General features: G+C 41.3%; 1 protein-coding gene across 1 annotated transcript; it reads left to right on the forward strand.

The window, feature by feature from the left end:
- Window positions 1–6,289: 6,289 nt before the first annotated feature.
- On the forward strand, window positions 6,290–59,396 carry ABCG1 (ATP binding cassette subfamily G member 1). Its single transcript, XM_051619089.1, has 15 exons — window positions 6,290–6,340; window positions 10,079–10,322; window positions 41,813–41,930; window positions 43,096–43,228; window positions 44,606–44,656; window positions 48,469–48,614; window positions 49,317–49,440; window positions 50,506–50,620; window positions 51,370–51,515; window positions 51,691–51,792; window positions 53,919–54,087; window positions 54,849–54,949; window positions 55,610–55,768; window positions 57,067–57,185; window positions 58,571–59,396. Exons 1-15 carry the CDS (start codon window positions 6,299–6,301, stop codon window positions 58,797–58,799), a joined length of 1,998 nt encoding a protein of 665 aa, XP_051475049.1. The 5' UTR covers window positions 6,290–6,298; the 3' UTR covers window positions 58,800–59,396.
- The last annotated feature ends 12,693 nt before the right edge of the window (window positions 59,397–72,089 follow it).

Consider the following 72,089-nt stretch of genomic DNA (forward strand, 5'->3'; position numbering starts at 1 on the left):
TGGACCACCAGCTCCTGCAGAGCTGAGCTAATCCATTGTACTCACTGCTGCTTCTTTCTAGTGCTATCCCCCACAGCTTACTTGAGCCAAAATGCTCTGACAAACAAGCCCCTTGCATCACAGTGAGCGCTGTACATGTTACTGATTCCCATGAGTGCAATAGAGTGACCATAGAAATTAATTGCAGCCAAAACTGGACAGAAACGTGTGGTGGTGTGCTCTTGAATTTCTTGCCTTTGGATCTCAGAAGAAGGACATTTGACTACCCACACATAAAAATACTGATAAAATCCCATGTAAAAGAAACGTGAAACATCTGGTGTTATTCCTGGAAATGTTAGTTGAAGTCAAAAGTGGCATAAGAATACAGCTTAGATGGTGTCCATCTCTGTAACACTGGCTGTATCTATTTCAAGTTAGGTGTGTAGAGCCCTCCCCAGCTGATAGGGGAGCCGAGATGGATCCAAGACTGTCAAGGTTTAGCCCCAGTCGGCAACTAAGAACCACATAGCTGCTTGCTCCCTATCCCCAGGTGGGACAAGGGAAATAATTGGATGGGTAAAAGCAAGAAAACTAGTGGGTCGAGGCTAAGACAGTTCAACAGGTAAAGCAAAAGCCATGCACACAAGCAAAGCCAAACAAGGAATTCATTTACTGCTTCCCATGGGTAGGCAGGTGTTCAGCCATCACCAGGACAGACCGGCTCCACTGTGTGTAATGGTTACTTGGGAAGACAAACACTGTCACTGCAAACATTCTCCCTTTCCTTCTTTTCCCCCATCTTTATATGCTGAGTGTGATGTTACATGATATGGAATATCCCTTTGGTCAGTTTGGGTCAGCTGTCCCAGCTGTGTCCCCTTCCAATTCCTTATGCACCCCTAGCCTACTCACTGATAGCATAGCATGAGAAGCTCAAAAGTCCTTGATTTCTTAGCAACAACCAAAAACATCAGTCTATTATCAACATTCTTCTCATACCAAATCCCATACTAAGTCCAACCATAGTGCTACTCTAGCTATTAAGAAGAAAATCAGCTCTATCCCAGCCAAAATGACAACAAGAATCCATCCCAAATTAAGTTATTTATGAAGGACAGACTAAATATTTTTGGGGATGCCTATTTCTCTCAACTGAGTGAAAAAGACTCTGGATGACTAGCTTAGATACCAATTTTCTAGGCACATAAAATCAAAGATGAATCCTACCCATTGTAGAGTATAACTAACCTGAAAGGAATGACTGATTATGTTCTTCAATATTAAAGAGATCTGAAGGCAGATCTGTTTAAACTGTATTATCACATTCTTCTCAAATAGCATTACGTGAATATTTCCAGTATAAACAGGGAAGTATTAATGTCATGCACAAAAAGACATGAAAAATCAAGAGGGATTCTGAATGTTGGTCCAATAAATAGGGAAGTACAACAACTGGAAGGAATAGAGTACTGGAATAGACTTCAGTTGGAGACTGGGTATAAAGCTGCTAATAACTTCCTAGTAGTAAAAGAAAATTTGATAAATCCCTGGTGGTTTGTTTGATGTATCACCTGAAAGCAGTATGTATGTTGATGTCTTTCAACTCATCAAATCACAGAATGTTTTGGGTTGGAAGGGACCTTAAAGACCATCTAGTTCAACCCCCCTGCATGGGCAGGGACACCTGCCATGAGACCAGGTTGCTCAGAGCCCTATCCGACCTGGCCTTGGACACTTCCAGGGAAGGGGCAGCCACAACCTCCCTGGGCAACCTGTGCCAGTGTCTCACCACCCCCCACACTAAAGAATTTCTTCCTAATGTCTAACCTAAACCTACCCTCTTTCAGCTTAAATCTATTACCCCTTGGAACTCCCCATGGAGTTCTATCACTCCATGCCCTTGTAAGAAGTCCCTCCCTAGCTTTCCTGTAGCCCCTTCAGGTACTGGAAGGTCACTATAAGGTCTTCCTGGAGCCTTCTCTTCTCCAGGCTGAACAGCCCCAACTCTCTCAGTCTGTCTTCATTGGAGAAGTGCTCCAGACCTCTGATCATATTTGTGGCCCTCCTCTGGACTTGCTTCAACAGCTCCATGTCCTTTTTGCTTTGGGGGTTCCAGAACTGGACACTACTCCAGGTGGGGTCTCATGAGAGTGGAGGGGAAGAATCACCTCCCTTGACCTGCTGGCCATGCTTCTTTTGATGCATCCCAGAAAATTCTAATACATGGGAATTTAAACAGAGAATATTATCTCTTTGGGGAAAATAATTCTCTTACATCATTAAGATACTGATTTTTTCCCCACTATGCTTTCCTCTCCTCTTAAATTTTTTTTTTTTTCAAAGCACAAGGCAGACTCACAGCTTCTAGCTGCCAGAAACCCAATCTCTCAGCCTTTCTCAGGATCAGACTGCCCATTTTTACTCAACTTCATCTTTAAGCTCTTCAAAACCATTGATATTATTTCTACTCTCATTTAATGAAATCTATGGAAACAGTTGAGGTAGGGCATAAGAAAACATACTTCAAAAACCACCCAAAACAGCGTATGTTTTCAAATGGTGACATGACACTCTGTCTGGGATAAAATGTTATTGTTGGGTTTTTATTTAGGTCGATAATTGCATGAGCAATTCATAGCAGGAGATGCTTCTTTGTGCTCTCAGCTCCTTTGACTTTTTTAGGTACATCTAGAAACATAATTCTAAAACTAAATCCCCAAAGGTTTTTCTTTCATAAACATTTTTTTAAAATACATTTTTCTCAAAAGGTCCTTAAATCTTTTCCATAGACTTATTTAAACTCTGCCCAGACCAGCTTCAAATAACAGCAAGTTGCAAATAGTTAAAGCTGAGTGTTTTTTTAAAGGAAAACTCCATCTAAAATGTTTTGCCTTTTATAATTAAGACTTTCTTCTTCTCATCTGCCTCTTCCACATTTCTCAGTTGAACTTTTCCTACATGTTGTATCTCAGCAGTTAAATGCATGCTGGCCTCTGAATTTCCCCTGGCTATACTGCTTCTATACATGAACTAGTTCTTGTACAGAACCACCAGAGCTATCAGTGCTGCACTAAAATGCTTCCCGTGGCTGTGCTGTAAAACTGCCCCCTCCTGTAGCTGGTGCGTTTCCAATTTACCTGCCTTTCCTGGTGCATTTCTGCTTGCGATGTTCTTTTTCTTTCCTGTGGGCTGCACCAGACTACTGTAATGCTTACCCTGCTGTAAAGCCTGGAAGCTACTTCTATTTCCTCATCTATTTTAGGAGTTAGTTTTGTCCCTGCTTGCTTGTCCTCACCTTCATTTGCAGCTTCCTTTTTTTTTTTTTTTTTCCCATGGATTTTTTAACACAGTTTTGTATCTCTATTTTTTTTGTTTTTCCTTTCCTTCTTTTTTCCCAGAGTTGTGTTCTTGCTCTTTTCATCTGCAGGGACCAGGGGATCACCTGTAAAGTTAATGGAAGAGTTAATGAGGGAATGTAGGAATGCAGGAGACTACTATTTTTAGCACACTTAAGTCTTATGTAATCATTTTTTTCCTGTGCGGTATCAAAATAGATACCAAATAGAACTTGGTTTCTGAGAAACCTGTTCTATGTCTCAGTGTTTTACAAGAAGCTCCCTTAAATACTGATACTGCAGCCACCATGAAAAAAATAAGTCCGCAGAATCCAATCATGTAGTCTTGCTTAGGAAAAACACTTGTGGAAGGCGATGGGAGCAGTGCTTGAGGCTGCAGGGTTGAGCCATCACTTGTACTTTGTACCATGCCCAACGTCTCTACGTCTGTGACACTTCAAACAGTGAGGGGGATTTTTCCCACACGCACGTAAAAGCATTATGGTGAATACACAGTTGAGCCCACAGGGTCTAGGACAGCTGCAACAAAGGAAGTTCCACCTGAAAATGAGAAAAAACTTCTTACTTTAAGGGTGACAGAGCACTGGAACAGGCTACCCAGAGAGGTTGTGGAGTCTCCATGTCTGGAGACATTCAAAACTCCCCGTGCAACCTGCTCTAGGTGAAACTGCTTTAGCAGGGGGGTTGAACTGGATGATTTCCAGAAGTGACTTCCAACTCCTACTATTCAGTGATTCTGTGACTGGTTCATGAAGGGCACAGTTGAGCCCTGAGCACCATAAGCTGCTTACAGACAGAGCTAAAACTTTTGTTTGTGCAACCAGTTTCAGTACTGTACATTTAACTTTCAATACAGTGTTTATCTTGTCTTTCTTGCTTCTTCCTGAGCCTTTAAGAAGTTATAATGGAGGATAGCAAGCACCAGGCTAGGTCGGTATCATACCAAGATTAGGGTATCTCTCTCTCTCTGTATCTTGTTCCACCTCAAGGTTAAAATACATGATGTCTTTAAGCAGTTTGATATACTCTGTAAATACCTTAAACACATATAGCAGTATTTCATAGACCTTTTAAGGTCCTGTATGGAAAAAATGCAGCCTTCTCAATGTTTCTAAGGGAAAATAAAGGTGCAACCTTGAATAAATTTTAGGTGGTATAGACATGTGCTTCAAATCAAGTTAATTAAAACCCTGGACCGTCACTGGAAGAATGTTTCATAATTTCTCCTTCTTTGTAATATTATAGAATCATAGAATCACAGATAATTGTATTAAACATTTCTCAAAGACCATTCAAGCCTTCAGTGAGGACTTCTGGATGGGCTCATCCATGTTTGTTCTGGTTTTCCACAGCAGGTAGGCATTTCTTCCTCAGCACATGAATTACAAGTAAATAATCTCCTGCAACATCTACAGACTGAATCCAAGGTCAAGCTCATTGAGTCCCCATATTCTAGTCCTTGGCAATAGGATGCAGTGGATGGTAAAAGTTCATACATTTCCAAGGGGGAGTCTTCTCTCACAGAAGAGCTATCTATCGAGGGTTATTAGAACATTCAGGAGTGACAACTATGTCTGGAAGTCCTTGAGCCAAAAACAGCTGTAGGCTGACAGAGTATTAAGGAGACATGTGACACAAGCCAGCCCTGTGCTCAAGCTCTTCTTTGAGCATCCATCTCCCAATCACTGCTAGGATGGAGGGTACTGTAGGAGATGGGCCTGTTTGACCTGGCACAGATGTTCCGAGCAGCAGTTCCCTCCCCACAGTGCTGTGCCACCTGTGGTAAACACTCCTCCACAGCTCAGCAAGGATAAAATACTTTCCTATCTTCCAGGGGCTCTGTGAAGATTCATAGCACCAAGCATTATGACAAGCTCCCTGGTTAGAAGATTCCTCACAGATTATGAACTCAAGTATATAATATTTGGTAGATGCTTTTCATCCAATTCTCAGATCCCTGCTAGGATTTACCCCTTCTTCCTGCTGCTTCCAAAGGAGTAGAGACAGAGTCTCAGCACATACCAAAAACAGGCCCAGAAAGTACGTAACTCCAGAGGCCCTTCAGACAGCTGGTTGTTCTCCCAGTATCCAGCTCCGCAGTGAACTGGTTGGGCAGAGCCTTCTGATGCTGGGCAGCATGGCTAATGAATCTACCTCAAAACTTATTCACAGATCTAGATTCAAGTCAGCAGTGCCAACACAGCCCTCACGGCACGTGAACACCACCCATCGCACTACACGGGCAAGCAGGTGGGCCAGGCCCCATCCTTGAAGGACCTTGCTGAAATGCAGGTCTTCCATTTGAGGGAAAAAATGAACCAAGACGGAAACTCTGCGAGAACTTTCCTTTCTCCCCGTTTCTGAACTGCGACGGCTTACTCTGCATGTAAACCAATGCCGTGCGGGTCCCAGGGCCAGAAGAACCATCCCTCCTTCATGCGGGTGGAATGGCCAAAGGCGCAATCAGATGGTGCTTCCACTCTCAGTTTCCTCAGGGAACGCTACCCTGCGTCCCGCCCCGGGAGCTCATTAGGAAGCCAGGCTGCGAGCTGTGCCGGCTCTGAGTGCGGAGGCAATGCCCACCAGCCTCCCTGGGTGTCCCGCCGAGGGGTCTTGGGGTCCCGCTTCCTTGGAGAAGCGTCTACCCGGGGGTATTCCGGCAGCAGGGAAAAACCAGGGGCACCGCCGGGACGGGCTGCCCGCGGCGGGGGTAGATCAGCCTCGCCTTCCCCCCGCACAGGGACACCCCTGAGGGCTGAGGTGTCCCCCGCCCCAGCGGGCCGGCTCTCCCCAAGCCCGGGGCGGGCCCGGGGGAGCGGGCGGGGAGCGGGGCGGAGGCGGCCCCGGCGCGGCGGGCGGGCGGCCGCTCCCTCCGTGCCGCCCGCCTCCCGCAGGCAGCCGGGGAGGAGAGGAGGCACTCGAGGGCTCCGCCGCCAGCAGCCGGGCGGGCAGCGGGGCACATGGCATGTCTGATGGCGGCTTTCTCCCTGGGCACCGCTTTGGTAAGGCGCGCCCTGCCCGTCCCTGCCTCCCTCCGCGGGGCCGCGGTGAGGGGCGGGCGGGCTGCGGGGCTGCGGGGGGGGGGGGGGAGGTGGGACACGGAGCGAGGGGGCTGCGGGGCTCCTTCCCGAAGGAAAACCGGCGGCGGTCGGCGGGCCCGGGGCTGCGTGCTGCGGCGGGGGGGCCAGGTACGGGGTGCAGGGCAGCCCCCGACCAGCGGCAGGGGTGTGCGGGGACCGGCGGCGCACGGCGTGGGGGGGGTTTGACCGCTGGTTACCTCTGGGCTGTAGCCGAGGCGGGGGGATTAGCGGCCGCTCCGAGCATGCTCTCTGCTGCCGAACCGGGTTTGCGGAGGGACCGTCACCTTTGCAGAACGCCCGGGGCAAGCCGGGGCGGGGGGGGGGGGAGGCGGGAGGTGTCTCCGCGAGGGGCGGCTGGGGATGGAGCGGGCAGAGCCCGGGGGACCGTCCTGCCGGCGGCTGCCGGGCTGGGTGGGCGCTGGGAAGCAGCCCGTCTCCTTACGGGAGAAATGAAACGACATGGGAAATGAAACTGTCTGAAACTGACTGAGACGTGAGTAGTGCAGTCGTTGAGCACGGAGTACTGTGCCCAGTTCTGGAGTGGCCAACACAAGAAGGACAGGGAGCTGTTGGGAGTGAGTCCAGAGGAGGGTCATGAAGATGATCCGAGGGCTGGAGCAGCTCTGCTGTGAAGAGAGGCTGAGCGAGCTGGGGTTGTTCAGCCTGGAGAAGAGAAGGCTCCTGGGAGACCTCATAGTGACCTTCCAGTACCTGAAGGGGCTACAGGAAAGCTGGGGAGGAGCTTGTTACAAGGGCATGTAGTGATAGGATGAAGAGAAATGGCTTTAAACTGACAGAGGGTACGTTTAGGTTAGACATTAGGAAGAAATTCTTAAGCATAAGGGTGGTGAGACCTTGGCACAGGTTGCCCAGGGAGGTTGTGGCTGCCCCCTTCCTGAAGTGTTCAAGGCCAGGTTGATGGGGCTCTGAGCAGCCTGATCTAGTGGGAGGTGTCCCTGCCCATGCAGGGGCTTTGCAGCTAGATGATCTTTAATGTCCCTTCCAACCCAAACCATTCTATGATTCTACGATTTTTCACGTCTGGTGCGGAAGGGAGTTGAACTGGGCAGCAGGTTGAAATATAGGGCTGCACATACCCACAAGAACCCTGTCAGTGGAGGAACAAATGGTTCACTGGTGTTTGTGGGTAGAGGAAAGGAGTTCGGAATTGCTTAAAGAGCAGTTATGCAGAGCTCAGGTAGGTCTCTGGCTGTGGTAGCCATGGAAGTTGCCCACCTCTTAGCAATCAGAGATTATCCTGCAACTGGGAGCCATTTCCCCGGGTGCTGGGGGGGAATCCTTGTCCATAGCAGCTGGTCCCTGGGAGAGATCCTTGCCCATACCAGGTGGTCCCTGGCAGAGGCAGGCATATGACTGAGGGCTGGCAAGAGTCTGTCACTGTCTGCTGAAAACAGGCATTTCAGTCGACTGGGTGCTTGAAATGGTTTGTTTAATGTCCCAGGAACAAAAGTCTCTGGCTTCATACTCACAGATGATTAAGTAGGCAGAGACAATGCCTTGTCTAAAGGATGTTTCTTTTTGAGTTGATCTGAACTGGAGAATCTCTGACCGTCCACTGAATATTCAAGGTGACCTACTCATTAAGTCTTAGTTTTTGGATATTCCCTCTGATATCTGAAGGTGCTCAGTGGTTCCTCTGAATCAAGCAGCTTACAAGTGCCAAAGTAAACCTTGAAAACATTGAGGAAAGAATAATGTTAACTCTCCTTCTCTTATTTCTTCAGAAAGAGTGAGGTTCCTCTATTTTCATTGTGCAGTTTTAAGATCTTTCACATTACTCTTGTTATGTTCAAATGACATGCCATTACAGCCAACTATTTAAAAAACTGGGAGTAAGTGTTACTGGATACCTGACCTCTTGAGTAACTTGAGAGCGTGATTAAAATTGCTTTCTTGAGAAAATATGGTAAGGGCAGCTGATTTTTACATCCAGAACTTGAGGTTTGTGCTTGAAGAACCTGAAGACGCTAGGTATATAGTGATTATGTAGGACTGGTGTTTTTTAAATGTTTTTTTATCAGCATTCATGACAAATGACTGGTCTGAACAGCACTGCTTTTACAACATCAGTGGGAAGACCACTAACCACGACAGAGTGTGAAAATGGCTAAGTGAAAAGCAGGCAATGTGACTTCTTAGTTGCATTGGAGGACAAGTAGGGGAAGACGGGCATGACCTGCAGCCCTTTATCTAAGGGTGTTCAATACTGATGCTTTGAAAAGCAGTGCAGCACATATGCCTTCCAAGAGATGCCTTTGGGGATATATATATTGTTGGGCAGATAGGACAGCATGGAAAGCCTAGCACATAAGCCAGCTATGGAAATCTTTTCCAAAACAGATATGCATTAAAAAATAGTAATTTTCCCAATAGACAACTTTGCAGATGTTGGGCCCTGCTTATAGAATCATAGAATCATCAAGGTTGGAAAAGACCTTCAAGATCGAGTCCAACTGTAATCCAACTACTCCAACCACTAAACTATATCCTGAAGTGCCACATCTAAACACTTTCTGAACACCTCCAGGGATGGCAACTCCACCACCACCCTGGACAGGCTGCCCATTCCTGTTATGACATACTCCAAACACCGGATGACAACAAACAGCCTCTAAACTGTTAAAAATTCTGTTTACCTCAAGAGAATCCATTATTATTTTACTTTTGGCCTTACACACATCCTGTTGATATTGGTGCAAGATGCCCATGCAGATGTAAGAAATGGAAAAAGTTCAGATTTTGTGTGCATAACAAAAAAGAAGGGAAAGGCAGGTGGCAGGCCATTTCATGGTCAGGAGAGGAGGGGAAAGAGATTCAGTCCGAAAAATGCTAAGTGGAATTCAACTGAGTGCTACAATGGGCGAAGAGTAGTAAGGGATACTGTTCGTAAGCATAAGACATTGACCTTATGGTGTCAACTGTGCAAGTGCCAGAGCAGGGTTTAATATGTTTATGTAGCTGATAAGATTTTCATTAGGGATCACTCAAGCAAGGAGAGTGGGCAGGGATTTGGGGTGGAATGTGCTGTGCTTTCCTAACAGACTTCTAGGGAAGAAGTTCTACTGTTTCAGGTTGCATAGTCTCCAGAACTATCGGTGCAGGAGCAAAAAAGGCACAAAATAGTACATTTCAAAATTTGCAGAAATATAACTTGTGCAATTTCACACTTAAAGAAGTATATGCTGAACCAGAAGAAAAAGAGCTCTTATACTGTTTGAGTATTTATCTCTTGAAATATCTGCACAAATAATATTTCAGCTAGCTCCCTTCCCCCTTCAGCTCTATCCCAATACAAGTCCTGCAATCAGAGTAACTAGAACCAAATTCCTTGAGTGCATGAGAAAGCAAATACAATGAGGACAAAACTTTAAAATGTTGTATTGATTGAGCTGTTCTGTTCTGAAGATATTAATATACTGTGTATATACCCTTTGAGGGAAAACTGGTGCTACCTTTTCTGTCAAGACACTGGCAGAACAAATAAAATGTTGTGGTTTTTTCCCTTTCACCTTTCAGTGCATTACTGTGCTGGATTCTTGTGTGATTTAAAGAATAATTCTTCTAATGCAGGAGGTTTTGAAACGTGTTCCTAAAAAAAAGTGTGTGAACTTTACCCATTCTCCAACTTTCTCCCTCTAGAACAGCAGCAATCCTGCTTGTGCCATGGCTGAGCCAAAGTCAGTGTGTGTTTCGGTGGATGAAGTGGTCTCAAATGGCACAGATAACCAAGATATTCGACTGATGAATGGACATTTTAAAAAGATGGACAATACTCTGACAGAAGCTCATCGTTTCTCCTACCTACCCCGCAGACCAGCTGTTAATATTGAGTTTAAAGAACTGTCATACTCTATCCAAGAAGGGCCATGGTGGAGGAAGAAAGGTAAGGAAAAAGTAGTGTTTTGGCTAACACACAAATGTTACTGCTCATGTGGTAGGTCATAATAGATGGAATGAGTCTGTTGTGAATGGTGAAGCAAAGCAAGTACAGGGAGCATGTTTTCACTGTTGCATCTTGCTTGGCTTCTTGATATACCTACTGCTCCCAAGCTGGCACTGAGAAACTTCTCTGAAGCCTGATACAGTGGGGTGTACAGCCCCTTGAACTGAAAGAAACTGGAGATGGTTATTTTTGCCTCCAAATTTTAAAGTATCTGAAGTAAATCTAGTTTTGCTGTGCTGCCAAATATCTATCCTGTGATCTTGCACATCTCCAATTTATTGTTGAGGGTGGGTAGAGCATGCAGTAGTTTAAAGATGGGGTGGCATGAAAGAGGATGCTTTGGTTTACTTTTGTGATTGGCTGTTTTGTGAAATGGTTATTTTGTCAGTACTTTTTAAGACCATCAAGCATCTCTGAGTTTCAGAAGGTATTTGAAACCAGGATGAAAATTATTCTCTTAAAACACTGTGTTTGGAAAGAAATACTGTGAGCTGCAGGCATGTCAGCCCATCCATGTCTCTTGGTGTTCTATGATGAGTCTCTCTAAGCTCACCATTTGTTTTAACTGATGAAATCACTGGCTGTTGCTTGGACTGAATCCTGTGATTTAGTTAAGGATGCTTTTGCTAGCTACTTTGCTAATGATATATACAGCAAACAGTTCACAGCATGCAATGCAGGGCACACAAAAATGATACAAATAGTGGATGGATTTCAAGAAGTGAAGTGTTACCACTTTACTTTCACAATCCAGTTTTGCTATAGCTGGCTCGCTCTGAGACAATTCCTCTGGTGCTGATTTACAGAGGGAGTAGGGGGAGCATATTCAGCTCTTTTCCTCATGTTCTCTTGGTCTATTCCAGTTCTGAAAGATGGGTATAAGGTGGCTCTGTCCTTTTTCATCTGCTTTGCCTTCATTCTTTTTATACCTTCATCTGCTTTGTGTAGCCATGTTTCCTTTAGAGTTTTTGTGTGTATGCAGCTAGTCACCTCTGAAAGAAAAACAAGGTTGTGCAGTAAATTCCTGCTAGCAAAAATAAGTAAGCCCAAGAGAAAATATTGAAATATTCAGGAGAATTTTGTGTACTAAATTACATAATTGCTTTTCCTAAAGGAATTCTCTCTTCATAATGTAAATTGGTTGCATGCTTTAGTTCTTTTTAAGAGATAAGCTCCTGCCAATGCTCTGCTCACCTGAAATTGTTTCACAAAGTACATTGCTACTGTCTGGAAATTGTGTCATTATCACAAACACCAAGGCTTTAATAGTCTAAAAACGTGTGGTATGAAAAATGCTGGATCTGTGCCCATGGAAGTGTTACTGTATGTGGACAGCCTATGCATACAGTTACTCATTTGTTGAAGGATGTGCAAAGTTGAGGCTTTTCAACATCAAAACTGTTTGTGCACACACCTGCCTTCATTTGTCATATGTAAGATTTAAAAATTTGAGGTTATTAGTGAGATCTCTTTCTTACTGTCCAAAAGTGATTGAGGGATTCTAGACCAAAAGCCTCTGTCCACATTTGCTGGCATGTTTGAGTGACCTGGCTTGAACAAAATGGCACATCCTGACAAAATGTTGTGGTATTTACCTTTAGGGCATGACTGACTATAACTGTCTCACTACACTTAGATTTTGAAAGAGGAGATGAAACTTTTCTAGCTAACTGTGAGCAGGAGTTCATAGTCTCTCCTTCCTCACCTGGCCTTGCACTATATGTCTTTCCTTGGACCACTAGAGACAGCCTTTGAGTGGCTGTGAGGCATGTTGTCTGCCAGCTGGCCTTGGCACTCTTCTGCTAGCCAAGGATCTAAAAAGGACTTGAAGGGTTTATAGTCAATGCCAAGCTGAAAATGAGCCAGAGTGTACTCTTCCTGCAAGGAAGGTAAGCCACATAATGAGCTACATTTGGAGGACATAGCCAGATGGAGGCAAGTTATTATCCTTCTCATTATTGGTAAGAGCACAGATGAAATTCTGCATCAAATTTTGGGCCTTCCAGAACAACAGAGATACTGGGAAGCTGGAAAGGGTCTGTCAGGGGTAAAAAATTGGTCAGGGGATCTACAGAGTGAGGCTGAGGAAGCAAGGTTTGTTTGGTCTAGTGAAGGGGAAGCTGGTGGAAGGTCTCATCGTGGTGTACACCTACCTAAAGAGCAGTAACAGAGACAATGGAGCCAAACTCCTGTCTGTAGTGCCAGGTCACGGCCACATACTGCAGTTTGGGTGGCTTATGATGGACACGAGGAAATACCTATTCACCAGGAAGTCAGTGCAGCAACAGGACAAGTCACCCAGAGACAGTCTGCTTTCTCCATACCAGGGGTTGTAGAAGTTTTGGCTGGGCAGAGCCACAGCTGACCTGATCTTGTGTTGGTGATCATCTTGCTTTGAGCAGAAGGTTGGATTATTCAGCCTCCAGAGGTCCCTTCCAAGCAACACTTCTATGATTCAGTGAACTGCTAGCCAGGTTATAGAAATATTCTATAAACAAACTTTTCTCCCAGACATGTTTTCTACTCCAGGGACTAACCCAAGTATTTGTTTTAATAGAAAAGGTTTTCCATTAGAGAAATAGAAAACCGGATTATCAGATTCCTGGAATTGTTTATTGGTTCTGCAATGGAATTGTTTGTGTGCAATTTGGTATATCTCTAATTAAAACCAGTGGGGTTGTAGATGAATACATTACACATAAAACCACCCTGAATGCCTCTTACTGTATTCTCCTCCGGTGGGAAATTGGGTCGTTGCAGTGTTTTAACCTGTCTCTGCTTAACACAAGGGTAATATTGTGACTTGAAGCACTGGTGGATGTTTAGCTTTACACTCTTTTGTGAGTTCCTTGTGCTAAAAGGGTCTGCCATCATCATGATTTGAAATTTTTAAATTCAATTCCTTTATGAGAAGAGTAGCAGAAAACACATACCTGAGAGTATAAAGTCCAGTGTAGGAAATAAAACTGATTTTTTAAAAACTTGTATGCACAAGCTAGGGAAAAAAAACAAAAAAAGTAAAATGGGAGATGAGTCTTCAAATTAATGGTGTTTCTACTCTGAAACAGAACTTGGAAAGAAATTCAGTTGCTTCTACAATCTTTCTCCATGACTGTAATGAATTAGTTAAAACCTTTCATAAGTGTTAGATCATTAAGGGATAACTGGTTTCCTTTCAAAGACAGTTTGTGTGAGAATTTTGGAGAGAAACTCAGCTAAAGAGCAACAACAAAAACATGTACACCCTTCAGTAAAAATGGTTTTGCTAAGTAATGTTAAGGTTAGGCCCTAAGTTAACAAAAGGGAGAATAGTTAGTAATGCTGCCATTGTGTTCTGTACTTAGCTGCATTGTTCAGACAATAAAACTCATGGCATATAATATCATTTAATTTTTATTAAAAGCAAAAAGAAATGTGAACCTGCATTGCTTTTGAATACAAATAAGCTAAATAAGCCATCGTAGATTTCAAATAAGAATTTTTTTATTGATTTGTGTCTCTGCCTTAATATGCCTCATTTATCTATTGTCTCATTTTCTCTTTAAAAATAAGAAGGGACATTTTCATTCACAGATTTATATGATAGATGCTGTTCTACTAATTTTAATGAGGTATTACCAAATTCATAGCAAAGTTTGGTAGGACTGTGGATCTGATTCATTCATGATGTAATTCCTATTAAGTCAGTGGTATTAACAGGGAAGGAATCTTGATGAAAGTAGCTGTATCTGTCGCATTCCATTTTTTGGGAGTACTTACCAATATGGGAATTTGGCAAAGGTTAGAGAGGTAAAAGTTTCAGATCTCAGATGGCTTTGACATTTTTCCTGTAAAGTTTTTTGGGAATTAGTCAACTGGTAGAATTAAACGTTCCTTCAGTTTTGAAGGAAAGAGATTGATAAGTGGCTGAATCTGGATCTTTTGTGGGCAGGGATCTTCCAGAACAAAAAATGTGTCTCGATCTTTGCATCAAGCTGTTGCTCAAGCATGTGCCAAGGGTCTCCTGTGGTCATCAAGGTTCATGTAAGAGAGCTGCAGGACTGCTGGAGCAGAGGGAGTGTATTGTAAGATGAAGATGAAATGTCAAAGCCAGAAAAAGGAAACTTGAGCACACAAATCAAAAATAGGACCACTTAGTCTGAGAATGTCTTCTTTCTTTTAGAAAGAAGAAGCTGTCTGGCTTGGAGGGGAAAAAAAAAAAAAAAGAGGGGAGACCTCTGTTAGATCCAGTATGGGCTTCTTATTTAAGAAGCAAGGAGTAAGATTCACAGAACTTCAGAACAAACTGGGGCCAAAATTGCAGTGTCTTGTCACAAAGCTATTTATGTAAGGGTTGAGAAGGAGATCTGAAAGCAGCTCTTATCTTGGCTTCTGAGCTGTTTAAATGGCAGTTTGAAATGCAAACCACAGAACATAGTATTACCAGTTTATAGAAAAATTACAGATTTCTAGGTCTTAATTCTAGGACTCCCTGGAAACTGTTTGCAAGACAATTTTGGACAAAAGTCAGCGCCTTAGGTTTCTGCCATTTTTGTTAAAAGTACCATAAAGTAAAGAATGAGTGGTTTGGGGATAAAATTATGGATAGTCCCAAATATGAAGAGGGCACAGAAAGTACCTTCTATGTTGGTCAAATTAATTCAGCTTTACTTTGTACCCACCAGGGGACAATTGTCCTAATGTGTCTAGGGGGTTTTGTTATAATGTAGGATGAAAATGTGACTGCTACGTAAGTTGAGTGCACCCAAGAAGAAAGCAGTAATAAATCGGTTTTCAAAACTCCACAGCAACTCAGGGATTACTTTTTTTTTTTTTTTTCATACTTGTCAGTATTCATGGTTAATTAGGCAACATTTTAGTTGGAAATTTCCCCGTTGTTATTTTTAGGACTGTAATGACTCATTTGTGCGCTGCGTTTGAGTGTAAGTTGTGGTAGGATTTGGTCTTTAGTAACCTCTGAGGGAACGGTCTCCAGCCAGTCAAGATGTGGCTTTGTATTTTTGTGGAGCAGTTTAGTAGCAACACAGAAATTAATGCTCAGCAGAAAGCGTGATATTTCTGTTATTTTCGGTTTGTTCTAATGGCTGCGACCCTGAGGAAACAATCAGCCAGAGAGGTGCTGTGTTTTCTCGCAAACTTGTTGCTTCGTAGCTTTGAGATTCAGCACATCACACGGCAGGAGTGGAAGGAGGGGAATGAAGGACTGTGCTTATTCTGGATGGCTCCGTTGTGTCCGATGGGGAAATACAGAGTCTTCAGCAGGTTGTTTGATATTCATGAATCACAGAAAGTGCCTGTCACCGTCAGAGATGGTGCATTCAGAACAGCTAGATACCTACAGTTTCAGCTAGGAGGTCTGTATAGTGTGTTAATGCTGATCTCTGCATAAGATGGAAACTTAACCTGCTGTCAAATCGTCAGCAGAGATTTAAACAGGCTGGGTTTTTTTCTGATTTGCCTTGGTGCTCTGTTAGGAATTAGCTCTAGTACGTGCACTTGGACAGACCTCTTTCTTTCTATTTAGCGAGGCTTTTTTTTTTTTTTTTTCTTTTGCTGCCTCCTTTCTGTGACTTCATTTAAAAAGATTTCACACAAACCTGCCCTCCTCCCCCCCCTAGGCCCCCCGCCCCCCCGAGATATCCGAAGACCCAAATGAAAAAAGAGGAAGGGGGGGGGGGGAGGAGGATTTGCCCTAAATTATTTGCTAATCCTTGCTGGAGGAGTCGGAAAAAGCCTGTCCTCATCCCCAGCAGGTGCACTGCGGTAGAGGTGCCGCATGCACAGTCTGGGTCTGGCCCGGCGCGGTTACTGGCGGGCAATGCACGGCAATAACCCCGCGCTGATGCTCTGGCCCCTCCGCCCGGGCCCTGGTTGGCTGCTCCAGGCGCTGTTGCTAAGATGGGAGGAAAAGATGCAAAACAGGAGAAAGAGAAAAAGAAAAAAAAAAACAAAACCCCCACAAAACCACAACAACACTTTCCGAGGGAGAGAGTTCGGGTTTGTGGTTTTGTTGTTTTTGTTTTGTTTTGTTTTTTTCCCCTGCCTTTTCCTGACAGATGGGTTGTATTGTTTTCGTGCGTTTTGTCCCAGATTGCATCCCAATGTATGCAAATTAAGATCCATATGTTGGAAAGAATAAACAAGTTAAGCTAGTTGAAATGAACTGCAATACTAGTAAAAAGCTCTTTAAGCAAATATTATTTTGCGGATTCTTTTTCAGTGACTTAGAAAAGCTAGCGAAATGAGTGAAAACATGATTTTTAGCAGAGGATTTCTAAACGCATGCTTCAACCTTGATAAAATCCGTGCAGTTTTTCTGTTAACACTTAAAATGTCTCAAGGTGGTAAAAATGTACTGAGTAGTCACTGTTACTGGAGTAGTTCACATTGTTTTATTAAGTGATGCAGCATCCTTTTGCAGGGGTTGTATAAATTAGACGTTACTGGGGACAAGTCTTGGCCAGCCCCTTTGTTTGATCCTTCTACTCTTTCCCTGCTGAGTATGACCTTACTTCAGCATTAGGTATTTTCCTCTATGTTGAACCCATTGTTACTGTTGTGTTGGCTGGTTGGGGTTTTTTTGGGTTTTTTTTGTACCCAGAGCTTTTTTTGGAAAAGTGTCTGAGTTGACTCAGTGCGTTTTGGTCTCTGAGTCTGTGTAAGTAGAAAATATTTTTCTTCTTTTTCTTTGCCATATTGTTTATTAAAACTAAACATTACAATGACCTGACCGTTTTTCTTTATAGCTAATGTTTTAATACAATCAGTTTTATTGGTTGCTGTTGTGAAAACTTGCGGCTGAAGAAGGAAGTTTTAGAGACTTGTCAAATAAAACATTTCACAACATACCTGCCAGGGAAGTGGTGATGGCAGTGGTGATGATAAGTTGTTAGGAGTTTGAACTATGGTCTCTGCTGTTTCCATCTCACAGTAAGTATGTGTTGGGGGTTGGCTGTAACTCACCCTGACAGCCCTCCACTACAACTTTCTGTACACTGAGTGGGATTTGATGAAATACTTTGCTCTCCTCTGCCCATATGCAGTAATTGCTTACTTGAGGTGTTGAGGAGGCAGAGAAAGAATGCACCATCATATGGGTGTACTTTTTCACATTTCAAAGTAGAATTCAGTCCATAGTCTGAAGATACTTCTGAAGTCTGAAGTGAGATGAAGCAAGAGTCACTTTGCAATTGAAGGCTTCAGCCATCAGACGATTGATCAGAGTTCTCCATAACCTCAGTAAAATGGAAGACAGATGACAAAAGCAACCAAGAGTAGAAGCTTGCTCAAGAGTAAAAAACCTGTTAAGAGTCCATTTTTATTTGTATATTTACATGCTATTTTGGAAAGTACCTTCTAGAAGTCCATGGGTTCTAAACTTACCTGCTTACTAAAGCAGGTCTTTTGTTCTCAGAGGATTTAGGATCTCAGAATTAAGCTCCGTATTTGCAAGAAATTAGTTGCTTGACACTTCCTTATACCATTGTTCTTGTAGGTAAACTGGCTGGCTTTGGGAGGACAAAGTTCAGGGAACATAATACTGTTAAAAATGTGGCAGACCAGGTATACCCTGCTGCTTTATAATTCATAACTGCACCCATTAAACTGGTGGCTTTGTCCTCTGTTAGAAAGAAGTGTTTGGTCTTATGACGAAAATGAACATCTCAAGTTTTACTCAAAATACAAGGAAAATCCCAGCAAAATTTACAGGATAGTTTAGCACAAAATGATTTGGATTTTAAATGAGAGTGTTGCAACCTGAGGGTTAGGTGTTCAGTGTTAAGATTAGTGTCCTTGGGGCAAAACCTCAGTGCATTAGCCAAAAAAGACCATGGCCTATTCCCAGAACCTGTGTGGCTTGTGCACTCTTGAGGTAGGTAATGATATATGTCTAACATAAGACTGACTTTTTGACAAAAATAGGCTGGAGTTTAGGTCAGTTGCCCATTGCACGAAGTCAGAGAAGGTCCACGTGTCCTGGTGTCCCTTCTCTTGACAGCAGGCAGGACTGAATGCTTTGCTAAGACTTCAAGAGCAGGCAGGCATGTAGTAGTATTTCCCTGGGTTCTTGCAACTTTCAACTCAGAGAGTTCCAGAACCAGGTCTAGTATCTTTATGTTTACTAGCTCTTGATGGATTTTTTGTTTGTAAAGTAATTCACCTCCATTCTAAACCTAAGAAGGCTTTTGGTGTTCATGCTGTCACTTCACTGTATGCCTCTTTTTTCACATAATTCAGGAGTAAGGTGGGTGGAACACAGCCCACAGATGTTTAACCCCATTGGCATGGAGGGCAGCAAAACCACCAGCCCTTACTTTGGTTGTACCATGTAGAAAATTTAGTTATCTAGTATGACGATAATTTACAAGCACAACTTTATTACCTAAAACAGGCAGAGTCCTCCTCCTCAAGCCCTGGACTAAGCTGTAGCAAGCACCTTTTTCTTGAGGTCAAAGTCTATGTTAATTAAGAAATGGAAATACCGAGGATCCCCAGATCCATCCAAATGTAGTCACTTGTTCACCAGCTTTGAAAAACATGAAGTCACGGTATAATAAAGTATGTATGGAAGAATTACTGCCTTTTTCAACCAGTTTGTTCATCCCTGAAGCAACATGTTAGGTATGACGGAAAAGAGTCTCAGCACATACATAGAAGGCCAAGCAATTTTAGTTGTTTTCAGTCAATATTTGAATCTGAATAGCTTCCTATGAGTAGATGTTTATATATTTTTCATTTGTTTCTGAAATAATTACCAGGAAGCCTGTTGAAATATCCCATTGGTGGTGATTCACATATTTTAAAATGGCTCCCTTGTGAATCGCGTGCTTCAGTGCAGACATTGTTTAATTTGGCCTTTGGATACTTCTCTCTTAGAAAATAAGATTTTAGAATGAATATTTGATACAGAATGTGAGCGGTAGTACAAAATACAGAAGGACTAATGCTGTGCAAGTGTCTCTGGAATGAGGACGGGACAATCCTGTCTAGGAAATCATGTGGCTGGAGACACGTGTTGCGATGTGTCTTGAGTCACACGGCAGGAACCTTTGTAACTGCGTTTCTCTATTGGTCTTTTTTTTTGTCGCTGTTAGGCTGGTATTCTCTTTTTACAGTTTGTTTAGACTTTTCTGATTTCAGTGAGAGAAACAGATGCACTTGGAAGGCTTAATTCTCTTCAGAAAGGGTAGGGATGAAGCTGTCCAAATTCTTACCAGAAAGAAGTACGTGGAGTTACATAATAGACAAATGGAGTTAACCACTGGTTTGTTTGTTCGTTTTTCATTATATATCTGTCCTGAAGAAAAATAAATGGCAAAGACTTTGGCTTTACAAGATAATTTACCATCTGCCTCTTATCTAGTATCTAGAGCCTACGTCTTCTATGTGAGAATCGTATTTCTTCCTGCTTTGCGTGTTTAGAGTAATAACAAAAGTTGTTTATAATTGGAGTGCATCTGCTACAGAAGAGAGGAAAAGATGGAACATGCAGTTGTTAAGGTTCTTCCATAAATGAAAATAAGACCTCTGCTCTGCTTCTTGCTGATCTTCAGAGAGTAGCCTTTTATGCCAAACAAGAGAATAAAGGAATTTCAAATGAAGTGACACACCTAATTAATATGAAATTTGAAAAAAAAAATAATCTGAAAGCTTTAATACTCTTGTTAAGCAGTGGAGTAAAATTTTGCTTGGATGCATCTGTTTTGTGCTTGTGGAAGCAGTCAGATGGATAAGGCTGCACCAGAAGAGCATGGCTAGTACATTTTTTTCAGTCATGATCCAGTTATTACCTCAAGTGCTTTAGAAATCAGACATTCTAATAGCACCAGCGTGACCCGGCTAGAATTGGTAAATGAGTACACAATTAAAAGGAAGGGGATTCAAGGTAAATATTTGTTATTAGAGGAAAGGCACCTCTTCTGGACCAAAAACCCATGAACTGGCCAGATTACTGATGATGAATATTGAGGGCCAACTACCTAAATTAACTGTTCGAGGCTTGTAAAGCTGAAGCCAGTGGGTGGCTGTCTGGGGCTTAGTTCCTCTTCCTTCTCCACTTAGAGAGGTGAAGGTGATGTGCTGCCACCAGAGAAATGCAAGAGTCAGAAAGGCAAGGAAAAATGCAGAGGGGGGCACAGCTGGCCATCAAAAGTTACTTTCTTGGGTTTTGCTTTTGATCCTGAATGTTGGAGAATTATTTGAAGGATAAATTGGCCCACAGGACCCAACTGACTGTAAATAAACTTTAAACATGCAGATGCTGGATCAGAGACCTTTCTGAAAACCATCTGGGTCAGATCTGTTTTGTAATCAGAACTGTGAGTTCTTCACAAGAAGTTTGCAAGAATTTCTGATTCTGATTGTAAAACAAGACTGTTGGCAGTAGCCGAATCTCGTGGGGCTTCAGGACCTACAGGGACACCTCCTCTCACAGCCCAGTTGGGTTTTGTCAGCTTTGATTTTGTATTTACAGGTCCAGTTAGTAATGAGGTAAGACACTGAGTTATTAATGAGGCACACACATATGTCTGTACGTTCCGCACACTCAGCCAGCTACACAGCCCAGCACAAGCACAGAAGTACCTTTACAGCATCCACCTAAACACAGATGGCGCTTTTGCAAAACTGCCCAGCACCCATGGCTTGCTGCTATTCCTTCCTCTGACTGCTTGTGGGTTGCACGTGCACACAAGGCAGGTCTCTCCACCAGTGAGTTTTGGACACTCGATCAATCCAACTAGTGACTCATACTCTGGTCTCACCTAGTTGTTGGCACTTGGACCTACAAGTCCTCAGGCTTGCAGTGGTGAGTCCTTTGTGTTATTTGCTAGCACTCAGGCATGTGGGCTCACAGTAGAGTACATCCACATGGTAGACAGTTGGCAGTAGTGTTTAGCAGGAGTAACAGGTTGAACTGCAGTGATGAGAGGCAGGGCTTGGTCAGATAGACATGCTGACCAGCTGCCTGTTCATGTGTCTGACCCTTTTAATCCCTTTTTCCAGCTATTTTCTCAGGCTTGTTTCTTTCCTTGCCTTTGGTAATTCCCCTAAATGTCCTGTGATGACTGTTTCTTACTCTCCACAATTCCCATAGCCCCTTCATATCTGGTTTTACACCATCCCAAACTTCGGCTCCCTCTGCATGACATGGTAAGCCCTATTCCCTTGCAGGCCATCACCCCATCTTGCTTGCATGACATTCCAAGGAGAGTGTTTCCCTGTTGACACATCTTGGTGGACTTTCCTCCAGGAACAGTGGTCCTGTCCTTTTTGTTTGAGCACCTTCAGAGTGGCCGATTCAGGGGGCTGTGTCTGCACTGGCTGGGTTTGTAGGGTTAGTCTTCTGAGCCTCTACTCAGTCTTGGTGCTCAGTGTGACCAGCCTTTTATCACATAACTGTGCAAAGACCGTTTTTAGATCTTCTTGGATTATCTGTTTTTTCTAAGTTTTCTAATTAAAAATAAATTAAGTGATGTGCCTGGCCAGCCTGTTTAAGCCCATGGAAAGTTTCTCTATGAGGTAAATCATCACTGAAGTGGAACTCGCACCAGCATGTTTTTACCCTCACATGTGAAAGTTTCAGGAAAGCTGTGAGTAATTGCAGACAGGCAACTGAGTTGCTGCCATTTATGATTATAATAAATCAGGTTCTGCTGTCTTAAAGGCTGAGTTATGACTCTGGATGTGAGCAGCTATATGGAAAAATCAGAGGAGTTTGACAGTTGTTCCTGAAGACGGCTGATTATTTGATTTCTTGTCTGCGAAAATGATGATGTAAACCTCAAGGAGAAATACATTACCTGAAGTAGTCACAATTCCATGAACCCTGTGATTACTGTTGGACGTGTTCATAGAGGAAGATGGTGCCTTGCCCAGTAACAGTATGACACCTGGGGACAAGAGAACTGAAATTCCAGAATATGCAAAATAGCACTTAACATATTCATTATTTTATCCTGTAAACAGAAGCATTAGCATAATTCTCTGGAATACCATATATCTATATAGGCCATATACACATGATAAAAACAAACAAGTAAAGAAAAATAAACCAGACCTTCCCATACAGGGCACAGCTGTGGAATTTTAATGCTCAGTGTTTGGTTCTTATTGACAGGTAGTAAAACTAAACTCCCTAAAAAAAGTGAGTTGAGGCAAAAAGTGACACATGTTCTGCAATAAATAGAAGTAATTTGAAGCCAACCTGTGATTCAGCTCAGACCATTCATAGTATACCTCTTTACATGAAAAGTAAATGAACCTTGAAATCACTGCAGTGCCATAATGGGTAGAGCTTATCCAAGGAATGGATGTAGACAGTCTCCCTGGAGTGTTGTCTTACAATAGAACATTGTGGGTCAAATTCATCTCCAATATAAATGAATTGAAATTAATACAGCTTGCTGAAGGAAGAATATGGCCTATTACATAAAAGACACTTTTCCACTCATTAGAATGGTTTAATGCTGAAACTGCATTCTAAAAATTGAAGAAGCTAATGCCATTCATTAGAAATACCAGAGTGTTGAATGTCAACATATATGCTGTTCAGCCTTGTTCAGGCTGAACTAGGCTTTTGACTACCAGCATAATAAAGACCATCTTTTTCCCTCTTCCTCCCATCATCTGCAGTTTTAACCTAAGAAAACTTGTCCTGACTTGGATTCCACTGTCCAGATACTCAGCATACCAATGAGAGAGTGCAAGGCATGTTTATATGGTGGTAGAAGTGTGCCAGTGAACATCATCCAATATAGGCATACCTCAGAGTATCAGCTTCCAAATTATTATTTTCATTATTTTCAGCAAATAAGGTATTGCTCCTTTCCAAGATTTCAAAAATTTCTTTTTAGTAATCTATAAGTTTATGTGCGTTGTCTTTGTTTATATATATATAGCTAAATGTGTTAAATATAATGTGTATATATAGAGATACATCTAATATATTTATATAGATGTGTAAATAGAAGTGTATAAGTGTCCATAAATATTATCTCTGTTTTCATATGTATGTCCATACACCCATACATTCAGGTATATTTATTTATGTACCAAAACTGGCTGTGTATCACTATAACAAATATTTTGTAGAGAATATGTTTATAGAGGTGTATATGCCTCCTCCTTTGTAGTGACAACAAGGTAAAATTATAGAAAAGCAGTGACAAGCTGCTTTTTTTTTTTTTTTTAAATGAGAAGCAAAAGCATATCAGTTGCTTAGAAGTGGTTCAAGTCTGTTGCTACTGGATTAACGGCCTAACAAGATAAAATAGCACAAAAAATGACTGTAAAATGGACTCTGTTTTATCCACCTGAATGCCAGTGGTATAAAGACAGGTTTTTGCTAATGCTTTTCAAGAAGGGCTTATTGCATTATATAAGTTGAGTAATTTTCTGCACTCAGTTATTTTTCTCATAATCAGATTGCTTGTGCTTTGTTCTTGTTTCTTTAGAAGTTGTAAGAATGGGTTGGAGCTCTTGTGTGTACCGATGGTGGGTCCAATTCATACATGGTTGGGCAATTTTGTCTGTTTTAACTGCTGACATTGTTGTGGGATTTTTTTTTTTTAATTAATCTGAGCAGTACTGCAGCTCACTTTCCTGCTGAGTGGAAAAGAGAGTATGCTTGCTTGCCGGATAAATGTGTGCCATTTCAGTATGTTTGAATAGTGGTTTGCTGGTGACAGAAAACTGGAAGGAGCGTTTATCAGCGATTGGAATGAAAATGCCAAGGTTTTGTGTGAAAACATGTTTTAGTTTGCAAGAGCCACCAAGAGAGTGATGCAAAGAACAGTAATCTGATAGAGATGTTCTTCTAGGTGATTTCTTGGGGGCTAGAAAAATTCTTTGGCTGTTCCAGGGAAGACAGATAACAAGGTGAGCACCAGAGATCTGCAAAGGGAGGGCACTTCCCAGAAGCATCTCTGTGCACACAGTGGGTGTCTGTGTTCCCTTGTGGCTGCATTTGCCTTCTCTGAGCACCTCTCATGTGGGGAAGGGAAACGGCTGATGATAATATTGGCTGGTTGTGGTCAGATTTGAGAGGATCCATGCTGCATACCCATTACACCTGATAAATGTCAGAGGTGTGAGCAGGAATTCTCCACACTCCCTTCTTCACAGGGATGAGGGGAATGGGATAGGGGTGGCAAGAGCTGAGTTTCTGTCAATGTCTTTTTTGCTAGCCACACTGGCACTGATACACCTTGGGATTTATCTGGATTTCCCAGTGTGTTTTAAAAGATTCTTTCTGCTGTCTCTCCTTCAGCTGCCCTAATTATCCACATTTTTAGCCATTCTGTGCAAGTACTGATACTAAAACACATAGGAAGAAGAGGCTCCAGATGCTTCCAGGGTGTTTACAACTGTACACAAGCAAAAGAGATTAAAGATACAGTCAAGATTAACCTCTCCTTTTGTATTGCAGTATCATTATCTAGTTAGATCAGAAGCAAAGCCCCATGGCTTAGTCAGTATTAGAGCGTAGGCACACATTTCAGGAGGAAGCCTTTGAGAAGAGCAATCTTCAGCCGTCCACCTACACCATTTTCTTTCAGGCTTTGCAAGATGGAAAAAGTGACAGATGTAAACGTCCCCAAAGGTAGATGCATCTTCTCCTGCTGCGTGTTGCCAGTAGAGAGACTCCTGCCCCCCTGAACCACTAACTCTTGGACAGTCCCTCCACCCAGCTGCCAGTGCAGAGACAGAACAGCTCTGCTGGAATTCAGTGGGTCAGACCCTGAGGGGAGGGTCTGTTGCTTTCAAATCACACACACTATTTTATTGTAGGCATAGGTAGCCTTTAGCAGGGGATTGGAGCTGTTATTCAGATAAGCTGGATGGAGAGGAAATGGGAGGGAGCAGGGAAAGGTCCTTTACCTGAACAAGGACCCTTGTAATCCATTAGTTGCTCTGCCTTACTGCAGAAGATGGCCAAGATAGTTCAAATATGTGGAGATCCTGCGGCACAGGCTGTTGTCACACAATTAATGGGTCCCATAATTGTGGTTTATATACATCAGGACTCATGCCCGATTTTGTGATTTTGGTTCTGCATCAGTTGCAAAATGACTTTCTGGTCTGGGTTCAGCAAACATCCCTCTACAAGAGCTTGTCTTGTGCAGTTTCCCCAAGCATTCTTTTAACATAACAGATGGTGGGATTTTGTGGGCAAAGCCGAACTGTGGGTTTGATTACATTTTGAGTTCACCACTCTCTGTGAAACTAACTCTGGATGACCTTCACTTTATTGATGTATAAGGGTCCTACAGGAGTGGTTTGGATCCTTGTAGAACACACTGTAGCAAACCCTTTCATCATATTGGGAGAATTTATCATCAGCAAATAAATGGAGAGTGGGGGAACGAATAGTAGAGTAGATCAGATTCTCTCCCTGCTCCAAGGTCTTCATCTTAATATTTGATGTCAGTTGGCTAAGAACGTGTGACCATTAATCTAACCAGGGCATGTGGATGCTACTGTGCTAATGGTAACATCAACTGTAAAATACAGAAGGAACTCTTCAAAATACTAGGAATACTTAAGATAGCAGAGCTTAAAAGCAGTTTGTTGGATTTCACTCTTGTCTTCACTGGAAGTGGAGTAATGACTCGGTTTTAACACAGACATGCAGACATTAAAAATAAAAAAAAGAAGTAATATTTTCAAAATATTGTGATCTGATGACAGAGTAATGTTCTGTACTTGTGCCATTACCTGGGCTGTGGCAGCCCCTGTCAGCATAATGTAATCTCACCTGTTGGCAAAAAGACAAAAAAGACACAGGTGATGCAGTCACCACTTGCACGTAACCATCAAAAGCATTTAGCTAATACTGAAATTAAGACTAACAATATTAGAAGTGTTCTTATTTTTCCATTTGCACACAGTCTACAGCTGTCATTACTTTCCCTTGTTCTGTCACATCCATTTAGGAAAACCCATGTCAAAACTCTGAATTTGTGCATCTCCTGTGTGGCTCGGAATGCACTGCCCTTCAAAGGACTGCCTGTAGCCCAGTAGACTGCAGTTGCTGTATAGCTGTGTGTAGAGAAGCTGCTCATCTGGCAATGAGACTTTATATTATACTTAGGTATATAAGATATTTTTAAAACCATTGATTGCATGAACAGTTATACCAAATAGGCAGTAGTCCACGTTATTCCTTGGGCATCTCATAGCAGTGAGTGATGGGCTTGACAGTCAGATTCATCTGGTTCCCTGTAGGCTTCCTCTGAGTAAGAGACTGTGTCCAAGTTAGACAACAATATAGGCTTCCTTTATAGACAAAAGATTTCACTGATGGTTGGTGGAGTAGGTTAGTATTAATTTCATCCATAATGAGATGAGTGAGTGACTCTTCACATTTACTAGGAGTAATAGCTGAGATGGGATGGCCCTGGCCAGCAGATGAGCATCCACACAGCTGCTCCCTCAGTGTCCCCCACCAGAATAGGGGAGTCATAAAAGGAAAAGCTGAGAAGTTGTTGATCAAGGTAAGGGCAGTTTAATAAGTGAAGCATGTAGGTAAAGCAAAGTAAGGAGTTTATTCACTGCTGCCCATCAGCAGGCAGATGTTTAGACGCTTACTGAAAAGCAGGGCCTCAGCACTTCGGTAGACAGAAACTGTAACCTCAAGTGCCCCCCTGCCTCCCCCTGTCCCCCAGCTTTTTATTGCTGAGCACAATGTTGTATGGTATGTGATATCCCTTTGATCAGCTGTCACGGCTGTGTCACCTCCTAGCTTCTTGCACACTCCAGCCTACTCTCAAAAAATAAAACCTTGACTTTCTGCAAGCACTGCTCAGCAATACCCAAAACACCGTGTGTTATTAACACTCTTTTAGTCACAAATCCAAGACACAGCATCATAGGGGCTGCTCAGAAGAAAGTTAACTCCATCCCAGGCAGACCCAGTAGAGTAGCTCACATGCAAATGTTTATTGTAGCTGGTTAAAATAAACCCAGTCTTGAGATTTTGCGTTCCTATTTCTATGTGGAAGGTTTCCACCTCCTAGACTTAGAGTCTTGAAATAATGTTGTGTGTCTAATTTGTAATGAATCCCTGCTTTCAGTCTCCTAGCTTGTTCCAGCTACCGAACTAGCATAAACAGCCACACAGTCTCTGGACTCAGTTGCCGTAAAACAACACAGCACTGCTAAAACAAATACAGCAGCTCAGGTTTATGTCCACAGACATTGCTCTAACCGTATCTCTTCATTATTTCATTCAAAGTGACAGTATTTGTGAGGAAAAGCATGTAAGCAGTCAGGTTGAGGATTTTTTACTTAGGAAGAGAGAAAACCCAATCAAGCTGTTGACCAGGACTCTTGAAAATGTAAGGGACCTTAGTTGGAGTTCTTGATCTGGTTCAAGGACTTAGATTCACTTCATAGAATCATAGAATGATTTGGGTTGGAATGGATCTTAAATATAATCTCATTCCAACCCCCTGCATAGACACCTCCCACTGGACACAGTAATTCAGGTGGCATCTCACGAGAGCAGAGTAGAGGGGGAGAATCACCACCCTGAACCTGCTGGCCACACTTCTTTTCATGCAGTCCAGGACGTGGTTGGCTTTCTGGTCTGCAAATGCACACTGACAGCTCATGTTGAACTTCTCATCAACCAACACCCCAAGTCCTTCTCAGCTCTGTTCTCAGTGCACCCAGCCTGTATTTGTCCTTGGCATTGCCCAAACCCAGGTGCAGGGCTTTGCACTTGGCCTTATTGAACTTCATGAGGTTGGCACTGGCCCACCTCTCAAGCCTGTCAGGGTCCTTCTGGATGGCCTCCCTTCCCTCCAGCCTGTCAACCACACCACGCAGTTTGGTGTTGTCAGCAAACATGCTGAGGGTGCATTCAATTCCACTGTCCATGTCACTAACAAGATGATAAACAGCTCTGGTCCCACTACTGACCCTTGAGGAACACCACTCATCACTGGTCTTCATTTGGGCATCAAGCCATTGACCACTACTCTTTGAGTGCAACCATCCAGCCAGTTTGTTATCCACCGAGTGTTCTATCTCCAAATTTTCCACGTACCTTAGCAGAGCCTTTAGGAGGATCTGCTCCATGATCTTGCCAGACACAGAGATGAGGCTGACTGGCCTGCAGTTCCCTGAGTCTTCCTTTTGTCCCTTTTTGAAAGTGGGGGCTATGTTTCCCCTTACACCCTCATCTCACTGTGTTCCACTGGCCTCTGGAATGACTTGTTACTGGTTGTAGAAAACACAACCAAACACAGTTGAGTTTTCTTTCTGCCTCAGAATAAGAACAAAATGTAAACTTGAGGTGGAAATCATGCTTTTGTGAAATGAATTATTGCTTCCCAACTTCCTTTACTAATAATTTTGTAGATAATTTAGAGAAGACATGGTTCCAAAAATGGTGAAAGATTCTGATGCCTTATTTTAGCATGTCCTAAAATTGTGATTAAAAGTTCATTAGCCTTTTTTGTTTTTTTTAACTTCAGATAATTTTAATGTCGACATTTGAATTTTCTAAGTATGTGAAATAAAAATTAATCACTTAGAAGATACTTGTGCTACAATCTAAGTGCAGCTGCTAAATTATTATTCCTGTTTTGTATGTGAAATGTCAAGGAGATTTCCTTTTGGAAACACTCATCTTTACATGGGACATATTACTGATAAAACATTTAATTGCTTAGGATACATGGTTAGCAGCAAGAGTCCAGCTTTGGTCACGCTACTCTATAATCTTCAGCTAATCCATAATATATTATGTAGGTCAGCTGGAGCTTTTAAAAACAGATGGAAATTCAGTAGTTTATGGTAGTTCAATGAATGTAGGTCCCTGCAAGGCTGCCAACTTCTCCAGTTCTAATTGTGAAAAAAAGCAAAAATCAGTCTGCTGAAAGCTGCTTATTCTAACCAATTTTAATTCCAGAAGCAGCAATGCCCTGTGTACATGGGTTTTGTTTCTAACATATTCAGCACTGATGTGCTACAAAAGATGATAATTAGTTCAGTGGTGTTTAGAGGATTTTATATTTAGTTTGCTGACAACTAAAAGTTTTTTAATTTGGGCAACTTCATTAGTGTAAATATTCAAGAAGAGAGATAAAATCAGAGTTGTTCCAAGTAAAATGTGAGAACTGGAAGTAATGTGAGGTTTATTTCCGCACACACTTCAGGTTTTCCTTTGTTTTTACATTCAGAATCATAGGCTATATCCATTACTAGATTAATGCAAGAATATAGTAAATATATTATCCTGTGTTTCTATTTCATGAAGGTGTTGAGAGTGTTGAGGAGAAATGGGGAGAATGAGTATGGCTATTTCTAAAAATAAAGGTCTCCCAGGGCACGTGTTCCAGCCGTCCATATGGCTGTCCACAGGGATGTCCCGCTGCCATAGGAGCTTCTCTAGCCTCAAACATTGTTCTGAACACAACTCCTGTTCTCCTTCACCCAGCTCTTCTAATTCTGGAGGCCAGTTGCTGAAGTTTATCCATGTCTCTGCTCCTAAAAGCATATAGACAGTAGAATGAAAGACTCAAAGCATGAGTTTAACATTTGCTTTTTTAAAACACTTTGGATATTTGCCTCAGAGTATTTCAGAGGATCCTTGTGGTTCCAAACGTTCCTCAGCTTGCTTGTGCCAGAAGATCGGATGGGAGCCATGGGAATGTGAGGAAGTGGAAGTGCATCTTGTACTTTGCAGTACAGAATTGGTTTGGGAAGGTGGGAAGAGGCAGGAGACAGATGAGCAGGAGTTGTTTAGGTCGGATGGCCGAGGTGCTCAGCAGTTGCCTTTTCTTCAGCAAACCTGTTCCTTCAACAAACTGTTGTCACTATTGGCAGCTAAGTAAGACTGCTGGGAAAACTGCTTTTTGATTGGACTCAGATGTAATATTTTGAATTATTGAAGCTGACTTGTGAACTATGATTTTGTTAGAAGGTCAGTGTGGCAGCTTTTAAATTGCAGTGGCCAGGATTGAAAATATTTTTCAAAATACAAGAAATGTGACTCCCCATGTCTGCAAGGGCTAGGGCCAAAGTGTTGTCTAGTGAGCATGTAAATTATTTCAGAAGTCTGTGTTTTAAATTACTCGTGTTTCTAATGGTCTAGGAAAAGGTATGGTTTTTTCCTGTGCAGTTTGCAGGAGACATTTAATGACATTGCAGTTTAACTTAAAGTTTGTGATAAAGATTCACACAGAAGTATTAGGGAAAGCTTTTCTTAACACTCCAAGCTCTTCAAACTAGATGCTGCCATCAGGCCCAGCTTCAGCTGCTTCTGTTGTAACTCTAGAAAGCTCCAGGGCCTTCCTCTCTAGCTCTTACACAGGTAGATAGGAGCAGAGAGACCAAAGTTTTACTTCTGCTTTTCTACCTCCCCACTTCCTTGCTCTGTGCACGCACATGCATACAGCCTGGGAGGAGAAAGGGAGAGAGCAACAGTAGAAAATGGTGCCTCTGATACAAGACTCAAAATAGTCTCTGAGGAGGAAAGGTTTCTGTCTCACTTCTTGCAGAGTGACCCGGCTGGATCTGCACTTTGAAATGAAGGCAGATGGGGCAGTTCAGTTCATAGCAGCTGCTGGGTTATTCCGGAGTGTCTCCTACTTGAAGATTTTTTTTCAAAGGGGAGGGGATGTTGAGAAGGGTTCTAGTTGTAACTGTTTGTGAATAATACTATTTGTAGTTTGAGGTACAAAGGTACTGCAATTATGATAAATTGCTTTCTGCTTGACTGGCATACGTAAACAGCTTTCATCTCTAAATGTACGTATCAGGCTCGTGACTTCAGTTTGTCATTCAAGGAAATGTGTCAGCCTTTCATTTCGAATAGTATTGGCTCTTCTTTTGTCAGGAAAGACCTTTCTTGCAGGCTTAAGTAACAGAAAAAAAGGCAATTTTTAAAAGGATAGCTAAAAGCGATTATCATACAAGGATTAGGCTATGGATATTGCTTTGTAAAGACATTTCCACTAGATTCAGAAGAAAGATGAAGTTGTGTGTCATTCATACATTTTTTTTTCTCCTTTTACATTTCCTCAGGGTTGAAGATAAACTAGGGTAGCTATTTTCTTTACAGGCGAAGTAAAAGCTATGCCCCAGATCTCTGAATGCTTCAACATGTAAATACTGCTTCTGAAGCCATCAGGTCTTCCTGCAGCACAGATTTATTTGCATTCATGTTTGAAGGTTACTTTCGTTCATTGACCTATTTAATTGTCGTTCTCTATCCTTAGTTGCAGGCATATGGCTTCATGTGCATGCATATAGAAGATGAACAGCTTTAACTCTCTCAGGCAGAAACATTCAACAGAGAAACAGACAAGAACCCAATCTTGACATGGACATATCTGATTAAAATTAAAAGGCAGGGCCCATATATAATTGCAGTCATGCTGTAAACCTCAACAGAAGGCTGCAACCTTGCTGTAGGACTGAGAGCTATACAGAAAAGATACAGGAAAGGCTCAGAGCAGCTGTTCCAGTGGGTCTAGTACGAACCAATGAGAGATACTTATTTAGCAAGTAGTTACCTGGGCCTGTTTTTGGCCCAGGTTGCATCAACAGGTTATCTCCATGCTTCAGATTGCCTGGTAATGGCTTTAAAGAGCACAGGCTTAAAGGGGGCTGGCACAAAACCCATTAATCTCAAAGCATGGTGGGGAGGTGTAATCGATAGTTGCAAGAGCAAAGAGGTGTGCCTACAATGCTGCTGACTCTAGTTCTGCTCCTCCCTACTTTTGGAGGAATGCATGTTTCAAGGAAGTCTGTACATTCTGTGTCCACCTGCAAGCACAGCAGTTTCCTGTTATTTGGTGGTTCCGTGTACGTAAGACCCATCTTGTTTCTAGAGAAACATGGCCTGACCAGGAGATATGATACAGCCAGACAAGGGGAGTGATGTTGTATTATCTATTGAAACTTCAAACTCATAGTTGTGGCATTGCAGAGTTTGCAGCCTAACAGACTGTCCTATCTAATTAGTTATTCGGGGAGGGGAGCAAAAAAAATCCAGCAGCAGTATTCAGGTACTAAAATAATAATACAGTGAGTAGCCATAGTAATAGGGGAAGAGCATAGTGCACACAACCCTTATTTCAAAGTTTCAAGAGTGAAATTTTCAGGTACTTAGGGCTTTTTTAAGAATATGATTGCACAATGTGAACTGTCATATCCAGTGTTTTGCGTAAGTTTAGTATCTAGTCCAGGGATCTGAGAGAACAGTGACTTTAAAAGGTCTTTTCAGATTTGTTATAATCTACAGTTTGGTTTAAGATTCTCCCTCTGCTAGAACTGGTTTCTCAACTAGATTGCCATCTTTTCCTCAATGTATTCTCTTTTATTATACATGTCCTACCAGGACAGGTACCTTCTAGTAACTAGGGATTCCATGTTCATAAGTCTTGGCTTGGGGGCTTATGGTCTCTCTTTAGGCTCCAGTGTACTGTCCGTTCTACTGACTTGCCACAGAAGGAAGTTAGCTGCTATGTTTAGAACAAAGGAACTGCAGTGAAAGAAGTCAAATTGTAGGCACCCACACAAACAAAATTGAAAAGCTCTTTTAAAATTTGTTCTCAAACACACAGCTTTTGATTAACATCTAATCTTCCAAAGCACATTTGGGTTTTTCAGGCTTTGAGCTTCTCTGGCTAAGTTTGAACCAAGTGCTACCAATACAGTGATGTGTTCTTGAACTAGTAGATAGCTTGAAGCAAAAATTTGTGGACTTCTCAACTGTCCCCAGGTATTAGAGTGCAAGGTGACTGCTAAATACTAATGATAAAGTAAAACCACAGTGTCTAATGCATTTGTACATCCTGAACATGGGCAGGATGCTCTTCTTGATTTGTTCGTGTGAGGCGTCTCGAACACATAGAGCGCGAATCAAACTTGAAGGTTTTGAGAGTGTAATTTGTGTGCTTAATTACTGCGATCATGCAAGCAAATGAGGGACCATGATCAAACTGACATTTAAAAAACATAGAAAATGTTGTGATGTCCATTTTGTCTGTGACTGATACTGAAATAATCCATTATTTTCTTGGCAAAGGATGAGATTTATCACAGCATCTAGAGGTTTGATGTATAGTCTAAGCTAATTGTCCTGAGCTCCCACTATAGTTAAAGGAAGGATGCACTTCCAGAGCGTTATTTATTGCTTCCCAGAATAGGAATGCAAAACAGGCAGAATTAATTACTTGTTAGGTGTGCCTCTTTCTCTCTGTTGGTAATACATAGGTCCAAAACAATGAGTTTAGAGTAAATGTCAAACTTTTAGACATATAAAATTAGGTGGATTTAATGCTAAAAGGCTAGCTGTGAGCATGGGCTAAGCTCTCCATCTAAGTTATGAATAATCCATCCCATGATCACTAAGTGGGAAATCCGCTGTGGATCAAGAGCAGTATGTTTAAGAAGGCCTGGTTGTGGGCTATATTAAGAAATGCAGCCTAGTCCACCAGAAAAGAAAGAGCTTTGCTGCCAAGGGATTTTTTTTAATTTATTTTTTTTTGGTAAAGCATAGAAGACTTGCTGTAATTTTAGTTTGAGAGAAATGTATTCCTGATTTCTGAGTTGGAGAGGACTTTGAGGCAAAGGAGTTTGATTTGATTCCTTCAAGCACTCACTTGACTTTTCTGCCCTCTCTGTCCTGATGTCGTGATGCCTGGCATGCTGTGTTACAGAAATTTACATAATGAAGGTCGTTTCTCTGAGGCAAGGTACAAGAATACATTACAATTGTAAATTCCCTTAATTGTCCTAAAGGAGGGCTCAGAGCTTAGGCAATGGAAAATCCTATTGTTCTGCCTCGGTGAGAGAGGTGTGAATGGAATGGAAATACATGGATGTGTGAATTCTAAAGCTAAAATGGAAAAAGGATTAATAAAAAGCTTTATTCACTTGTGATACACAAATTATGGTGGAAGCCATGAACCAGTGACCTGTGAGTTTACAGAGAGGTTTTATTTGGTAGACAGTTAACCTTAAACAGGTTTATTTTTTAGAAGTGTGACTTTGCCCCGCAGGCTTTAAAGAGGTTAAAGAGTTTGGGCCAATATAGAATTAGGAAAGTTCCTATTGTTAAAGCAATATATTTTTGCTCTGTTTGCCAGGAAAACAGTTTCTGTTGCACATGTTTCCTGGAAAATATGCCTCTTGCCTAGTATTGGTACCTGTAATTGACTTTGATTTAAGGCTATTTGAGTAGAGTGAGCTTTGGAAAGAAATGCCCTTTTAAATAATCCTCATCAAAAGTTTGGTTGGTTTGGTTTGGGTTTTTTAGGTTCAAATTATGGAAATAATTATCGATTGATACAGATAATCTCTCTCATCTAAGGATCTACAAACTCTTAAGCATCAGCAAACCCTATCTATACCACTGAAAGGATAGTGTTCTGTACTCATGTTGTGAGTGGAGAACAGGATGCCCTGGCTGGTTAATAACAGAATTTGAAATACGCAGAAAACATCTCCTTAATCTTATCATTGGGAAGTGATGTAATTTTTGTTTCAGACTAAAACAAAGCAAACAAACAATCCAGTTTGAAATTAAATTATTTTAAGGGCCCAGCATGAATTGTGTATAAGGGGTAATTTTGTTTAACTGTAAGTCCTGTTTTTGTTTCAGAATGGAAAGGAGTAGGAATCTCAACAGATGGATTCCTGGATGGCACAAACAGCTGAAAGGTCGCCAGGTGCTGGAAGGGTTGTGCCACCTCCCCACCCTGCTTGTGAACCATGCTGTGTTGTCCCAGCAGTGACAGCCCTGCAGCCCGTGTACCTGGAAACAAACCTTCTTTGCTCTTAATTTCCAAGGCATGGTTTCCAGGTGGATGGGCTCGCTCTCCTCACTGAGTATATAGTCGCATTTGCAAGCCAGCTGAGGGAAAGTGACCGGAAGATGTCCCGGGAAGAGCGGGCAAAGGGCACTGACCCCTTCAGTAACAACATCATCTTCTATTGCTGTAAGCTGCTTCTGAAATGGTGTGTTCCAAATAGCCCAGACCCACGAACTGGGCCATGACCTTGCAGTGGCTCCTTGGCACTCTGCGTCTCCCGGCATGCCTAGTAACAGTGATCACATTTACGTGCACAAACTGGATGGTTGCATGACTGCTGAGTTGTAAAATGGAACTGTAAATCATCAGAAAGTAATTACATGCACAATTATGTTATGGATGTGCAAAGAAGAGTAACCTGCACCTCCTTCCATGTGCAAATAAGATTATGTGGTTGTGACTCTGCACTCCAAAAGTAACACAGTGAGTGCAAGATACTGTCACTGTCCTCAGTGCTCTGCAGCACCAACCTGCTGTTCTTCTGTAAGTGTGTACTTGCTTCTGGGGGGCTAGGAAGGTGCTCACTCTGTGCAGAGGGAGCCAGAGGAAGTAAAACATGAGGAGACTGCGTTAAGACTCCATTAGATGAATATATGGGGCAGCTTTCTCCAGGAACTTCACGTAGATCTCTGTGCTGCCTGTGCTTGCTTACCCTTGCTTCACAGGGATAGAACTCTGTTAGATGAAGCAGGCTGGCATAGCCTCTACCAGTGCACATGTAGATGTTTTGATGTGACAGTGGCTTCTTCTCAGGGGCGAGTACAAGGGTTGAGGTGCAGAAAGTGACTAACAGAGAAGGAATGGGCAAGAGGACTTGTTGGTGTATTTACATCTAGATATACAGAAAAAGCTTTTTTGCTGAAGTAAAAAGTGAAGAAATAAGTTCCCTAGCTAATGTTTTATTACATCTACAAATGTTTCTAGTGTAAATCTGGCCTTGGGCTGTTATCTGTGTGTGTTTCTCATCTTGTTCCTCCCTGTGGAGTTTCTGCCAGCATTCCCCAGCTGTTCAGTTTTCTGATATGAATCTGAAGAGTCTACAAATGAAATGTCTGTAATATATCATGAGGATGTTTTTCAGGTCTGGGTAGACTTGTGCAAGTGTTTTCTCTCATCCATAAGTCACTAACTTCCCATTTAATATTGTATGTGAACTGTTCAGTCTGTTTTTCTCTGACTTGCATTGTTGCACAGTAGGTAATCCAGGGAATTGTCTTTATCCATTGAGATGTGGGTATGGTAGATCTTAGGGGCAGCAGCAAAATCATGGATTTTCTAGCAGTATTTTTTCATAATAGGAGGTCTCTGTACCTCTGCTTCAAGAGGAAAGGTGTGGATTGGGATCTTGATTCCACTTCCTTTTTTTGGGTTTTGTGTTGGAGAATTCCCTGGACTTTTGCATAGGTTTTTTTGATTGAAACAAGAGGAAATGAGATGAGGGTTAAGCCTATGAATTTCAGAATAGGAAAAGGCAATGGTGGTTCTTTAATGGAACAGGATCAGTATACAGTGCCAAGAATTGCTGTGGTTTCTCCTCATGATTTATCAATCAGTTTGACTGGTGGTATTGTAAATGTACAAATTGGTGTCTTTAATTTTGATTAGCTGTTTAAAAAGTATTTTGCTTATTGAAGGTATTAAAGCAAGGCAGGTTAGTAATATAGTACTTGCCAGAGGTGTCTTCTGTATTTCCAGCTGGTTGTCTCTGAGCAGGAATACATCTCATCTCATTTTAAAAAGCACCACTAAAAGATGTAGAAATACAGTGCTTTTTAGTAAGGAAACTCTGCACTTCAATCTGGTTGCAAGTAGGGCGCGTGGAAAAAGCAGGTTACGATGCTTTTATTTTTCACATTTAAGTGCTAAATGCCAGTTATTTTCTGTCTCACTTTTCAGCCATGTAAAGTTTTGCCAAACTTCAGCTGTTTGCTGTTTGAATTGAAATTTGCTGTTACCTATTTGCTATAGCAAATTTTCTGAGAAACCTTTGAGCAATTTCAGGCAAGCGGTACTTGCAGGATACCGACAGCTATTTCCTACCTGCAGAAGAGCTTGTAATGAAAGAGAAACAGTTCAGATATATTGGGAAGGGCAAATCCTGCTCAAATTACAGCGAGCAGGGAAAGCCTGCTGTGCTCACCCAGGACCTGAGATGGGCTCTTCATGCCTATTGATGGATACAGAATTGGGCTACAATGCCTAGAAACTCTAGCAGTCTGTGTGACATTCCTCTGAGTAACAAATGAGTATATTACTTCTAATGGAATGCAAATGAATGAAACATTTTAGTCAAAAAACCTAGAGACAGTATTTACCTGAGGAAATTCACCATAAGGGAAGGAGCTTTAGTTATAATTTTTTAATGCTGATTCAGGCACATTCTGAACCATGCCCTACCCTAAGTAAGGGAAGGAGGTGGCTTGCTTCTTTCCAAATCAAGCATAATTTTGGTGAGAATGATGATACAAAATCTCCCCAGAAATCCTTGTAGAATCCACAAGGAATCAGATAAAACCATGAACATGTTTCTCCCTTGCTGAATCCATTAGCAAAAATTTTGATGACTTGAACAATGAGAGCTCCCCTAGCATCATCATCAGTACCAGAGGTCACCCTCAACCAACCCATTAAACAAGGAGCTGCTGTGGGCTTTGTGCTGCATCCAGGCAGTGAGAGAAACCTGCCTTTTGAACAGGAGTCTGTTCAGGCCAGGCATGTGTTTCTGGCTGCAAATCTGGTCTGATATCACAGTGCCTGAAGTTTGCTTTCAATGGGAAATCCAAGCACAGGAAAATGAAAGGCATTTGCTTCTCAAGAGATGCAGTTGAAATCTGGAATGTAATGTATGGTGAAACTCATACAAAAAAATGTAACTTCACTTGAATTTTCTGTTTTTAGTTTTTATTTCTTACTTTTTGTATTCTGTTTTTAGTTGGTTGGACTGAGAAGGTTGCTGAGCACTTGTTCTGATTGGTGATGGTGTATTAATGTGCTGTTAACAAATTAGTATTTTAAGTAGTTCTTGAAAACTGGTATTTGGATTACCACAGACATCGACCCTTACATATATTTCCAAGGGTGAGGTTGCAGTAACTCCTGGAGGGATCACTGGAAAACTGAAAGGTTTTTGCCATTGGAAATCAAAACAGTTTTAAGATAAATAACTAAAGTCGTGATGCTGAATTTGGTCTTGATGTAAGTCCAGTCCAAAAGGAGACAGCTGCTGTGGTGCTTGAACTGAATGGCCTGTAACATGCATCCCTCTTGGGGTGAGTTCACTTTGAGGTTCAGCCTTTCATTAAACTCTGGGTACCAAAACTCCTTGCTGCATGGATCGTGACCCAGTGGCCTAAGGAAAACGAGGTGGGCCAGATAAACCAGGATTGAAGGTGGTGAGAAACTCTTAACATGTGGCAGATCAATTTGAAACAGCCCTGTCCTGTAAGAATACAATTCCCTTCAAATGCATAATCTGTTTCTCGTGAAAGACACATGGCCCAATAGAGAAGTTTTAGGTCAACTGATTCAGTTAAAGATTAGCCTCAATATTCTGAAAGAGAAGACTGTAGTTACTTATGGAATTTAATTCATTATAAATGATTATACTGAGCACCACGCTACTGCTATGGTATCAAATCTTTTTGTGGGTTTGCTAAATTAACCTTTGTAATAGAAGGGCTTCTAGTGTTCTTCCGGTCAAAAAGAAAAGATGGGTTTGAGTTTGTAGGAACTTAAAATGCTGATGATTTGGGTCCTGATCTAAAATTCATAGGTTTTTCCATTTCTTCCTAAATCATACTCCTCTGCTGTTTTGCAAATGAGTTGAAGAGATGTGTCCTGCTCTGATTTAACATCGTGTGCAGGATACTTAAAAAGGAAATTTCCGTCAGAGGGGCAGAAACAAATGCAGGTAATAAGGGGAAGATACTGCAATTGAAGCTAAACTGGTTATTATTTGTGAAATTATATTTGGAAAAGTGAATTCAGTGAATGTAATGTTAAATCTCACAATTAATGAGAGGAAAGACTTCAGTTTTAGGCAATGGTATGTGTGTTGATGTATGTTTTCTCACAGTAAGTGTGTAATTTAGGTTGTACCTCCCTCCGTATTCATGGCAGCACACATTCTTTATGCTCCCCTATTAGTTTGTGCAATATATACTGTTCTGGTCTTGAAACTGATGATGACTTGACTATTACAAAACTCTGACAAGAACTCTTTGCCCTGGAAATCTGGATCAGAACAAGCCCATGCAATTCAAGTAGTAATGGAATTACCATATGATGTTGTGTTATGTTGAACTGCTTTACAAGGTAGACAGGGAACAGAGACAGCTCCCAATGAGTACTTTGCTCCACGCTCTACATATGGTACCTGGTGAAAGAAATCCTATCCCGGTGGCAGTTAATGACAGGCCAACTTAGCCAGCTTTTGACCAGTGTGAGAAAGCTGCTCAACTGCACATAACTTCTGTGTGGTGGGTGTGTGCATAATGCAGTAGGTGGTGATAAAGTCTAATGTTTGAATCCCTTACAAATTTAATAGGCTTGTGACATAGCTGGTTCTCATCATGCTTAAGGGAAAGTATGAAGGACTTTGTCTCTCTAGATCCCATTTACTAAATATTGTTGTGTTTGAAAGGTCTGATTTCTTCCTTGTACTTTTCCTTCAAATGCTGATTTCCAAAAGGTGGTGACATTGGCATGTACCTTGTTGGGGTGCTGTTGCTTTCTGTCTTCAAAATAGTTGTTCCTTTTCTTTGCTTTTGTTCTTAGGACTTGCTCCAGAAACAGGCATTGTGAATACACTGCTGTTCTCATAGCCATGATATCTTAGGGCTTTCAAACAAGTTATTTCTTTCAAGTCCAGGACAAGATTATAGAGTGAAGATTTACTGGCCTGTTTTTAAAAAGGCACTTGAGCAAACTGTTATTTTGATACCTTTGATCAGTTACATTTCCTAGGACACTTCCCATGAAAATGGTAGGATCAGATATTTCTAGAGAGACCTTCTGTGGCTATTGCTTTCCTCCTGGGCTGGGGAATGCTTGGATAAGAGTATTGGCTGTGGATTTGGCATATCCTGTGGCAGCATTATGTTAATGTTTTTGTGCAGAAGTTTGCTCTTCGTGGCATTGAAAGGGTGTGAATGGAAACTAGAGAAAAGAAGAAAATTTAAAGAGAATGCTAAGTAGAGGTGAAAGGAAACCAAGAAATGATGGAGTTAGGAAGAAAGAGAAGATAATCCACCATTCATTTTCTCAGACCTTGCAGACAAGGTGATTTTTTTTCAGTATTTCAACATTCCATCTACAATTTATGCTAATGATAATCACAGCACTGGTGTTGTTTACATGTGGCATATAAATGCTGCCTGCATATACACTAGTATGGCAAAATGGATTGCCAGATCCCAACACTGCTTGATCTTTCACCCTTCTGTTTTGGTTTTAATTTAATTACAGAAGCATTTTCAATTTCTGAGATTAATTTTTGATGCCTTATTATTTTTTTTTCATTAATACAAGTTTTAACTAAAAGCACTGTTAATTAAATTAAAGTAAGCAAGCAAAAGAAAAGGGAAAGAGATCCTGGTAAGTTTAAACGGTGATCAGTGCTCTTTCTACCCTCCACACCCAGTCGTTATGCCTAGAAATGGGAATCCAGCAGGATAAGATGGATACAACTAAGTCTGAATCTGAATTTCTTAATAGAGTCCAGTTTGCTTACACCTATGGTCACATGGAGTTTGGGGCTTTAAACGAACATGTATTGGCAAGAGTAATTTATTCAGGAATAAGGTGAGATATTCAAAGTTGATGTTGTGGTTATTCTAGAACAGCTTTGCCTGAGGACATATTTATTGTGGCATGTTATTGTGAAGTGAATTAATCTAAATGAGAAAAAACACCATATGTTCTTAGCCTGGAATAAGCATTTCCCTAGGGATTATTTTTATAGAGTTATTACAGACAGTCTCCCTGCCTAAACAAGCCTTTATAGTTCTTAGAACAAGGGTCCTTATGGTAAGAGAACGAAGCAGGGTTGTCTCTTCCTGTATGTCTCCTTTTGCTGTGTTTCTTGCCATACCTCTTTTAGCAGTGAATGAGCAAAAGCAGAGGGCTTTGCCTTTGACAGCATGGTTGTTAATGTCCAATAAGTTGTTTGGTGAGATGGCAAAATTTTGGCATTGAAGCTGCAGTGATTGGAGGGGTGTCTGCACCAAGGGTGTGAAGTTATGTTTGCTGTGGAGTATTAGATATGGTAACAGAGAGACCAGCATCCTAGGAAAATACTCAGAAGACACTTGGCAAATGGCAGCAAGGCTTCTTATCCCTGTTTGAAACATTTCCCTAGAGAGACTCACGAGTATGTGATCCGGTAATCCCACCATACTGTCTGTGTAGTGGGAGGAGGCTGCCATTCCTGCTCAGAATTTTTGTTTTGACAGTTATTGCAGTGTGCTGATCTTAGCATCACCTTCTCAGTAGGTATCCACTAATGCCTGTTTGTCATCAGTGTTTGAAGGAATAAACTTTCATTGCTCACCAGATGTGATTGTGAAGGGTTCAGTGAACCTTTCTTTCTTTTTTCAGGTTATAAGACACTTTTGAAAGGAATTTCAGGGAAGTTCAGCAGTGGAGAACTTGTTGCAATTATGGGTCCTTCAGGAGCTGGGAAGTCAACGCTCATGAACATTCTGGCAGGATACAGGTCAGTGACAATGACGGTCCCAAGTAAAATAAGATCACCTAGCCTAGTGGCTTCTTGAAGACAGCAGCAGATGAAATCCTACCCCAGTGTTTGTAGGAAACAGTTATTCCACAGATTTTGATTCAGATTCTTATTGCTTCTATTTTTTCTGTTTTCTTCTCCTCTGTTCACGTAGGATTTATTTGTTAAGAAGTTATATCTAAAAATAGGAAGCAATTTAAAGTCCAGAACACACAAAAAATATTCTCCATTCTGTGTAACAAATCTGACTCAGTGTCTTATGTTTGTGGTATTTTTTAAATCACGTTAGAAACACTTGAAAAAAATAACCCTTTTTAGTCAACACTCTCATAATGTTGATGTCTTCTTGACCAAACTGCAGTGTGTGAAGTGACTGTGGTTCATCTTCTTTAATCTCCTATTGTACGGCCAAATACAAAGTGACTCTGTGTCATTGCTGTTAGGGAATAAGGAACAGAATGGAGAATCCTAAAAATAATTACTTGAATGGCTGGAGCACCTCTTTTATGAGGACAGGCTGAGGGAGTTGGGGCTGTTCAGTCTGAAAAAGAGAAGGCTCTGGGGGACCTCATAGTGGCCTTCCAATAATTGAGGGGGGCCTACAGGAAACCTGGGGAGGGTCTTTTTACAGGGGCTTGCTGCAAGAGGAAAAGGGGTAATGGTTTAAAGCTGAAAGAAAATTTAGGTTAGAGATCAGGCATAAATTCTTCAGTGTAAGGGTGGTGAGACAGTGGAACAGGCTGCCCAGAGATGTTGTGGGGGCTCCATCCCAGAAGGTGTTCAAGGCCAGGTTGGATGGGGCTCTGAGCAGCCTGTTTTAGTGGGAGGTGTCCATGCAGGGGAGTTGGAACTCGATGATCTTTAAGGTCCCTTCCAACTCAAAATTCTGTGATTCTGTGATATTTTTTCAGACTACCATAGAAGACAGCACATATTTGGTACTAACTTTGAGTAAAATTTTCAGCAGCGTTGTGTGAAATGTCTTGTGAAAGAGAGCGTGATAATTAAATAAATCAGTTTCCATCCGCTGTATCTGTTTTATTCCATAGTGGCAATAATTACTTAAGAATTCCACATACTGAGGCCTGTGGCAGCACACATGAAGGCAAGATTCATCCTTAATTATCTTCTTGGTTCGTTTCAGAGAGACGGGAATGAAAGGAGAAATTCTCATAAATGGACAGCCTCGTGACCTGCGATCTTTTCGCAAAGTCTCCTGCTACATCATGCAAGATGACATGCTTCTTCCTCATCTGACTGTCCAGGAAGCTATGATGGTGAGCTTTGTTTCTTGCCTTGATTTCTTTGCATGGAAGAAAATAAAAAAAACTCTGGGTATGGTGCAGAGGTTCTTACTCCTGATAATGCCAAGAGCCATTATCACTGTTTGATCCCCCTGAATGAAAGTGCTTGGACCTTGATGATGCCTTGAATTCCATATAAAGCTCATCTTTCTAGGAGTTGTCTGAGCTTCTTTAGCTTTATCATTTTCAATTTGTGACCAGCATAATGATTTGGAAGAAGATCTAAGCTGTACTCCTTAAACCTACAGAATGAACCTGCAATTTGGCACAGAATGAGCCTTTGTAGGCACCATTTTTTTTTTTCAGTGGTGGTGGAGTAACCTTGATTCTCTCTTTCTCCCCTTCTTCCATGTTCTGACTGAAAAGTGCTATTTTTACTTTAGCATGGTGTCTGCTACTTCTACTCTTCCATGCCTTTTCTTTAATAAAGGCATTGTATAAAATTTCTTCCAGTTCTTCACATGAGAACAACAGGAACAGAATAATCGCAAGACTTAGAGGCAATGTAAATTCTTCTTACTGTTTTTCATACTAACAAGAATTTTACTAATTGCCAGCTTGACCAATCAGTCTAAAAGTACCTGTTGCTCAGCTTGAGAAACAAGCCAGTTTTTCTCAGAGGATGTTAATAAGGCTAAGGTTTCTCATACTGTGTGGTAGCATCAATTCACAGATTCTAAGGCCAGAAGAAATCACTAGTTTTTATGTGGCTAATTTTCTGCAAAGGTTCTTCTCTGTGAGAAAGTTTTTCTTCTCTTTAGTTTTCTTGAACATTCTAGTCAGTCCCATAGGACCGCTTTTGCAGAATTGGGCCCAGATGATACTTTTCTAAATTAATTAATCAAAGCTCTGACAAAAATAATTACTTAACAGTTTAATTGCTTCTAATAAGGGTTAATCATAATGTTTTGTGGATCTGTCTCTTGGGATAGCAGATGACAACTTCTACAAGATTATTTCTGTACTCATTTGTTAACATCCTGGAGAATGGCAGTTTGTCCTTATGGTGTGGATGAAGCACAAAAACCCTGTGATTCTAGCATTGCCTGGGAAGTTAGTGGCAATGTAAAAAGCATGACTTTCCCATCTTCCTCTCAAGCTCTTTGACTTGCAGAAAGGCGTTTTTTCTAGTATGCTTTTTGTCAGATGCTTGGGTGATAGCTTAAGTCAGATTATACTCAGTTACCTACTGCACAAGTATATGTGGTGCTTGTGATTTCAACCTTCCTGACTAGGTTAGAAGAAGTTGTTTAAATGGTACATGGGGATGTTGTGCTTAAAACATCCAGTTCAGCTGGTTGTTGTGCTTCTGGCCTGTTCAAAGTCAAATTCCATTGTATTGTATTCCAGGTGTCTGCTCATCTGAAACTTCAAGAGAAAGATGAAGGCAGGAGAGAAATGGTATGTATGCTGTCCATCAAACTGACAGTTTTTGGGGACACCAAAGAGATGTCCTCAAAACATCTGTAAGGCAGATGTTTTTATCTAACATTGAATTGTATTGGACATGTAATGATAGAGTAAATCCTAACCTCACAGTTCACAGGTCTCATTATGAGGGAATGTTTACTACAGTCTGTATGAAAATTGCTTTCACTATGAGACTGAGTAAATGTTTGTAAAAGATCTACTGAAGTTAATCCACAGGATTTGTTAGATTCATTTCAATATGCCTTAGCACCTTGGATTATCTTACATTAATGTCAGGGCTCAGGCATCTTGTGTGTGACAAGATAAGTCAGTGATGTCTAGTGAGTGTAGGCCTTCATTTTTCCAAGGTTTAATAAAAAAATCAGCAGTTCCTGTAACTGCTGAAGAAATTGCTGTGCTCATGTTTGAAAGCATTGATCTTTATGACTGTGCTGGTGGGCATATTGTTGCAATAGAAAAGTTAATACAATTGCAGTTAAGATAGAAACTAATTAATTTTGAAGCTGTTTTGGGTGACTGAGGTTTGGACAAGTGGGAAATCAGGCTTAATCATGCACGTATCTTTTCTAAAACACTGGGAATGAGTTACACAATTTACTCTTCCACATTTTCTGCACTGTCCTGCTTCTCCCTGTGGCTGACATACGACTTTCCTGAGTGGAAGAGAAATCCTAGTGTGTTTTTGCCCATGGAGACCTGTAACCAAGCTGGACCTGCGCTAGGTGGTATGCTTCTCTCACCCATCTGATTGCCATGATTCCTGCCCATCACTTCATCTGACACAAGGCTGTTGTTTTAAAGAAAATTAGTTGGAGGTGTGTGTCAAGAAAAAATGGCATCTGGCATGTTAACTTGTGCATAAAGTGGCTTTCTCAGCTGAATTTGGTTATCTTAGTTGTCTTTAAAGGGCTGGAAATGTGCCCTTTCTACACATTTATTCTGCGCTTAAAAGTGTCTGTGTGTGTGTGTTCCTAAGGACACAGAAATTTCAGACACTTGTCTCTGCTCAGGTGGAATTACCAGAGCACACCAAAGCTTAGGAGAGGAACGGTTCAGTGCTGCACAGCATGTTTCAAAACCATGTATGCCCACAGAGGATAATGCTTGGAGTTAAACAAAAAATCACAGCAGTAGTGAAAGCAGAGATGGTTCACATTGTTGTAAGAGTCGTGAGAAGTGAAACAGTAGCTCAGAAAGTGTTTGGAGTATTTTTGGCTGGCCTCAAGATGTTTTTCAGTCTAGTATTACAACAGCACCAACAAGGAGACAGGTTGGACTTGATGATCTTGAAGGTCTTTTCCAACCTAAGTGATTCTGTGATTCCTCAAGGAGGAAGCCTCTGTTATGTGGGGGTTATGCTTAGGGCCAGTGGGGCTCATGTGATAATGTAGCCCCATGGCTAGCATTCAGATTTACCTTCCAAGAAAGCTGGATGCTCTTTCTGTCTTTGTTAGAGATTTGTATGTTACTCTAGACAAGTCTTCTAGTGGCTTCATAACTCAGTTGTCCCACCAACAGAAAGGGAGCTACTGTTGGTATAGAGAGCTTCCAGTGTTCCCATAAAATTCAATTTTGGGGCTTTCCATGATTTTTCAGTATTCTTTTTCATAAATAGAAAGAAGGGTGAGATTTTAATTTTAGTGCATTTTGTGCTCCCAAAGCCATGCACTGAGGGGACCCTCCGTGAGCAAATTAGGAAACCATGCAGGTGACTGCAAGAAGCCACCTTGCAAGACTCAGCTGAAAGCAAGTTGTGCAGGAGGAAGGAGGAGATAAGAGGACACAGGCATGGGAGTGGAGCATGGACATGAGAAAGTCGTTGCCTCCTGTCTCAGGAACACAAGAGGCTTCCTGCTTTTCCCCAGATGCCAGTTTAACTATTTTTTTGTCACTCATGGAAGCCTAAAATTTACTTCTTGGGCTTAACCGTTTCAGAGGAGTCTCTTATTCTAGTAAAAGATGCCTCTGACAATAGCTGTCATGTGATTCTTAATCAGAGGTTTGTAAAGGAGAAGGTGAAATACTTCTGACCCACCTGGTGAAAAGTACACCCTTTGTCTGAAATGTGAAAATTATGGCGACTTCAAAGGTAGAACAGCCATTTTTGTGGCTGTCATTTGTCAGTATTTATTTCCAAACTACAACATTTGGCTTTTCTTTAATCTCAGAGAATCCTTGAATATCAAAAAGAGCTCCAGAGAGGGAAACTTAGAAGAATCAACTTATGTTTGTTAGCTTAAGATTGCTTTGATTCTCTCAATTACTGTTTTTTAATGAGCTAAACACAGATTTATTTTTTTTTAAATTGGAAACTAATTTTTTTTAGAAACATCTGTTAATTTTATTTGTACTTTGAAAGTCTTAATTCATTTACACTTTAGTAAGTTAGGCCAAGCAAGTTAATTTCCTTGTTCACACTGTTACTGTAATTATAAACAACTCTTGGAGAAAACAACTGTTCTGTATGCATTTATTCAATAACTATTAGAAGGAGAGTAATTTTCTGGTGTTACTGGCCTGTGCTGGAGTAGATAATTCATGTTACTGTAAATTGTAAGATAGGTGTTTATCATAGATCATTATTATGCACTTTTGTTAGTAAGATTACAGGTGCTTGTTTAAAACAGGGACAAGTGAAAACTCCTCCAATAAACCATAGTTTATGTTCCTAGTTGACCTGAACTGTGTTGCTGACCTGTCCTGTAGCATCCTTCCTAGATACAAAGGAAAGGAGGTAGTTGGGCTCTTCTCTCAGAAAAGGAGGGTTAGTGAGTTTTCTTCTTTTTTCACCCACTCTCAGTAAGAGAGGTAGCTCCTGGAAATCGAGGTCATGATGAGTGAGAGGTCAGGCACTGGTTGGTCTAATCAATTTTTACTGTGTTAGCCACCCCTTCTGGAAGACTTCCTCTATCCAAGCATCAAAAATGAAAGGTTCCTTTTCCTATACTTCTGTGAGGTGTTAAATGTCTGGACTTTCTATCTTGTGAGTGATAGATTTTATAATTGGGTGATCAATGTAGCTTGGATTCACTTATTTTATGTTGGTGTTTATATTGGTGCCAAAGAGCTATTTTCCTCATGTAGGTCTACCAGGCCAGATCTACAGTCACTGACACAGAGAAATTAATAGCAGCTGCGGTAGTTCTCCTTTTGCTTCAAAGAACCTGGGACCAGCTGTGCACTTCCTGAGGCTGTGCCTTGAGGAAATCCTAAATATCTGAGAGTATGTGTAACAACTGAATTGACTCTGAGGAGAATGAAAACACTTAAAATCAATAGCTGCACTTTAAAGAGTAGACTATGAAGAACAGATAAGATAAGAGCAGGTCATTGCTGTATAGAAACCACTGATTTTTGTGACCAAGTTCTCCTCCAGTCGCTTGTAAAAACAGCCAAGAAGTTCTATTAAAAGAAGGTGAGTGGTTTCCCTGTGTAATAACTTCTCATGTGCTGCGAAGTTTTTCTTATATCAGTGCCATATCCATGGGGTGCTATAGAAGAACTAATTGTTCCTCCATTTTCACAGGCCAAACTGCCATATTGAGACAGGTCATGTAGTACAAACAAGTAGAATTTGGGTCAAAATAGTGAACAGCAGGCTGTTAAGCCCCACTAAATCTAATAAATGTTTAAGATCTACTTTGTTATGTTAGATGGAAAAAGGCTTTGGTGCATGTATGGTGAAACAGTCATGAGCTCGTTACGTTCTCCAGGAAAATTAGTAAAGAGGCTTTTATTTTGTGCCAACAAATTGAAATGATGCATTGCTGTGTTTCTACTAGGTAAAGGAAATATTGACAGCCCTCGGTTTGCTGACATGTGCCAATACTAGGACTGGAAGTCTTTCTGGAGGCCAGAGAAAGCGTCTTGCCATTGCTTTGGAGCTGGTGAACAATCCTCCTGTCATGTTTTTTGATGAACCAACCAGGTACTTCAAGGCCGATAATTAAAGATAGACAAATATTGCTTTGTGTGGTAGAACAGTGCTGCAGAAAGGTTATTCAGCTCTAAATCCTTGTAAAAGGCTTGTTTTGTGTTGCCTGTAAGTATTGAATAAGCCCACAAGAAATAATTTGATTTGGGTACTTAGTGCCTTGGATCACTGCTGTAACTGGCTAACCAGGAGACTATAAACACTTTCTAAGGGAGACAGAAACAGAGACAGGAAGGGAGAGAGAGTGAGGAAATTATTTTCAGATTTTGGCTTGAGTTTTCTTTTTCAAGCAAAGATAGCCTGAATATAAGCACTTGTAAGTGTGACTTTCAATAATAAATGCAGCGTATTTAGAATAAAATTCTGTGATTGGTCTAGGAAAAGGCCGGGAGAGCTATGAATATGTATCTATTCATTAAAGTTGGGATCATTTAAAACCACAGTCCTAAAATGCAGAAGTCCTTTAAGATAGCTTTTAGAATCCTCTTATTTTTCGTTCTCAGGCACGCTTCCATCTTAATTAAAAGACTGACAGAGAAATACAAACTTAACGTTGACCTATGATAAAATTAAACTGCTACAGAGAAAAATTGTAAAAGGATAATAGTGAGAGACCGAAGTAGCAAATATTTGTGCTAGTTTTAAGTGGTGCCTTTGGACATGTGGATAACAAGCGGCTTCTTTCCTTCTATTCAGTGGCTTGGATAGTGCATCATGTTTCCAGGTTGTCTCTTTGATGAAGGCTTTAGCCCAGGGTGGCAGATCCATCATCTGCACGATTCACCAGCCCAGCGCTAAACTGTTTGAGTTGTTTGATCAGGTATTATTCTCCAACTCGTTCTCTTTATGTGTGGTTTATATAACATATACTTTCAAGGCTACAGTCATTAAGTAAAAACACTAATAATTCTAGTATGTTTTTAATTAGAAGAAATAAATTAAATAAATAAGAGTAAAATATGTTTACTTGTGTTTTTTCTTCTCCTCTGACCATTTCTGTTCTTTACATTTAGTGCTTTTAAAGAATCTGGTTGATATAATTGTGAAATCATTATTTTTGCATTTATGTTTTTCATGCCTTCGCCCACCACTGTCCCTGGACACAGGGCTGGCAGTAGAGTAAATGAGAGTAATTTAAGAGCAAGAGAGCTTAAGTGACAATGTCTGCAATGTTGCTAGTACATATTCCCATCCTAGCTACACAGGTGTAAATCCAGAAGAGTTTATTCATGTGAAACAATAATAATTGAAATTAAGTGAGGGGAAGGTCTTCTGCAGCCTAACCATACGTGTTTAGGTTAGATTTAAATTTACTTTGATCTTGTCAGGAGGTTCAAATTAGACCTGTGAGAGCTAAGAGAAAACCTGCTACACCATAGCTGAACAAGCTCCTGCAGATTGCCAGTCTGGCAAGGAGGTTTCTTTAAAGTCAATAGTGTAGCTAAAAGTAAGAATAATTAAGCTGTTTCCCATTGCTGTGCTGTTCCACCTCTCCTTCCATTCCTTCATTTACCAGCCTTATCTTCCAACCCAAAATTGCTATGTGTGGAAATTTGATGGCTCGATGATACTGTTCCTTGCCTATTTTCAGCATGTGTCTAGGGATGGAATTCGTCTGTTTCCATGTTAATGTGCTATAAGTCCTGGAGGGAATGTTTCAAATCTTAACCATTTACTTTTCCATTAGTTGTAATTCCATGCAAATATAGTTCCAAGTAGTGTCAAATCTTCCCAAAGTGCTCTTCCCACAGGGACAAGAGGTCGCTAGGTTCATGGATTGCTGTCATGCAGATAGGAGGTTCAAATATTTTGCTACTATGAACCGTTTTGGGGGTTTTTTTTAGTGTTTTTTATTATTATTATTATTCTTTGTCTTGTTTTCCAGCTCTATGTTTTAAGTCAAGGCCAATGCATATACCGTGGGAAGGTGTTAAACCTAGTCCCTTACTTGAGAGAATTGGGGCTGAATTGCCCAACCTACCACAATCCAGCAGATTTTGGTAAGGACAATTTGAATAGTTTATTTAATATACTTTGTATTTGATTAGCATCTTCAGAGTAATGGGGACCATGATGTGTTTTATACTTATGTACATTTGTGCATGTGTACGTATAGGTACCAAAATTCAAAATTAATGTATTCTTTTTTTTCTAAGTAATTTTAATGCCATCTAGTGGTAAAATCTAGTTACTATTTCTATGGAAATATTGTTTCCGTGTTAATGTGCTATTTCTATGGAAATATTAACTAGAAGTGGTGAAAGTCCAGGTTCAGGAAATTAAAGATAAAACACATTTTTCAGTGTTTCATAGTAATTAGTTTTAGTAGCTTTTCAAAGTGACTCCAGTATTCTGGTTTTTCTCAGTAATATTGTACAGCTAATAGCACTGAGATTTTTTTCATTACGTTTCTTAATTTCAAAGAAGCAGTAAGGACCACAAAAACAGACTTTTGTCATTTTTTATTACTAAGACAATCCCATATTCACTCCCTTTCCTATAAAATGGTTCGCTTAACTTCCAGGCTGAAGGAGAACTGTGTGAAAATTTATAGAAAGATGCAGTTAAGTGGTGTGTGTGTGCATAGGAATTTGCATGTGGCACTTTAGAGTCTGTTTTAGGCAAGACTCCTATTTTTGTCAGCACAGCAAAATCAAGGGCCTTGATTTATAAAATAAACAGAATTAAATAATAAGACTTTTAACTAGTTAGTGGTGTAAATCTGTAACTTACCTTCTGGTTTGTGTAGTTATGGAAGTAGCATCTGGTGAATATGGAGACCAGAACAGCCGTCTGGTGAGGGCAGTACGGGAGAGGATATGTGACACAGACTACAAGAGAGATGTTGGCGGCGAGAATGAGAATCCCTTCCTCTGGCACCGGCCCTCTGAAGAGGTATTTTGTATGTCACAACTAACGGGTATGGCTTGAGGTTGGAAGAGAATTTGAATCCTCAAGTCAGCGGAGGAGGTTTCTGGGCATATTCAGCTGAGGAGAGTGGGGATTTGTGTAAGAAAACTAAGCAAGATACTGCAAAGAAAGGAGTTTATTCTTTTTTGTGTTTCCGCAGGATTCCTCCTCCACAGAAGGCTGCCACAGCTTCTCTGCCAGCTGCCTAACCCAGTTCTGTATCCTCTTCAAAAGAACGTTTCTCACCATCATGAGGGATTCGGTAAGACTGCCATTATAGCAACTTTTGTAGCCAAAAGGTCCATTCAGTTGGTTTTTAGGTAATGTAATACAGCTCAAAGGTCCTGTCCAACAGCCCATGCGTGAAGATTGTCACAGAATTTCAAAGGGAAGAGACGGATCTTTCAGTCTTAGTGTTAATTGTACCATCTTCATTGTGGACAACAGTTTGTTTCAGAGGAATTCAGAAGCATCTGGGCTAAAAGCATCCCTTCTGTGCTGGGAAATTCCTTTATATAGTTATTTATCCTGTTAAAAAGTGAGGGGGAAATTGTACTCGTGTGCCACAAAATGAGCTTTTCCAGAAAGTTCAGGGTGGCAGAGATAATAATTCCAGTGTAACGTAGGATTAGTACTTGAAGTCTTTCATTTTCCTTGTGAAACAGAAAAAAGATGTATAAAATTTATGTTTCTTTGAAAAAGGAGCATATCTCTTTTTCTTTCATTTAAAATCAATATGGAGTAAGTAAGTATCATAAAAAACATCGTCATTCCCAAGGGAAAAACCACATCTTTCTCCTTTTTCTTAAATCTTTGAAATCACAAATTCTGCAATTACAATGTAAGTTCATTAATTGCTTTGGGTGCCTCATTTGCATTAGCAAAACTCAGTGGAACACTTTATTTTTTACTCAGGAAGGTTTTTCTTGTCTCCTTAAGTAGTTCAGTTGATTATGAATTTAAGAGATAGGATTGTTTACGTTGTCTGATTCATGCTTTGAAATATGCTCTAGATGGGATTGTCCCTTCATTAACAGGTGTAAATTAAGGACATGATGTTCCTCAACTAGACCTTACATGCACACCTGTCTGAGAGACTCACCCATGTACAGTGCAATTGGTAGTGGTTAGCCAAGTGCTTTTCTCTGTGGCAAATGTGCAATTTGATGAATCTGAGTAGTGTTTATCTGCTGCTTTTTCTGGGGTTTGGAAGGTTTTCAGTACTTTACATGAGGGGGGAAGGACAAAATATATATTAATATATATTGATGTATAAATTTGACATACCAGTCCTTAGACAAGGGAAAAGACAGCCAATATACTGGTGGGTGCATTCTGGATTCAGGGAAGGTAGTTTGGAAACCAACAGCAGTTTAGTCATGTGGAACTCAGCTTGGGTAAATTACCCTTGTAACAGGGTAAGCTGAGCTTCACTGAGCTTCAGATGCTGCGGCTACACTGCTTTTGCCATGCACCCAGGCAGGTATCACAGAATCCTAGAGGTTGGAAGGGACCTGGAAAGATCATCTAGTCCAACCCCCCTGCCAGAGCAGGATCACCTAGAGTACATCACACAGGAACATGTCCAGGTGGGTTTTGAATGTCTCCAGTGAAGGAGACTCCACAACCTCTCTGGGCAGCCTGTTCCAGTGCTCTGTCACCCTCAGAGTAAAGAAGTTTTTTCTGATATTTACATGGAACCTCCTATGCTCCAGTTTGCACTCATTGCCCCTAGTCCTGTCACTGGACATCACTGAAAAAAGCCTGGCTCCATCCTCCTGACACTCGCCCTTAACATTTGTAAACATTGATGAGGTCTCCCCTCAGTCTTCTTTTCTCCAAGCTAAAGAGGCCCAGCAAATTTGTTTTAAAGATTTTTTTCATGCTCAACTGTGAAGTCTTGCAGTTGTTCCATATTTTATTGTTTCTATTTTTCTTCTGTACATCTTGTAGAAATTCTGCACAAACGGCTAATTTATGCCTGGTTAAGTTAGTTTGGTGTGTACAAATCTGAAATACCTTTTCTGCTTCCCTTCTGCTCTGGGAAATTTATTTTCTAGTCAGAGTCTTCTTGTCCTGATGAATGAGAGCCAGTGGCTCCATGACATTGTCAGACAGTAAGTTTTCAGGTTGTAGCCTTTGCAGTTTCTGCCTTTGTTTACAGGAATAAATTTTCTATACTGTAATTTGTCTGATTGACTCTGGGGAGCTCATTACTGTAAGTTTTCCTCAGCTGAAGCCCAGTTTGCGAGTAGGAAACGAACTTTTCTCTGTAAGTTCTTCTGGGTCTAAGTACTTCTTTTCTGCAATCTGCGTGTTGGATTTCAGGCACATTGTCACTGAGCCCAGACTTTCTCATCAGAAACACTACTCTTTCCTTGCTTGCAGGTCCTGACACACTTGCGTATCACCTCACACATTGGCATTGGACTGCTCATCGGCTTGCTCTACTTAGGCATTGGCAATGAAGCAAAGAAAGTCCTCAGCAACTCTGGCTTCCTCTTTTTTTCCATGTTGTTTCTTATGTTTGCTGCGCTCATGCCAACTGTCCTTACATGTGAGTATCAGTCATGCTGTATCATCAATGGACAAGGAGATTACAGTAAACTGGGAGGGTGTTGAAATGTGTCTGATATGAAAGAACGTTTGACTTGTGTTTCTACTTCTAAGACATGGGGAGATAAATCTTGCACTCACTGAACTGCTGTGTAGAGGCAAGCAGAAGTAGGCTTGTCCAATGGAATCTCTCTCTCTCCAGCTTTGCCATTGTTTCTCAACCCTGACAGTTCACTGTTACAGTCGTGGAGTGGAATTTCCCCTTTTCCTAAGGTGCCAGTGCCTCTCAAATGCATCATGAGCTTTTAATTGGTCTTAGGAAAGCTGTAGTAATTTCTCTTAAGATTTCTAAGTCATGACTTCTGTATGAAAGCAGTGTATTCATGTGGTGTCAAAAGCAAATTCTTGCAATGTAGACTGTTCATACTTCTGGGTGTGCTGTTACTTTGGATTCCCCATTGAACCAAAAAGAATAACCAGTTTCCTAAGTTTTAACACCATTTCACTTTCAAAAAGCCACCTTGAGGGAGGTTCATATCATCTGAGTAGACTGGTACATATCCTAGACAGTGAGCAACTCACAGGGTTGTCCTCTTATATCTCTGATTACAAATCACTGGAACTATTGTTGGTCTGTCAAAGGTCTCAGAGTTCAGGTCACACAATAGGGCTGCAGCAGTTCAGGATTAGATATGGATATGTTACTATGTGCAAGAATGTTGCACACTGGCAACCTAATTTACTAATTTGGGTTCTTTGCAGTTCCTCTTGAGATGGGAGTATTTCTTAGAGAGCATCTGAACTACTGGTACAGCTTGAAAGCCTACTATCTCGCCAAAACCATGGCTGATGTTCCTTTTCAGGTATATGCTCCACTCTTCAATAAAACAAGAAACATTTAAGTTCATGGCAAGTCCACTTGCTCAAAAGATCAGTACTGGTATTTTATCATAGAATCATAGAATACTTTGGGTCGGAAGCTACCTTTAAAGGTCATCTAATCCAACCCCTCCCCTGCAATGAGCAGGGACCCCTTCAGCCAGATCAGGTTGTTCAGAGCCCCATCAACCTGACCATGAATGTTTACAGGGATGAGGCATCTACCACTTCTCTGGGCAACCTACTCCTGTGTTTCACCACCTGAATAGTGAAGAAACTGTCCTTATGTGCATGCTGAAGCTTCAGGTCCAAATCAGAAGCACCCTAGGGGTAAACAGCACGACTTCAAAAAAGCGAAGACCTGACCCAGTATTTTTTTAATAAACAGATGATCATATTTGTTTTTGTGCAGAAGGGGAATTGAAGAGGGCTGACAGTGAGTGGGATCTGTTTTCTAATGCCCAAGTAGTAAGATAGATATCACAGTCTGTGACAGATATATTTATTCTCCTCAGCCGTTCCTGTCATGTAATGGAAGGGCTGAGAGCTGTGAATCAACTAGAACTCCCTGTGATTTTACCTTATGCAGAGTAACAGTGAATGTTTGCCTTTAATGGACTAACTCCGAGCATGTCTCCTTGCAGATCATGTTTCCTGTGGCTTACTGCAGCATCGTGTACTGGATGACTTCACAGCCATCTGATGCACTTCGATTTGTCCTCTTCGCAGCCTTGGGAACCATGACATCCCTGGTGGCTCAGTCACTTGGTCTTCTCATAGGTGCAGCCTCTACATCCCTCCAGGTACCGATGGTGTTTTGTGGCCTCAGAGGAACCCTGTTGTCTCCTAACCCTGACTGATTCCTTTGGCTGCTGCTGTGTCCCCATGGCATTTGTTGAGAGATGACAGGCAAAAAGTTCTCATGGTCTGATCCAGCTCCTTGATGCTTCCCATTAGCATCAGCTTAAACTGCTGCTGATTATGATGATAGGAAGTTCCTTCTCCATCTCAGTGGGACTGTGCCTGCCTCTGTTTGAGTGGGTTGTCACTTGCTATTCATCCCAGGCTGAGCAGGTCTTAGAAACTGTAGGACTAGTGCATTTCTGTGCACCTACAAAGTGCAGGTAGGCTGTGAGGATCAGTAGCTCAGGAGGGGGTTCTTCAAAAAGGTTGCATGAGGCAAGTAGGAAAAGGCTTATCCAGAAGCTAAACCTCAGCACAGGAAGGGAGAGAAGCAGCTGTTGGCATGACTGTGACACTGGAAGCTGGCTGTGTAATTCCATTCTGCTTTCTGGCAGGAGATGTGCTGAGCTGACTGTTCCACAGCAGAACTGTTCAGTGGTGCTTGTAATAACAGATGGTATTGACATTAATATGCATTGATGCTGTAGTGATTTCTGCAGTAGAAGACTTGATTACCCCTGTGCTATCCCTTTGAGACCAGCTTAGCCCTGTTGTGTGATCCCTGTGTCTCTGCTCTCTCCAGAGATACCTGTATGGCCCTTTGCCCTGGAGAGGATCTAGAGAGAACAGGCTGGAATTGGGCCAGTTTCTCTCTATCTTCCCCACCAAAGCTACCCAGCAGGAGATGTTCCCTATCCTCTTCACCACCTTTTAGGACCAGCTGAATCTACTCTGCATGTGGGGTTAATGAGGAGGGAAGTCTGTGTGTCCTCAGTCAGGAGTGAGTGAGGAAGGATAATACTTAGGACGAGGAGTCTTATACAAATCTCAACAAACCAGAACCTTCAACTAGTAGAAGTGTTTAGAAGAGGAGAGGGACTCCTTTTCCTTTACTAATAGCATGAAATCTCACAAGAAACCTTGCCCAGAAAATTTAGTAATTTCCTGGTGTTTGGAACTGTGATAATTTCGGGGAGTAGTGTTATAAGAACAATTTGCGTGGCATCACTCCTCACAGCCTAAAGAATGAATTTGCACTGGCTGTTTGGATTTGGCATAGAACAGAGGATATGCCATAAATCTGCTCTTTTAAAGGCTGATTTCTGCACTGGAGGTCAAGAGATTAGATGAAAGAGCAAGTTAATTTTTATTTTTTTTCTCTGGCTGACAAGAGACTGTCTATTCCTTCTCTTCACAGGTGGCCACTTTTGTGGGCCCAGTTACTGCCATTCCAGTTCTTCTGTTTTCTGGGTTTTTTGTCAGCTTTGATACCATCCCAACATACCTCCAGTGGATGTCCTACATTTCCTATGTCAGGTACTGCCAGGGAGGTCATTAACCTCACACCCTGGAAATGCTGTTTGTTTGCCTTTGCTTGGTTATTTTGGGTGCCAAAGAGACTATGTTCACAGCACATTCTTTTAGAATATAAAACTCCATATGATGTATACCACATTATCTCACTGCATTTTATGTTGTCTATGATGTGCAATAAATGGGAACATTTAGTACAGATCATCAGATGCAAGTCCCATGACAGTCCCCTTGAATTCAGTGGGATTGCACAACATGCAGATCTCCACAGATTTTGCAGTAGTGCATTTCTGAAATAATAGGAGCAGTATGCCCAACTGAGAAATGGATGCCAGCACCTCATTTTGGACGAAAATGCTGTCTCCTAGGTAGGCTTGTTGGATGAAGACCTGTTTTTAAGTTTTACAATAGCACTTCCACAACAGGCTTGAGATTTGTGTAATCTCTAATGTAAAGTAGTGTTTCAAGAGCCATAGGCACGATATATCCTGTCTGTCAATCACTCTCACTGTCTGAGACAGCTGTGTTAAACTGGGAACATTGCTATCAGGAAACCTCTGGAACCTAGCACAGAGGGATAATTTGAATACCTAACTGTTTATAGCTGAAATGAGGGAAGGTGAATTTTCCCATCCTCCTTTTCCCCACTGTGCCCAAGGTGCACTATTACTGAGAAAACCCAAGCTAAAATACCCTCTCATTTGGCAAATGAGATCTTACACAGTGGTCTGTTAAAGATTAAGAGACTGCACCCCCTGAGTTAGTAGCTAGTGTTCAAGGTGAGGCCGTAAACCATTGTCAAGCCCATGTGGGATCTCCTGAAGCCAGCAGGAGCTGTTGTACACATGTGATCCGTGGTGGTGTATGTGCTCGCAAAGATAAATCCTAAGGGCACCCAGTGCCAGGGGAGACCTGGGAACTGTGCCTTGTTAGGGACACTGTAGCGCATGGAAGGGAGAATGGAGAGACGTTCTGGGTTGATGCCAGCATTAGTATATTCCTGACTTAAACATAATTGTTTTCCTGTTGCTTAATTTAAAAAAAAGAAATTAATGGTGCCACTTCTAAAAGGGGAATTTCTGAAGATGAGGTGCAATTAGTCTGCTTTGTATTTGAACATTCTTCTCTGGAGAAGTTGCACTATACAGTAACTAGAAGCAGTTCAAGACAAAACTTCTGTCCTTGTTCAGTCTCATAAAATGCCAGTGACATTGTCATTTGCTTCACTGCAACAAGGGTAGAACTTGCCCCTAGACATACATATCAGAATGATACTGAACCCCTCAGTGTTTGCAGCCAAGCTCTCATACGGGTTCTGTTGCTGGTGGAGTACTTCTAAACAGAGAACGTCCGGACTTTTCCTTGTAATCCATCCTTCTTCTTTCCAGATATGGATTTGAAGGAGTTATTCTCTCCATCTATGGACTGGATCGAGAAGATCTGCATTGTGACAAAGATGACACTTGCCATTTTCAAAAATCAGAGGCCATTCTGAAAGAACTGGACGTAGAAAATGCCAAACTTTACCTGGACTTCATTGTTCTTGGAATTTTCTTCTTCTCTCTGCGCATAATTGCCTACTTTGTTCTCAGATACAAAATCCGAGCAGAGAGGTAAAGGAAAAAGAGCTAAAAAGATGCAGTAGGAAGATCTGTAGACATACAATAGAGGGCACTTGACATTGTCTCACTGTGGCAGGCCAGTCTCCAGTGCCCAGCTAGATGCTGTTGCCACCTAGCCTATAGAGAACCACAATGGGATAGTGGACATATAGTGTTAAGCCAATCAGTCCAGTTGGGTTGGGTCATGTTTTCATTACACTTTCTAGCTTTAACTAGGAAGAAGACATAGAAGGGAATTTTACACCACAGAGTATCAATACCGAGGCAGCATAACTGTAATAAAAAACCTGGCTGCTGGAACTTTCCTTATGAAAACCAATTTCATGATACGGTAATGCTAGTCTTGGTAGCCAGAATAGTATAATGTCATCTATAGGTGACAAGGTAATGAGATGCAAAACTAAGAATGCAAAGAAATTAAGATCCTTTCATCTTTTTGAATTCAGAATTTCATCTTTGCAGTTTTCTATGCATTATTTTGCAGTTCTTTTCCACAGAATTACCCCTTCTGGCTGAAAGTCTGTATATGTATTAATTAGTAAGGTAAAGTTATCTTTTTCATAAGAATACTTTTTTAAAACAAATCTGAAGTGATTCAACTTATTTTTGTTTCTGTCTAAATTCAGAATTCTGGTGCTTTACTTGTTGAGCTAGTCTCATGTCTGAAAATTGTGATGATGGGAAGAAAAGGCAGATTCTGAGTCTGCAGTAAACCTGTGGTCCAAGTTTGGAAGCAACAGCAGATAGCACAGGCAGTCAGACATGTTCAAGCTGTCATTGAATGACTGAAAAAACATTCTTTTGCAGTCTTTTAAATCCTCAATATTTGTGATATTTAAAATACTAACTATGCTCGGTATCTGTTTGATCTACCTCCTGTGAGTGAAACAATCAAAGCACTCCAAGGCTCATCTTTTTAAATTGTAAAACCAGAACCTATCCCTAAAGCCTGAGCAATTGTTAAAGCCTGATGCAATGCAAGATCTGTCCACAACTCAAAACTTGGGGTATTGTGTTAAAATACTTGTGACTGCCTCATATGGCAACACTGTGTGTAGGAGTCTCCTCAAAATATGCAAATGAGCATGTAATACTGCAGGTCTAATTATGCCAAGCAGTTTTGTTCTCTTCCCAAAGCCTACATGCACAACATGGAAATTAACTCATCTAAATACCAATGAAACTGTTAAAAGAAGCATGCATTTGTTTTGCATATGCCACTTTTGTGAACTTGGCAGGGGGGATTCTGGTTCCAAGTTGATGTGAATTTTGTCGCTTTTTCACGGGCTTGGATTTTTGACCCAAAATGAAACTGTGGGGCCCAGGCCCATGTGGGACACCCCGGTGAACTTCTGCGTGAATTCCACTACCTTCTGCCATTACTGTGCATTTACCCTAGTGCCACAGACCTCCAAGTCAGGCCTAGAAATTCTATAAGTGTGTTATTCCTATCAGAATGCTGAAGTGTTGTAGATTGGAGGCAGCTCAATGTCAGCAAACCATTCAGGAGATCAGCAGCTCGTGACAGTAGAGTAGATGAAGAGAGACCTTGTGCATCTGCTGGCCACCAGCAGGGCTGTTTTCAGACTCCATGGCTACATCTCTGCTAGCAAGCTAAACGGTGCCAGGGCCAACTCTGCTAGTCCTCAGAAAACTGAGGCTGTTAGGAATGGTCCCTGTACTATACTAACTTCTGAACACAGCCCTAGCGTTGTCTGGAAAAGCTCTGATTGTGCTGGGCTCTGCAGCTCTGCCATTTTAGCAGTGAAGACAATTTTTTCCCAGTTTTCCTGGCCCGTGCCCAGGCTCTGTTGAACTTATCAATACAGACTTAAATTCAGGATGCTTGGATTAAGCCTGTGTTACGGAACACTGTAAGTTAAGTCACATGCTTTAGGAATGTTAGCTGAACTTTTCCTGAAAGGAAGATTGACCTGTGAAGCCGACGTCAATCTTTACTGCAGAAGAAAAAAAACCAACCCACTCTGTACACAGCCTCTTTGTGTAGTCTTGTTGCTGTTTGTTGTTTGTTTGTTTTTTCACAAAAAGGCTTTTATACAGCTCTGCAGCTTTTCCAGGCATAGGCAAAAGCAGGTGTGGGCCTATATGGCTGTCAGATATCAGAAATTAGGAATTTTGGCTATTCTAAATAATGCTCATAATTGCGAACAGTTTTTAAATAAATCACAAGCTGAAATCCCTTGGTACAACATGCCATAATTATTTCAGGACTCTCAAAATATTTGTGAATATTACAGGTGGTTGAATGCTTTTCACAAGCAGACAGAAGATTACATTTGCCAAATTACTCTTGTTGCACACTGCTGGTCCAGCTCTAGGCTAGCAAGTACGAAAGAGTGTGACATCCATGGCGTTAAATACCTTCAGGTTTCATGTTTTGTGTTTACCAACACTATTTACCAAATACCACATTGAAAATCACTTGTAATTTACCAAATTAAGTAACTTTGCTGACATTTTGGCACTGTTAACTTACATGATGACAAGGCTGTCGTCTCCCATCTAGACCAATTTAGCAGTATGAGTTCCTTGGATACTCTCTTGTTATCTGTGCCTATTCCTGTTTGTAGACTTCCTTATTTTACCTTTTCAGTCTGCAGCATGTCCTCCTGTACTGTTGGTTTGTATTGTATTATGGTAGCCAAAATTCTGGTCCTCCACTGGTGTTCCTTAGAAAAGACATGCTCTTGAGTATTTTGTTACTCCTTTTTTTGGTAGGTACACTTTTTTCCCCAGCCATCTGTTGGAAGCATTTAGCTGAAAATTACTTTTCTAAGGAACACTTTCAGACTGTAGAATCCCAGTTGAGAAATAAATTAATTCTGTTGAAACTCAGTGCTACACAAATGAGATAATCTTTGCCTCCTTAGTTCTAAAATTAACTAATGATACCTGTTTAGCCACTACTGTGCCACAAAAGTATTTTAAGTCCATCCCAATTATGTTTTCATGTACTGCAAAGATTTTTAGTATAGTCCAAACTTGGCTTTTTTCTGTTTATGTGGAAATAAATTCTAACAGGCTGATATAAAACACATTCCCAGGTTCATGGACTGACCATGCATGTGCTGTGGTGTTAAGCAAGCACATTGTGAGGCTCTGGAGGATTCATGTAGTAGAATAATGAGGCCAGCAAGATTCTAAAGGCTTCCAATCCTCAATTTATATAGCCATATATAAATAGCCATAAACTGATAGAAATCAATGCCATTAATTACCATTCAAACCAGTCACAATCTGTCTGTAAGTTGCATAAGAGGCTAAAGGTTTTTTAAAGGTCTCTTGAAGAAAGAATGTATGATTTCTGTTGGGACTGTAGGAAGTCTTAAATGTTCTGTTGGCCTCATTGTTTTATTTCAACTTTTTTTTACATGTTGCTTTGGTTTGCTGTGTCCATCAGTAGAGACTCTTAGGTGCTTCAAAATGTTTTGTTATTGCTTTTCTTTGCAGAAACTTGCATATAATCTGAATAACCCAGAAAGTTTTAGAATTTAGAACATTATTGTTTACAATTAAATAAAAGATTAAGAATGCAGGTTCTACTCACATAAAAAAATTGAGAAAATTTCATCTTTATAGGTGAAAGGGAGTAACAGAAGAAAATCTGATGCTGAAATCCCATTCACTTCTGAATATTTGGAGCCCAAGTGCTGGGTTTTTTTCATTAAAGGAGGGGAATATATATATACAGACAATAGGGAGAGGTGGTTATGTAAGTGGGAGATAACACTGAAGTCCACACAGGATGTTTCAGGTGAGTGGAATTTCAGTCTGCTCTCCTTTGTCAGTCTGTGTAGTCAACAGAAATTAACATTTCATTAAACATTTGATTCTAGAAAGCAGTGTGGTGCCTGTCAACCTGTACAACTCCAGTGATCCTCTCAGAGAAGGTCCTTTCTGTCGTGTTTACTCGACAGATGGCTGTTCTTGACTTTAATGGGATCCTTTGAAGCCCTGTTCCAACAAAGTGCTTAAGTATATTAATAACTTCTTGCATCTTCATTGTCTCATGTGAATCAGAGGAACAATTAATGTCTTTAAAATGAAGTCCAGGTTTAAGTGCTTTGCTGGGTGTGGGCTGTAAGCACAGGAAGACTGAGATGTTGGCTGGCTGAACAAACTTGGAGACTATACTGAGGAGTCCATTTGTTTTGGGTTAGTCTCTAGGACATTACAGCTTTACAATGATCTTGACTTAATTGTTTTGAATCACAAAATACTTACTTTCAAGCATGGAGATGAGTGTATATTTTTCTGGATATTTACTGTTTCTTTGCATAATTGTTTTTGTTACCTGCATTGTTTTGGTAAGTAAAAATTTACTTCATGGTTTTTTTCTTTCTGTACCAGAAATGCCAATTCAGGATTGCTTTACATTTTAACAATGTCAGCATTTATTTTTACTTTCCAAACTAAGCAGGAAGGAATCTTAATTATTTTTCAGTGTTAACTTTTATTCAAATATTATTTTATTCTTTTGTTTCCTGCTCTGTGAAGATCATATTCAGGAATGCTAACAAAGAGCAGAGGGTGAGACTTGAGGTACAATGATGATGTTTCCAAACAGAGCTCCTCAGAAAAGGTGTGTGAGGAGAGAGCAAATGACATGCATACCTCTTTCTCTGCAGCCTGCTGCACCTTCTTCCATGTTGCCTTTGCTCACTGAGCTTCAGGTCCAGTCTTGTTTGGTGGGTATGTGGGAGAGAGGGTCACACATGTTTGTCCAGCATAATGCAGGGGAGGCCACCAGCAACTGCAGGGTTTGTTATTAGCTGGGATCAAGTTATTTCTGTGGGGAGTTTTTGATCTGCTGTGATCAGCAGATCTGTGGGATCTGCTCTGATGCTTCTTGATCTTTCTTCAACAGAAGCTCACTTGGGGGTTGAGCTCAGCATTTTCTGTCCCAGCCTGGTTTTGGCTGTACTCGGGTGTATCCTTATTAAGGGAGGGTTTTGAGCTGCATCAGCTGTCAGCACAACAGTGGTGTGTAAGTACAAGCTCAAATGCTGTCTCAGACAGAACAGTTCTCTTGACTTGAGTTTGTTTAGAGCCAAGGTTTGTGAGTTACTATGAACACAGTTGAAAAGGATGTCAGCTGCAGGAGTAGCAGCAAGGCAGAGCTTCCTTCTGAATGCGTCTGTAGAGCTTAGGCTGCAGGTGGCCAGCTGCACCCTTGGCCTACTTGTTAGGATCCAGGTGTGAAATAAGAGGAAATTACATGCATGCTGCTTTTAACTGTGGATACTCTGACTCGGCCAATGAATTATTTTTTTTCCCAACAACTGGATGATGATTTTGGAAATAGTTTATCTCACTGAACCATAGCTGTCTAAAAATGAGATACCCAGTCTAAGTTAATAATCTACTCTTCTCTGTAATGAAAGAAAAGGCCATCTCCAGGACAACTGGACCTGATATTTCCGTAGCTCCCTGAGGTAGGTGTTTTTCCTAATGACTTGAATTCTGGCTCATATGGTGAGTTTTATTATAGCATATTCCTGCTCCCAGAGTTGTTCTGGGCAATGTCAGCTGAAGTAGAATTGGATCTTCATTTTGCTGGCATGGTTCCAGTTTTTGCAGCAGCCCTGAAGTGGATAAATTGAAATGTTAGCAGTATAATTCAGCTTCCTGGACTTACTGAGCTGTAGTTTACCTGTTTCTTCTGGTTTTCCAAGCTACTTCTCTAGATATTAGGAGACTAGACATGCAGATACAGAGATAATTGTTCACACCGAACTTGCCATCTCCGTTGTGGTCTTTTCTAGACAAGTGTTTTGAGCACTGGCAGAAGATTTTTAATCAGGTAATATGGCAAAAAAGTGTTACTTGCCCTCAAGGAGGTATATAACTCTTGCACCAAGGACAGAGGAAACAGAGGAAGGTACCTTAGGTAGTCTACCAACCTTGTTGGAACAAATTAGAGGAGACAAGCCCCTGTATGTTGACATTTTAGAGTTTAAAGCACTTAGCCTTCTGGAGCTGGAAGTTCAAGCAATTCCTTGTTAAAATGGAAAGGTGTTAAAACTGGTCTTGCATTGTGGGGACCCTAGCACACTTAACAAGCAGATGTGGTGGTTTAAGTTACCTTGTTTCTGTAGCCCTACTGTAAGTTAGAAAAGATCTGGACTTTGCCCTAAACTCGAGTGTTAGGATTGTTGTTCCCTTTAACATCCACACAGGGCAGCAAAGATCCCTGCCAAAAGTCGGGATGTTAGAAAACATTGAGGTTGGGTTTGGCAGTAGCCTTAGGCTCCTGCTGTGGTAGATGATCCATCTGTTTTTCTGCAGGGGGGATCTCAGTGGTAGCTGCGGAGATACTGTCCCACATGTTCTTTTTCCTTTGATAAAATAATCTTCTCATCTATATCCATATCTATATCATCTATAACCAGAATAGCCTGATAGGGTGCAGTTGCTCAGGAAATTCTTTCCTTTAGTTCTATAAAAAAAGCCATTTGTAAAATACAATAGTAACAAAGGTATTTTGGAGAGCTGTTGGGAACGAGGAGTAGGCAGAAAATGACACTGTGTCATGTCCCCTGTAGCAGTTTGTGGCAGGCTAGTCATTGCTGTACCTGTGAGCCAAGTCCTATTAATCCTGCCACACAGCACTTGCAAGTGCATAAATTAAGTGCCGAGTGTCACGAAGTTAATCGTGAGCTCTGATATTCGTGGACGAGGGCATTAGCATTTTCAGGGATCAGCTCCAACTGGCCTGATCTTAAATATCTGTTTTAATAGTATATAAAGAGATTGTTGTAATGGGTCCTACTGAGTCATTTTTATAACCCTGGATAGTATTCTGCTTACTACATTCCCAAAAGTTGCAGGTTGAGCCTGCAAGCATAGCAAGTTTCTTTTAATTCTGTGCAGATGTTAGCAGGTTTCTGTTTCTGTACACATTTCACGTAGAGTTTGTGAAGCAGTAATGGTGCTGTGGAACACAAAATTTTTTGTTTGTTGTTTTTATTATTTTAAAATCTTATAATGAACCGAACTTTGTGCAGTTGTCAACTGTAGAACCTTCTTTAAGAGACTGAGATTTTCAGTTGAGACCCACTGGTCAGCACAGTAAAACAGATGATGACTGGTCAAAATATGTATCCTTTGGCACAACCAGCCCTCATGGCTCAGCCTGCCTGCTGCAGTCTCTGCATTGTTTATGTCTTCAAGATATGTCATGGTTTTCTTCAGCCATTTTGTTTTCAGGGGCCTCCATGCAGCTCAGCCCATGCTTATCAGTTGCTTGTGTGCTTACTGATGGATATTCATGGTTGCTGTCTAGATGGGGTGTGAAAATGAGCTGCTTGGGAAGAGTGTGAGTTAGGGATGGAAGGACAGCTTCTTAGACTTCTCTGAGCTACCAGATGCCCAATGTTCTGGATCTATGGGTGGGCTTCTCTCCATTACTTCAAGAAGAAAATCAATCTTTAAAATGTCTTTTTTAGTAGGTTTCAAGGCAACATGCAAGTCCTTACTTTTCAGGTTGATGGTTTTTTTTACTTCAGTGGCATCAGTGATGTCTTCTTTTTCTGACCCCACTGTAGCTAATTTTAGTAGCCTATTTAGGGTATTCACTGTACAAACTCCTTTCTATTACTTCCAAAAAACAGCTTTCCTGGCCCCGGTGATAATTCTACCAACCTTTACAGATGTGAATTAGTTGATAAGCAATTTAAAAACATGCTGAAAAAATGTTCTTAAATTACAGAAAAGTAAATGACAGTTAAAGAAAAGATAACATTGATACATCTAAAAAGAAGAGTCTTGCAGTGTAGCCAGGCCTTTGCCTGTGGCAGCAAAAATGTTTGAAACGCATCTGAGTCAGTTGACCTTATTGTGAGATATTGCCCTTGAAGCTGTTACTGAATTATTTAACATTTGTTCTTTTGTTTTTAAAGCAAGAGTCAATGCAAGGTATCATTTTAAATCAGCGTGCTAAAGTGTGCTTATTCTGTATATCTGTCATTGCTGTCTCTTGTTTCTGTAATGCATTTGCATTACTATGAATCAAGTTTATTATGCTTCTCTAGAGACTATTGCTGCCCGCACGCTGTTATATATTTGCACTGTTGTAGATATATATATACAGACATATAATTATATTACATAAACCATGTCTTTTTCAGGTTGGTTGTTACCTTTGTAGTTTATGCTTAACCGGTACAGTGGACCTGAGTGAAAATGTGGGATGTGGGGCATTCTGATGATATATTACAGTAATAGAGAAATCTTTGTATATTTCTGTATACTTAATACCTGTAAGAAGAGATTTGTATGTGTATTATTTTCCAAATTAGGGCTTTGTTTTCTGAGAATAGAGAACATTTATGATAATGTAACAAAAAAAAAAATCAAATAAAGTGTTATTATTTTCAGACAGATGCCTTTGTCCCTGTACTTTCTCAGAGATGTGGCAGGTGCATTGGTAGCGATGCGTTTTCTCTGCCTGCCAGCAAGGTCATTGAATTGCCTGTTTCAGATGTACATTATGGTGGTTTCAGTTGGCTCCCAATACAGGTAGGCTGCAGAAATACCATGTAAAATTCTTAAAAACATAAATGCAGTCATATTGGCTCAATTCAAAAGTCTGTTTGGCCAAGTACCTGACAATGAACATCAGCATGGCACAGGGAAGAGTGCAAGAAAAGGGCAAACATCAGGGGTGCTTCCCTGACAAACCCTACACAACACGAGGACTTCCTGAGCCAGTGGGATTATCTTTGTATTATCTTGCCTTTAATGGATTTTTTTTCCACAGACTTGCCTGCTGTTCATCTTGACCATGCTACCTTCAAGTGTCAGCAGATGTTCCCCATGCTCTTACATTAGAGGAAGCAGTAAAGTATCATTCCCTCTTTACCTTCTGCTTGGTGCTCTGGAACGTGTAGATTTCCTCCTCCCTTGTTCCCAGCCAAGGAGAAACCACATTTTGTTCTGCCAGTCACACTTATCCATTCCCTGTTGTATTAAAAAACACCATTCTCCTTTGTTCAGCCAGAACACTCAACGCTGTGTTCCTCTGTAGCCTTCTGTGCATTTCCGTCATCATGAAAGGTCTCTTCAGCTAGTTGAAAAAGCCAGTCTTTTTCCTCGTGTTTCTCCTGAAGTTTCACATTGTCCAAGTAACGAGATGCTTACTATTTCTGCCATTCTGAATAGTCTCCCAAAAGGCAGTCCATGAGGCACCGGGACTGCCAATGCTTCCTAATGCATTGGCAGGGAAACATCTGGGCAAAAAGCTTGACCAGTGCAAGGCCCCAAGAGCAGCAGTCCTTAAGAAGGGTTTCAATATAGGTATCCCTTGCTTTGGCTTGGTTGGCTGGCTTTTCATGCTATTAAGCTGTCTGTTTCTGTGTTTGACTTAAGATCAAGCACAGACAACATCACTGTCCTTGTGCCACCCCTCCTAAACACCACAGCAACAAAAACTACCTCCACTGGTTACCACAGTTCAATTATAACAGCCATAATCTTTGGAAGTGAGTTAAATGTCCAATCCTAGATAATGTAAGCAGTGATGCTTAAAGGATAAATTACCCTAAGGACACAAAAGGCTTGCATTTTCAAAACCAATGGGCAGACAATTTTCAAATAACAGAGATAATACTTTTTGTTACATTTTATAGACCTGCAAAAAATACTAGATTGAAGTAATTATGGTCCCAAAAACTAGATGCCTCCCCATGCCAACTGTCCATAGATCAGGAATGGGAGAAACAGGAGTTCTTCATAGCTTGAGTGACAAGGTAAATTGCTTTTAAGTGGTTTATAATACACTTAATACTATGAAGCCAACCGTAAACTTCTCATTAGTAATACTGGAAAAATTAATATCCCTCCAATGCAGTTACCATCCACTGTGTACTCCAAATGGATTAATAAAATACAGAGCATTTGAAAATAAAGGACACTTTGTATTGTATTTCCTAGGAACTATCAATTTAAAACGTGCCTCATATACAGGTTGAAAGGCATTGGAAGCCAGGGAAGCTGCAGGACTGCCTCTTTCAGCCTGGGAGGACAGAAGAATCTGTGCAGTGAGAGCAGCCGTGGTGCTGTCAGCTACCAGCACTGACATCTTATCCTGGGAGAGCCTTAATCAAGGGTTTTGCAGGGAAGTGTACGTTGCCAGCTCTTTGTAGCCCAGAAAAGTTGTCAAGGGCTGGATTAGTCAAATTGGCACTGATTGCATATATATATATATATATATATGCAATATAAAAAATATTTATATTTTATATAGAAATATAAAATTTTATTTTAATTTTTGGAGCCTCATTTGGTTTCTTTTCTTTCTGTGCCTTGAATTTTTTTTCAAGATTTGTGAATTTTTTTAGGCAGTATTAACTTTGTTTAATGACATTTTTGGATGCCTGATGTTTAAGCTTTGTGACTGTGCCCACACACACATAAGAAGGCTGAAAAGGAAGTCAATACTTGATCTCTTCCACAAATGGAAAATTTTATCCAAACATTAAGCTGATCCACTGTCTGCCTTTGCAAAAGCATCCCTCAGAGTTGCACTGTTTCCCCCCACTTCTTTCTAGCACAGTCATTCTCTTTCCCCATTGCCAGTTCATCTGCTCTGCTGGGCAGGCTGATTAAAGCACTACCTCCTTGCTCATCCCCACCAGTAAGGTCAAATATATTAAAAAAATGTTATGGCTTTATCAAGAGTCTTACAGGTGCTTTTTATTTTTCTCCTGTGTAAGAAGCAGAAAGCATCCCCAAAATAGTTACAGAAGAAACCAAAGCTACAGTAAAGTTTTAGATTTTGTTCCGTGTGCTTGTTGAAACCTGTATCCTAAATCTTGGTGAGGCATCCCTTGTATGAAGAAGCATAATGCTAAGTCCAAAAAAAGGTAATGGGAAGCAGAAGTCCTACTTTGTGGCAGGAAGGAGCGTGTGTCCTGACTGGTTTTTCACTTAATCTTCCTGGAAATACCACAGACCAGAAAACACAGATGATACCTGCTTTCAAACAGCCGTCAGTCCCCTCTTGTGTTTAATCAGACCAAATGAACTTTGTCAGGCTTTGAACGCTGGGAATTTACTGGAGCTTCTACAAGTTCAGCACTGAAGGTGTTTGGCTGAGCTGCAGTGAAATACTTTAACTCAAGGCCCTGGGAGTTTCATTTCATTTGCAGCATTTCAGTATTAAATCCCTCAAAACTTATGTTTTCCAAAACAACCTTTTGTTACCCTCAGAGATGGAAGCACATGTTGAAGGAAGTCTAGGAGACCTAACTTAAGATATAGATGGGAGCAAGACACTGAAAGAGCCTGGTTTTGTCTAGTGTCTTCTCTGAGGGAAATTTCTTGGTACCACAATGGGTATACAAACAGTGCCCACAAAGCACAAGAAGTTGTTCATAGAATCACTGAATAGTTTGGGGTTGGAAGGGACCTTTAAAGATCATCTAGTTTATCCCCCCCAGCAATGAGCAGGGACCTTTTCAACTAGATCAGGTCGCTCAGAGCCCCGTCCAACCTGACTTTGAATGTTTCCAGGGATGGAGCTTCTACCACCTCTCTGGGCAACCTAATGCAGTGTTTCACCATCCTCACTAAGATATTTCTTCGTAATATCCAATCTAAATCTGCCCTCTTATTTTAAAACCATTACCCTTTGTCCTATCACTACAGGGGCTGCTAAAAAGTTGGTCCCTATCTTCTTACAGTCTCCCTTCAGGTACTGGAAGGCAACTATTAGGTGACCCCAGAACCTCCTTTTGTCCAGGCTGAACAATACCAACTCTCTCAGCCTGTGCTCATAGGAGAGGTGCTCCAGAACTCTGACTATCTTTGAGGCCTTCCTCTGGACTTGGTTCAACAGCTCCATGTCCCTCATGTGTTGGGGGCTCCAGAACTGGACACAATACCCCAGGTGGGGTCTCACAAGACCAGAGTAGAGGGGAAGGTTCGTGACCATCTCAGGAACCTGAAGATATACAAGTCCATGGGACCTAATGAGATGCATCCCAGAGTCCTGAAGGAATTGGCAGATGTAGTTGCCAAACCACTGTCCATGATATTTGAGAAGCCATGGCAGTCAGGTGAAGTCCCTGGTGTTTGGAAGAAAGGACATGTTATGCCGTGTCACCGTTTGACTGGGGTCCGACAACAATGCTCTCAATCCCCTCCCCCTCCCACCCAGGTAGGGAAGGAGAGAGAGAAAAAGAGAGACCTGGCTGGATTGAAAACTAAACTACACAGCTTTAATTAAACACTAATGAATGTTATAAGAAGATATATACAATTATATACAAATATGTTCAGATATGTGCAAAAGGCCTATTGCCTCCCCCTACCCCCAGCAACTCCTACAGCACTCCCATGAGCTGGAACAGTCCTGAGAAATCCTGGAGCTGCTGCTAGAGAAAGCACAGAGTGATGAAGGTCAGGAGAGCTTGAGCCTGGGGGTCGACGCTGATGGATGGACGGAGTTCTCCCCGGACGCCGGCCGTGGACGGGAGAGAAGGGAAGAAGAAGGAAGGAAGTTGTCTTCTGTGATCTCTGACCTTTCTCTGAGCTTACGTAGATGTATGGAATGGAATATCTCTGGCCAATTTTGCTGTCTAACTCAGCCTCCTATGGGGGGGGGGGGGGGTTCATAGATCTCCCCATAGTGTCTGAGCCAGCAGAGTGAAGGTGCGACCTTGAAGACCCAGCAGTTACAAAAACATCCCAGCTGTTACCAGTCTTAGTTAGAACAGAGTGTTGCTAGTTAAAAGAAAGCCCACTGAAGGAAAAAAAAAATCAGCAAAAATAAAATTGGCTTAATCCTGGCTCAAACCAGGACATGCCCATATTTTAAAAGGGTAGAAAGGAAGACCCTAGGAATTACTGACCTATCAGCCTCACCTCTGTGCCTGGGAAGATCATGGAGCAGATCCTCCTAGAAGACATGCTAAGGCATGTGGAGGACAAGGAGGTGATCCAGGACAGCCAGCACAGCTTTACCAGGGGCAAATCCTGCCTGACCAACCTAGTGGCTTTCTACAATGAAGTGACCACATCAGTCGACCAGGGAAAAGCAGTGGATGTCATCTATCTGGACTTCTGCAAGGCCTTTGACACAGTCCCCCACAACATCCTTCTCACTAAATTGGAGAGATATGGGTTTGATGGGTGGACTGTTCAGTGGATAAGGAATTGGCTGGATGGTCACGTCCAGAGGGTAGTGGTCAATGACTCTGTGACCAAGTCCAGATGGAACACAGTGAGAAGTGATGCCCCTCAGGGGTCAGTGCTGGGCCCA

This window comes from Apus apus, chromosome 1 (genome assembly GCF_020740795.1).
Source record: "Apus apus isolate bApuApu2 chromosome 1, bApuApu2.pri.cur, whole genome shotgun sequence".
Taxonomy (NCBI): Eukaryota; Metazoa; Chordata; class Aves; order Apodiformes; family Apodidae; genus Apus; species Apus apus.

Excerpts from the sequence above, each read along its gene's own strand:
- ABCG1 (XM_051619089.1), top strand. The coding sequence starts at position 6,299 with ATGGCATGTCTGATGGCGGCTTTCTCCCTGGGCACCGCTTTG. Across the intron at positions 10,323-41,812 it reads GCCATGGTGGAGGAAGAAAG|GTTATAAGACACTTTTGAAA; the intron begins GTAAGGAAAAAG and ends TTCTTTTTTCAG. Across the intron at positions 55,769-57,066 it reads CAGCCTCTACATCCCTCCAG|GTGGCCACTTTTGTGGGCCC; the intron begins GTACCGATGGTG and ends TTCTCTTCACAG.